Here is a 72,089-nt window from a genome sequence, read left to right as displayed (position 1 = left end):
AAGCCTGTGTCACAATTCCAACAATCTCCCCCTTTGGACTTGATGGCAGCCCCAAGTCACTCTTCCCCTTTGTCATCAAGGGAAAAGGGTTATGCTCCCCCTGAGTACATGCTGAAATCTCTGCTCTGCTGTGCTGTCCATGCTCCCCCTGACTGTAAGCAAGTTCTGCAAGAAGATGTTCTATAAGAAGAAACATGACTTTATACATCATAAATGACCTTCCTATCACCAAAGGCTCATACATACATACATCTCCCAACCAAGTGGGGATATACCAATATTGACTCATCCACCCAACCACATGGGGATATACCAAAAATTTATACATGATACAACAAGAATATTACATCATCCATCCCAGGCATAGTGGGGAACCAAAATAGGTCGTTACATGACCTTGATAATAAAAGAAATACATGACATAGAGACCAAATATCTAAGACAAGACTATGATAGTCATCAACAACATCTATCAATCACCATTCAGACCATCAACCATGATCACCCTCTACACCTGTTCCACTTGAATCAAAAGCAACTGTGAAGTTGTACCAAGGTCTTCTAATATAATGCCAACAATGAATTATTAGAAGTATATGCTCCCCCTGAACCTGTGCCAAATGGTCTCTGTCAGACCCATATCAAACTCTTTTCATCCTGAGTCTAGCCCACTGTTGTCTTCAAATCAACATATACGCAATTGTATCCACGGAAACCAGCGTATGTATGCGGATGCTCCACATGAAACTCGCGTACAACCACTTTTCTCTGAAACAGACAAGTTTCAACAACAAGATGATGCATCAACTACTCTTAGCTTCTATCTCAGGTATTCAAATGTCTCCCTACGCAGTGGTTTGGTGAGTATATCAGCAACTTGTTCCTTGGAGGGAACATACTCCAATTTGACCTTTTGTTCAAGCACTTGTTCTCGGAGAAAATGATATTTGATAGGTATGTGCTTGGTATTTGAATGCATGACATGATTCTTTGTGATTGCACTTGTATTATCACATAAAATGGAGATAGGTGGAGTACAAGTGATTTGAAAATCTTGCAAAGTTTGCATCATCCAAAGGAGCTGTGTGCAGCAAGATGTAGTAGCCACATATTCCACTTTAGCTGTAGATAAAACAATTAAACTTTGTTTCTTGTTGAACCAAGATACCAATATGGAACCCGTAAAGAATGCACCACCACTAGTGATTTTTCTGTCATCCACGCTTCCTGCCCAATCTGCATCTGTATATGCATGAAGTATGAGATCTATATCTCTAGGATACCATAAGCCATAACTTTGTGTTCCTTTAAGACATTTGAAAATCCTTTTAACTGCCTGAAGGTGTGCTTCTTCTGGATTTTCCTGGAATCTTCCAACTATTCCCACTACATGCATGATGTCTGGTTAGGTACATGTCAGATAGATCAGACTACCAATCATGGATCTATAGGTTGGTTGATGTATTGCTGCTGAATAATCATTTTCACTGAGGCTGCATCCTGTTACCATAGGGGTACATACTGTTTTCGAATCTTCCATGCCATATGTCTTCAAGATCTGCTTGAGGTACTTGGTTTGTGATAAAAAGATACCATCTTTATTTTGTTGGACTTGTAAACCAAGAAAACATGTTAGTTCACCAAGCAAGGACATTTCAAATTCTTTTTGCATCACCAAAGCAAAGTTTTGACTCATGGCTTCTTCATTGCTACCAAAGATGATATCATCAACATACACAACAAGTATTAGCAATTTATCATTATCAATTTTTATATATAGATTGCTATCTACTGATCCTTTTGAAAAACTTTGTTGATGGAGGTATTTGTCCAGATGATAATACCAAGCCCTTGGAGCCTGTTTAATACCATAGAGTGCCTTCTTAAGTCTGCATACAAGTTTTGGATCATTTCCAAGGATGAATCCATTTGGTTGCTCAATATACACTTCTTCTTCTAAGTCTCCATTTAAAAAGGAAAATTTCACATCCATTTGAAATACTTTGAACTTCTAAAAGCTAGAAAGAGCAAGGAACATTCTTATGGCTTCAAGTCTTGCAACCGGTGAAAAAGTTTCTTCAAAGTCTATACCTTCTTATTGAGCATACCCTTTACAAACAAGTCTGGCCTTGTTTCTAATAACATCTCAATTTTCATTCAGCTTGTTTTTTAATATCCATTTTGTCCCTATGACATTCTTATCATTCGGTCTAGGAACCAACTCCCAAGTATTACTCTTTTCAATATGCTCAATTTCTTCATTCATGGCCTTGACCCATCATTCATCTCTGCATGCTTCACTTACATTTCGTGGTTCAGTGGAGGAAAGAAATGCTAGATAGCTTGAAGCTTATGAGATAGTTGTTCTTGTTTGTACACCTGCCACTTTCTGCCCCAAAATTTGAGTTTCTGGACGATTCTTATGAATGTACCTGGATGGAGTCTTTTCTTCTACCCTTGTCTGTTCTTCTTGTGCCTCATAGGTTTATTCTTCATCATAAGTCTGATTTGATGTTGAAGGATAGTCCTCATCATCTTCGAAATCTTCGAATTTTACCTGCCTAGGAATATTTTCTTCTTCATCAACCACTACATCAATACTTTCAACAATTTTTCCAAGTCTTTTATTGTAATACTTATATCCTTTGTTGTGGGAAGATTAACCAAGGAGAATGCCTTCATCTTCTCTTTGTTGAAACTTGCCAAGGTTTTCAACAGTTCTTTTGATGTAACATTTGCTTCCAAAAGTTTTGAAGTATTTTACTGTAGGAGTCTTTGTTGTGGGGAAAAATTCCTATGCATGACAATCCTATCCACCTAAGGTGTGACAGTGCCTTAGCAACAAACAAAGACAACTATTCTAGTATTCTTCCTTTATGAAATGAGAATGAAGAGAAGTAGATGGACTTACCGGTGTCTTCCGTTTTTCCCTCGATCCGGTTTCTCTTCTCTTTGGGAGTTCCCAGCTACTTGTCTTCTTGCTCGCCCAGCTTCAACAGGTTCCTGCAAGATCACAAGAGAAGAACACTACACAAAGACATAGATTCATATTCATAACTAGTTCAGGATTAGAAATAAACCAAATACACTAATGCAATCATACATCAAAGACACATCAGCATATAGGAGAAACCAAGATAGCTTTATTGATGAATAACAAGGTTCAGGAAGAGATACAACCAATAGAGGTCCAATCCAGCATCTCCTTCCCAGCAAATGAAATTCCTATCTTCACCTTCCTTCAAAGCATTAAGCACCCAATGATTCCAGTCTCAAACCAACAACAATTCTTTGCAATAACAAAATTCCAGCCTCTAGATCCCATGGAGAAGAGATCTATATATAGATGTTTGGAGTGAAGATAAGTAAGCTTGTGATCTGACTAGTGTCCTCTCTCTCTGTCAGTTCTTACTTCCACTTGGAGGCTAAGAGCCTCTTACTCATCACTTAGTCGAACTCATCAAGGAAAGTGTCATGGAGGAAGATTCTGGAAGCTTCCACAGTCTTGACACCTTTCACAAGAGACCCTGACATTTGTCATTTCCCACTCAGCGCACCCTGGTAGTGCTTCTACCTGCGTTGCAATGCAACTAGCCAGTGTAAGCTCTGCATTTCAACGCAGGCAGCTAGTGGAGCTTCTGAATTGATCCTGAATTGACTTGTTTTTGAGCAGTTTCTGGTGGAGAACTTCTGTGAATTGCTGTGGTTTGTTGGCCTTGTTCCCCTAGGGGTAGGAACAACATGTTTAGGGACTTTGGATCCCTTGGATTATGGACATTTCATGCTTATTGTTGTAAGGCACAAAAATGTCTATAACAGTTGCCCCCTAAAGTATGAGGCCGTTTATCGGGTGAAATGCTTTATTAGGAGGATCCGAAGTTCATTCAATGCTGGGAGGAGACCTGTAATACAATACAATACAATACATTATTTTCATACTTTTTTCATGATCTAGCTGAAGCGGGCATTCCCATGCTCAGCTTTATAAATTCATTTTCATGTACATATAACAGAAAATCGTCTGATGATAGACTGATGATTCTGAAAGAGCCATCATCCTTTTGGTAGGATGATTATCTGTGCTGCCAAGCTGTACATTTTCATATCTTTATTTTCTGAATATATATCATAGCCCGGATGGATGAAACTAGATCCGGGGTCTTCAATCTCGTTTGATCTTCACTCTAAGTACAAGTCGATCCATGTGAGAATTGCTCTGAAGTCGAACATGGAAAGACATCGCTTGATTACCAGTCAATGATGTAAACTGTTAACAAGTGCGAGAGGAATCACCGATAGTGATGATGACCCTCAAGGTACTGCAGTACAATTCACGTGGTGTGAATAGAGGACTTGGCGTCGAACACCATGCAAAATCTTTCAGTCGAAGGTCATTGATGTATACCTATCGCCGGAAGTGAGAAACTTGCCATTGAGGCATGCAAGCTTCAAAGTACTGAGGGGGGTGTTCCTAGATCAACTTCTTGGATAATGAGCTGATGTCGACAAGAAGCGATCCGTCAAAGGAGGGCCTTAATGAATCCCACATCAATGACACGGAACGGAGCTAATGATTTTGATGGAGGTGAAAACGATCCGGTGATATATAATTCAGGGTGGCGGTCATGAAAGAGTATAATGTATGGTAGTGGATGGGACACAGGTGACTTCTCTGAACGGCTTCTCTTGAACATATGGCGACACTGATGCGATGGATCGGTAGCATTACCCCAAATATGGATGGTATGGCGAGACCATGGTGATGTGACCGGTGAATGAAACAACCCAACCCGATTGTGGTACGGAGGAAAAGTGTCATGTTCAAGAGCGACTTGCTACCATCAAAGTTTTCTCGAGTTTCTCCCGATTTTTCCCCAGTCATTGCTGACCAGTACCTCTTTATTTTTATCAAGCTTGAGGAGGATAACATATGCTTGTTCTATAACCTGCCCTTCGGGCAAGCCCATCGCTATGTTTTAACGAGCCTAGCGATAGGGAAACTCGTTCTCGTCTAAAGACAAGTTTGTCGCTACTTAATGCATTTAACGAGTCTAACGACAAGGATAACTCGGTCCTTTTCATTTTTAGAGAGTTTGAAAAGGTACATAAAGTTAACTCCAAAGGTCCTTTTTCGTCATCTAATCCCTTAAGTCCGAAAAAGTATAAAACAATACAGAAGGGATGAATTTTCGATCTTTTTTAACGAGCTGAATAAAACAAGCGCTCGATCTTTTTGTGCAATAATCCCTCAGGTCCAAAAAGATTAAAATCTAGAGGAGGGATAGCTCTTCCGGTCACTTGAATGAGCTGGAAGGCCAAAACTCGGCAACCTTTTCATATTTTACGAGTCAGATGAAAAGAGCTTAAAGAAGACTCGTCTTTTGAGGAACGAGTGATAAAAGGGGTAGCAGCTGATTCCAGGGAAGGATTGGAATTTCCAAGTCACGGGAGTGTCACAAGGATGGCTAGTGAAATCACTCTTCGCAGCTGTTCCTTAAAATGGGTAAACAATCATATGGAGGTGAATGATCGGCTAATGGAAAAAGTGGAGGTGGCGGGCAAACACGACCAAGGCTTCAATGGCTGATGATATTACGTTCACCGCGGTTATCTACCGGAATAGTTCATTTTTTAACGAGCTTAAACACAGGTGGAAACATTTGCTCGATCTTATGTTTATTTTTTAACGAGCATGAACTATGCACTAAAACTGCTTGGATCTTGCATTTATTTTTTAATGAGCATGAACTGTATGCTAAAACTGCTCAATTATCCAGTCATAAGGTAAGAATGTCTCATTAAGATTCTATTTTTTATGGAGCTTCATCTTACAAAGCTTTGCTCCAGATCCTTTCGTTATGCATGTTCGGAAACGACTAATCCTACGAGTTTAAAGGGTTAGACCTACGGGTTTAAAGGGAGGACCTAAAAATTTTAAAAATAAATAGCCGCCCTTGCTTGCACTCCAAAAGGTTTGCATGCCCCCAGGTATAAAACAAAGTTTCAAGGTTACCTCTACTTCTCCTCCGCCAAAACAATTGTTTTACCGAGAGAGGCCTACCTCTTTCAGGCTACCCAAAGATAGTTTCGTTTGCCTTCCAAACAAAACACTTCTTCGGCGGTGTCTACCGAGATAGACAAAGGTGAATGACTTTGGCGCCAAACACATAACTTTGACAAGAGAGTCCTATTCTAGAATAACCCCTCTTCCTAGACGGACGGGGTACAGACTAGTCATATTCTCCCGCGGAAACCTACTTTATACCCAAAGTTTTCCTGCCGAAGTAGACCAGGACGCATGCCCCTTGGGTTCCTGTCATATCCTCCCAGATTACTCGCGCTCATCAGGAGGACGGACCGTGGGTTGAGACATTTCTTGAGTGAAGGGACCATTTAGGGATGGTATATGACTATTTGCGATGCGGGATCCGTGGAACGAAAGTTGGTCCATGAGCTTGACCATTCTTCCTTCATGCGGAAAACACATTACTCTAAAGAGTGATGAGATTATGGCTCTCATGCAATATATATAGTCTCGTCCAATGAGTAGGTTATAATCCAAGGGTCCTTGAACGACCATCACGTTCATTTGAACGGTCTTCCCTTTCAATGTTATGGGCACATTGGGGAGGATCCCTAAAGGTCGACTGGTTCCTTTTTCGAAGCCTGTCAGATTTCTCATTTCAGGAAAAAGCGCTGGCGAACCAAGCGCTTTCCAAGCAATAGAGGAAAGGATACTCACAGATGCCCCCTCATCAATGATAGTGCCAGCCATTACCATTCTGTATATTTGGACGATAATTCTGAATGGTATGGTTGCTGGCAACCCGGGTCTGCCTAGTTGGTTCCAGTCGAAGGACACAACTAGGTTGCTTGGTGGTGGGACCGAATATACGGCCGGGTATGACCTTGACGAAGTTCCTTCCTGTGATAAAGGAATGGGCACATTGCCCCCTTGTTCGTCGGAGTCTGTGTTGATGAAGAGAATTTGGACGGTGTCGTCTTCATTCTCTTCTATGATGGTATCATTCGAGGATAGAGCCTCTGAAGGCAAAACCGGGTCAACTGCTGCCTCAACCTTTTGACTTTCGTCAGGTATGGATTTAGACGATTCATCCTCAATGATAGGTGCTTCGGCTGACCACCTAGGCGGGCCAGCCGGATTTTCAACTGGTGAAGGACTTGGCAGGAGTTTTTGATATCCAGGAGGAAGTTGCGCTCGTAAAATCGGGCGATCTTCCAAAACTCTCTTAACCTCATCTAAGAAGGGACAACGGTGGATGGCATGGTTGCCTTCACACAGTTTGCAGGGAAATCTAGCTTTCCCTCTCTGTCCTGTGGCTTCACTTTCACCAGTTGATGGTGTGCTGTCAACATGGCTATCAGAGGTTGACGCAACCGAATTGTGCAAGCGGGGAGACCAGTCCCTTAGTATCCGAGGATGCAGGGACAATCTCTGTGAAAGTGGTCTCCCTTGCATATGACACATGGCGATTTAGGTCTAGTCAGTACAGTGTGTGGATTTTCATTAGACGCCATTCGCTTGCCCCCAGTCGCTTTTGGCTTCTTCTTCTTCTTCTCTTTCTTATTCTTCTCCTTCTTCTCCTTAGGAGCTTGGCTTTTGGCTTTGCCAGCTCCATCATGCGAAGAGGAAGGAGGAGAGGAAGAGTTATAGGAAGTAGAAGGCTGGTGGGCAGCTCTGGACTGGTCTAACTGCTGATTCGATTGTTCAGGAGTAGTGGTGTTTTGAACAACATTAGTTGAGAAGAGCCAGACAGGCAAGCCTATTGTCAGTCCTGGAAGCAACAATGTGGCCATATGGGGCGCTCCAACATCTCCCCAAGAGGAGAAGGGACTAAGATTTCCACCAATGGGAATTCCTTGGTTGGAGGGCTCCATTTTCTCAACTGAAAGATCAACGCGGGAATAAGGGTGATTGATTATTCCGTTAAAATAAATTTTAATGACGCTTTAGACACAACTTGCTTTTTTAGTTTTAAAGAGTCGAGAAGAAGCTAAAGATGACTCTAGTCGCCTTCGATGTTTTAATGAGCCCGAAGTGACAAATGCTCGGATGGACTTTTTCCGTTATAGAGTCTGAAAAAGTCCAAAAGATTGCTCTGGAGATCTAGGTAGAGGGTGTGCCAAACCAATCACAAAACTGTAGAATACGTTTTACGGTACGGTAGTCAATCTTCCCGAATGCTGTGTTCGGTGCATTGCGATCAGTAGGGCGGTCGACACAGCTTCCTAAGGATAAAGGTTTTAAGCCTATAGGGGTCTCCCAATATATACGCGATGGTACGTGGGAGCACAATCCGTACTGGCACTTTTGGTCCCTCAGGAGGAATCACCCACCATCAGCGAGGCCAACAGATACCAGGTTTTACGACGCCGGAGCACGTCTCTATCCTAGACCTCTATGTTGTGCGTTACGTTACAAAGCGTTATTAAGTTCATTCAGTTTATTTTATGTTGATCTTTCTTAGAAGTTTGGCTTTTGAGGTTCACCACAAGATGTATAGACAACTTCCTAAATGCAATCTAAAAGATGATAAGCAAATTTTATCTCTTTTTCAACAATGAAAATCCTAGCTACAAAGGGAAAAGAAAGACACCATCTTTTCTCAGAGAGCAATCAGCACACTCTAAAATGCACTTTTCCTAAATCAAACATGCAAACTATCAAGATGCAAATGCACAATGCAGGTGTTTGTTTTCCGCTTTCTTAATATTGATGCCTAAAAAGAAAGCTTTTTGTACAACTTTGAATTTGCTTTTAAATGACCAATACAAACAAGTTTACTTTTCCGAAATCAGAAAGGGTAGAAGAGATTACAACACTTAACGATTTCCGAAATGAACTACTTGTTTTGACACTTAAAAGAGACAAACTCAAACCAAAAGCAAAAATGAATGTATAACCAACTGTAAACAGCCAACGAACTCTCTCCTAAGATCACAATCAATAGATCTGAATCAAGGGCTACAGGATGACTATTTCACTCTTGCAAAAGGAAACTGTAAATGACACCACAAACACATAAAAACACTCACAGTCTTTTGTACAAAAGGAGGCAGAATTTAAGCAGAGAAAAGGGGTTATCAGACTGGTACCTATGCTGGTTACAGGCTACAAAAATCAGAGATCAAAACAAGGCAAAACAGAGCAGAGAACCCCAGCTGCACAAGGAAAAACTGGATCAGCGCACCTGTATAACAGGAAAACTGAATTTCAACGCAGGTAGCCTTCACGGGAACTGCGTTGAAATGCAGAGTCTCTTCACAGAGCCTGGGCTGAAGAAACGAGAGTTTTCCTCTGGGTACTGGGTCACGGTTTGCTATTTAATCTACAGTTTCAGGCCAAATCAAAGCAACAAGCAAGGTGCAATCAAAGGGATGCTTTGAAGAAGGGCTAAGATCTATCACAAAGGATCATCAAATCATTTGTGAGTCAATCATTCAGATCATAAACAAATCCAGTGATTGGATCAAAGCAGCAGCTGTCTACTTTGCATCTGAGAATAGCAGATGCAGTTCGATTGTTTCTGTTGAGTCTATGAAATAACCAATGATAGAAACACAAATAAAATGACTAAACAAATCTCCCCAGTGGAGTCGCCAATTTGTTGTGGGGAAAAATTCCTGTGCAGGACGATCCTATCCACCTAAGGTGTGACAATGCCTTAGCAACAAACAAAGACAGCTATTCTAGTATTCTTCCTTTATGAAATGAGAATGAAGAGAAGTAGATGGACTTACTGGCGTCTTCCGTTTGTCCCTCGATCTGGTTTCTCTTCTCTTTGGGAGTTCCCAGCTACTTGTCTTCTTTCTCGCCCAGCTTCAACAGGTTCCTGCAAGATCACAAGAGAAGAACACTACACAAAGACATAGATTCATATTCATAACTAGTTCAGGATTAGAAATAAACCAAATACACTAATGCAATCATACATCAAAGACACATCAGCATATAGGAGAAACCAAGATAGCTTTATTGATGAATAACAAGGTTCAGGAGGAGATACAACCAATAGAGGTCCAATCCAGCATCTCCTTCCCAGCAAATGAAATTCCTATCTTCACCTTCCTTCAAAGCATTAAGCACCCAATGATTCCAGTCTCAAACCAACAACAATTCTTTGCAATAACAAAATTCCAGCCTCTAGTTCCCATGGAGAAGAGATCTATATATAGATGTTTGGAGTGAAGATGAGTCAGCTTGTGATCTGACTAGTGTCCTCTCTCTCTGTCAGTTCTTACTTCCACTTGGAGGCTAAGAGCCTCTTACTCATCACTTAGTCGAAATCATCAAGGCAAGTGTCATGGAGGAAGATTCTGGAAGCTTCCACAGTCTTGACACCTTTCACAAGAGACCCTAACATTTGTCATTTCCCGCTCAGTGCACCCTGGTAGTGCTTCTACCTGCGTTGCAATGCAACTAGCCAGTGTAAGCTCTGCATTTCAACGTAGGCAGCTAGTGGAGCTTCTGAATTGATCCTGAATTGACTTGTTTTTGAGCAGTTTCTGGTGGAGAACTTCTGTGAATTGCTGTGGTTTTTTGGCCTTGTTCCCCTAGGGGTAGGAACAACATGTTTACAGACTTCGGATCCCTTGGATTATGGACATTTCATGCTTATTGTTGTAAGGCACAAAAATATCTATAACAGTCTTACCATACCAAAGTTCATGAGGAGTCTGAGTGTTGTTTCCCCGGATGTTTGTCTTGTTGAGAATAGTAACGGCAGCAAATGTAGCTTCACCCCAAAAGGTTGCAGGAGTTCCAAACTCATCAAGCATAGCATGAGCCATTTGTTGAACCATTGTGTTCATCCTTTCTACTACTCCATTTTGCTGAGGAGTCCTTGCAGTAGAGAATTCCCTTCTTATTCCATGTTCTTCACAAAAATCGAAGAATTCATTCGAGATAAATTCCCCTCCTCGCTCAGACCTGAGGCATTTGATTCTGCAATCTGACTCGTTTTCAACCAAGGCTTTGAATGCTTTGCACTTTTCGAAAGCTTTATCTTTATGCTTCAGGAGTCCTATCCAATACATCCTGGAAAAGTCGTCTATGAATAATATGAAGTATTCTTCTCCTCGAGGTGACCTTTTCCTGGATGGACCACATACATCAATATGGACAAGTTCAAGTGGCTTACTAGCTGATCCTTCCTTCTCAGGAAAATCAGTTTTGGTTTTCTTACCAAACTGACATGATTTTCATATTGTACTGTCTGGAATTCTGATGTTAGGGAGATCATGAACCGCTTGATATTTGCATGCTTTCCTCATCTAAGAGAAGCTTAGATGTCCCAATCTTCTGTGCCATAGCCAATGTTCATCATTCTTGCTTAGATAGCATTGTTGTTGTCCTCCCTTGAGTATGTATAAATTATTAGGAGTTCTTATGCCTTTGATCATTGTTTCTCCTGTATCAAGCTCACAGACAATACATCCATTTGATCAAAATATTACCTCATTTCCTTGATCAGACATTTGACTGACACTCAATAGATTATGCTTTAAGCCATCAACATACATGACATTTCCAGCTTTGACCTTTTCTTTCAAAAGAGCAGAACCTTTACCTTTTATGAGTGCAGGGGTGTCATTTCCAAATGAGACCTTCCTCTCCTTTTCTAAAGCACTATATGGTTGAAGTTTTTCTTTATCACTTGTCATATGTTTCGAGCATCCATTGTCGATGTACCACTGGTTTTCCTATCCTTCCACATATAAGGCTATACCACATCTTTCTGGTTGCAGTTCTTTCTTTCTCCATATTATGGGACTCAATGAAGCTTTCTCCTTCTGTGTTGTTTGTTGAAACCTACTCCTGCATTCAGAATCTTTATGACTGAAGTTGTTACAAATAGAACATTCTATTCCATTTTCAAGAGGAGAAAAGTTATTGTAGGTTCTTTTCATGATTCTAGTCACTTTCTCTTGATTTCGTGCTTCTCTGGTCATGATGGTCTTGTAGGCCACACATTGAGCTGCTTTGTGTCCAAAGTTATGACAAAAGAAACATTGGCCATTGAAGAAATTCCTTCAATTATCAAACCTACCATCTCGGTGATTGTAGTTTCAATAGGCATTTATTCTTGAGGCAAATTGAGAATGATTTACCTGCGGTTAGTTGTAGCTTCTGTTCATCGATGAAGTAGATTGCCCCTGATTTACTTAGTGATCTTTGTTCATGCTTGAAGTAGATTGACCCTGATTTACCTGGTGATCTGATTTTTGCTGTTGATTGTCAACCTATTCACTTCTCCTTGCTGCATCAAGATAACTTTTGGAGGTGGATGGATTCTGTGCTTGAGATGCTTCTTCAGAATATCTGAGACCTGTCTTGATTAGAGGAGAACACTGCACTTTGATAATCTCATCTGAAGTTTCAGATCCTTTAGAAAATCTAAGATTAAGAGCTTTAGTTTTCTCAATATCTTTTCTAAGTCCCACAATTTCACATTCTAACTTTTCATTGTGTTTTTCCCTTTTAGCAAGTTGGAATGTCATAGTATCTATGATCATACTCTTTTCTTCTAAACAGATTTTAAGTTTAGAAATTTCGTCATAGAGATCATCTTCATCTATAGCATCCAAGAAATCATCATCTTCAAAAGCCATCAAAAGTCTATAATCATTACATTATTCGTCTTCATCACTAATTGAAAATCCATCACTGTCTTCATGAGTATAATAGCTCTTCTTACTTACATTATGTTTTTTGTTCCATCTAATTGGTTCCTTACCTTTGTCAAGCTTGGCTTTATGAGGACACTTGGCTGCATAGTGACTGACTCTTCCACAAGCAAAGCATTTGAAAGGTAGATTACCTCTGAATCTTCCAGAACCACGTTGAAGGTTCTTGACAAAGTTTGGTTCTTCCTCTCCTTCCGACATATGTCCTGACTCATTGTAATCTTCTTTTCCTGAAGCTTTGAATGTAGCTTCTCTCCTATTGGATGGTCCCCCTTTTCTCATTTGAAAAGCAGTTAGGATTCTGTGCAGCTGTGACATGGTAATGCTCTGTAGATCCTTCTTTTATTCTATGGCAGAAACTTTTTATTCAAACTTAGAAGACAAGGATCTTAACATTTTGTCAACCAAAGTAACTTCTTTTATTTCTTCACCCAAGTTTTTCATACGATTAACAATCTCATCTATACGTAAGAAATAATTATCCACACTTTCATCATTGTCCATTCTGAGATTTTCATATTGAATTTTGAGAGTTTGTAGTTTTGCACGTTTTACTTGATCGTCTCCTTCATAGCTCAGAATGATCTTGTCCCATATTTCTTTTGCATTTTTGAGTTGCATAACCTTGACGAATTCTGATTGAGATAAACTCCCTAATAGAGTATTGACAGCCTTTGCATTTGTTTCATATTGTTTCTTACCATCTGTATCTGTAGGAGTTGCTGATGGAAATGTGTATCCTATTTCCACGATATCCCAAACTTCTGTACCAATAGATTGAAGATAGGCTGTGATTCTTACCTTCCAATAGACAAAGTTGCTCCCATCAAAGATTGGTGGCCTGATAGATGCCTCTTTTTCGTAGTTGCTCATGATGATAGATCTTCTTTCAAGCGATCAAGCTTCTTCTGAAGGACCTGCTCTGATACCAATTGTTGGAAATAATACTGAGAGGGGGGGGTCATGAATCAGTATTATCAAATCAATTAATTTTCATTTCACAATCAGATTTGTATACGCTACTTTAGTTATGGGAAACCGCGTATATAGACAACTGTGTCTAAAGCGACCAGCGTATATTAGTAAACTTATGATTCATTAAATGTTGATCTTTAATCAGTGCATCAGAACTTTATTAACCTTAAGAAAGTAAACAGGTGCAGTAAAACAGAATAGATCATCACACACATAAACAGAAGATATAAGGTGGAAACCCAATGTGGGTGAAAACCACCTACTGAAATTCGTCTCTATCTTCTTTTAATAAGAAACTTCTTTTTACAATATATATGTTTGGTGCAGTCTTATACCAGTACAAAGGCTTCTACCTGCAGAAGGCTACAACCTTTTTTCGTTCTCTAGCTTCTCCTGGAAGGGAGCTACAACCCCCTTAGCTCTTGTACTAGCTAATGTACTAGTACGTAGGTACTGACCTACAGAAGGCTACAACCTTCTCTTTTCTTCCAGGGATCACATTTCATAAATTTTCAGACTGGATCCATCAATGACATCAATCAAACATCAAATATATCTACATCAACCAATCTCCTTTTCACCAACCAAAAACTGATTCAAACAATCACTTCTCTGAATGTTGTAACCAGAACATAGTAACAATAACCAGAAACCAATCTTAAACCTAGAACACTGCAGCAATAAACAGAAGTAGCTAAAACATATTTTATGATATGTATGTTACTTCAATATGTAGAACCTGTGTGCATACGCTATTATATTAAGGTAAACCCGTGTATACATTGTTTTGAATTATCGAACCAGCATGTATACGCGCCTTTGCTATGCTGAACCTGCTTACAAATCTATAAAAGATAATTTAACCTTTTCAACTCTTCAGACATTAGTTATACCCAGATCATCAGATTTACAGATCAAGTCATGTGCAAAATATAAAAGATCAAAATCACACAAAGATACTTATCTTCAAACCTTAAGATCTTGACCCATCAATAGAACTTATCCTTCTTCTAGCTCTCAGGTTCCACCTTGATTCAGATCCAACTATGCACCATAACCCAATGACCAGTATTCTAGATCTTACTCTTCATAAGATATTCAATGCTTGAGTGCCTTTGCCTAATGATCTCCTTCCCCTTTTATAGTCTTAGGCCTTACTCAATACCATGGTCCAAAACCACTTAGAACCAATACCTGGGTCCAAATACCTGGGTTCAACACTTTGGACGAGATACCATGGTCCAAAACCATAGGTCCAAATACCAAGGACCAAAAACCAAGTTTTCCAAACTGTACGCGATTTTCTGTGCATGAAAGTGTGTCTATATGCATACACACCTTCTAGTCAGTGAATCTGCGTGTATACGCGGCTTGGTCAATGGGAACCTACGTATACCTCCTTTTCCTTTATTCTAAGAGCCTGTGAACCTGAACTGTCATCTGAGTCATTTTCTGAGTAAGTTGCCATCAAGGACAATACTTGTGCCATAGTGCTAAGCTTGTGTCATAATGCCAATAGTTTCTACAAATCCGAATGTGCCAGGACATTGACAGAGGCAAGTTTTGGGTTTTTGGGGGCATTGCATTGTCCCACCAGTTGTTCCAAGTTGAATGCATGTCATCCTCGGTCCATGAATAAGCTATCTTGAGAATCTGAAGGACTTGTGCCTAGACATGCTGAGAAGTTGGACAAGTAAGGAATAGGTGATTGGTAGTTTCCTCCTCGTTTTTGTAGAGAACACACCATGTAGGTCCCGGGAATGCCCGTTTCCTTAGGTTTATTCCAGTTGGAATTTTGTCCGCAATGATATTCCACATTAGTAATCGGGAGCGTGGAGGACCCTGTAACTTCCAGATATTCCGCCACCAGCTTTTCAGTACATCAAGTTTGTGTCTATCATGAATTTTTATGTATCCCTCCTTTGGGGAGTAGGTTCCATTTTGTGCTAGTCCCCAGAGCAGCTCATCAGGCATGTACCTTAATCTAACATGAGATTCTGATAAGGCTCTCAAATAGGTCCCCCACTCCAAGTGCCACTGAGCAGGGATATCTAATGTCATCCCTGATAACCAAGCTTGCTGATATACATATGTGTTTTGGGGGTCCCCTATATGTGTTATGTAGAAGATATCCTTTTGGTTCAGGTTGACAATCAAGTCCGGTGGGAGTAAGTGAGAGTTTCCAAAACCAATCCAAGGGTCTATCCCAATACGAGCAGACCCACCATTGCCAATCCTCCATGTGAGTCCCCTTCTAATAGTGGGGAGGGTATTTAACACTGCCCTCCAGATGACAGAAATACCCTTCTTGTTCCAAACTGATTGTCTTAGCCAATCCTGCACTGGTATCAGCCAAATGTATTTGTAAATGATCACTTATGACCAAAGGCTCCTTTACTTCAAGAGAAGCCATCCCAGTTTGGCTGCAAGAGCCTGGGCGAAGGCAGATAGGTTTTTTAATCCCCACCCACCCCATTTTTTGGGGATAGCAATGCTGCTCCATTTGACCCAAGCATATAGTTTTCCCTCTTTATTCCTTTTCCATAATAAATAACAACATATTCTCTGCATCCTTTGTATTATTCCTTGTGCGATCCAGGCCAGGGACATCCAATAAATCGGTGTGGCTTCGAGGACAGATTTAATAAGCACCAATCTGCCAACCCTAGATAGTAGTCTGTGGCTCCATATATTTAATCTTCTTTCTATCTTTGTGATCAACCAAGTCCAGTCTGCTATTTTGTATCCATCTGATTTTATCCTAAATCCCAGATACTTCAATCCATCCTTCAGGGACTGAAATTGAAAAGGGAAGTTTTGAAGAGCAAGACTGGTTTCTTGTTGAGTACATCTTGATAGGGAGATGGTGGATTTAACCTGATTAATCTCCATCCCTGTGGCAGAGCTGAATAACCTCAGTATCCCTGTGAAGGTATTTATGTCCTGTATGCCCCCATCTAGAAATATGAGGATGTCATCAACAAAAAGGAGGTGAGTCAGTGTGCATTGGTCTGTTATTTTGAGTCCCTTGAGACACCCTTCACTCTTTTCCAAGGCAATCTTTCTGCTGAGTCCTTCCATGACCAATAGGAATAGTAGGGGGGATAGGGGGCATCCTTGTTTGAGTCCTCTCTCAGCTCGAAAGGAGTGAGAGGTAGATCCATTAATTAAAATTGCAAAGGAAACCGAAGTAATACAACACATGATCCATCAGATGAATTCTAGGGGGAAGCCTAGATGAGTGAGTAACATCTGGAGATATAGCCAGTTGACCCGATCAAATTTCTTTGAGAGATCAATTATTAGCATCATTCCTTTGAGATTATTTAGCTTGATAGAGTGGAGAGCCTCTTGTGTCATGCCAATGGCCTCATGAATTTGACGGTTTTGTAAAAAGACAAACTGTTCCGGGGAGATATGATCTTATAGGATGGGTTTGATACGATTAGCTATGATCTTAGCTATGATTTTATAGAGGCAGTTGCAGAGGGATATAGGTCTAAAATCATTAAAGGACAAAGGAGAGTCTAGTTTTGGGATGAGGGCTATGAAGGTGGAGTTTATAGGCTCATGCATTCTGCCCAGGATATGGCTTTCTTCAACTACAGCTAGAAGGTCAAGTCCAATGATGTCAAAGAAGGTGAGGTAGAACTCCATTGGCCATCCATCTGGCCCTAGACTTTTATCTCTTTTGAACCATTTCAAAGTGCTCTCCAGTTCCCCCATAGAGACAGGTTTATTGAGCTCATCCAGCCTTTCAGGTTCCACGAATCAGGGAAAGTACCCTGCAATGCAGATAATATCAGCTAGTGTAGCCCCTGGAGGGGATTTGAACAACTGATTGAAATGAGCAGTGCCCAACTGAGACAAATGAGAGTGGTTATTTTCCATCAATCCCTGATCCAAGGGTATCTGCCAAATCGTGTTGCTGGCTTTTCTTCCATTGGAAAATTTGTGGAAGAATTTGGTGTTGCCATCCCTAGCCTATAACCAGATGGCCCGACTTTTGAGTCTCCAGTTTTCCTCCCGGGCAAGTAGGATCTTAGATATCTGGGATTCCAGTTCTACTAGTTGCAATTTTGACTCCATGGAGTTAAAGCCCCTGCCTTGTTCATTCGTTAGTAGGGCTATCTAGGTTTCTAAGGTAAATATGGCAAGATCCTCCCTAGCTTTTTTCCTTTTGGCCCAATCAATGGAAAGCTGCTTGAGGTTGTACAAGTTATTGCAGAAACCTACAGCTTTCCTCTGCTCACTTGAAAGGGGATGGGATTTCCAGAAGTCAGAGACCATCTTGAGGTAGTCTGGTTCCTTTAACCATGATGAATTAAACTTGAATGGAGCTCTTGGTTTGGTTATGGATCCTGCCAATTCCAAGTATATAGGTGAGTGATCTGATATGCCACCAGAGCCCACCCATTGTCTGTAGTTTATGAGAGTAACCAGAAGGTCTTCATGGATAAGGTAGCGGTCAAGTCTTCTCCCCAGGGCTGACTCACCAGTCCTTCTATTATGCCAAGTAGGCATCTTTTTGTTCATAGGAATGCCAATGAGGTTGTGCTAATCCAGCAGAGTGCTCAGCTGATCTGAGAGTGTATCAAGTTGTGAGTGATGACCCCAGGATTCTTCATATCCAATGGAAACATTAAGGTCACCCCCAATATGGTTGAGGGAGTGATCATCAGGTTGTCCAGAAACCGCTGCCAGAAGTCCAGTCGATTTTGATTGGGGGCGTATATGTTTATTATACGAATATGTTTCCCCAAAGCAGCTGAGAAGAGGTCCATACCAAGAAAACCATGACCTCCCCATGAGGAAATCACCCTGATGGTTCGAGGGTTGATCCCAAGGGCAAGTCCCCCAGACCTCCCTATAATGTCAAGAGCTTGAAAGTGCCATCCAGGCATGATACCCAGAAGGGCTTTAATGATCAATTTGGAAGACCCCAAGGTCTCTTGTAGGAAGATAATATCACAGGGTTCGCTACTCAAGAGTCTCTTGAGGGCCAATTTTTTGGGGGGGCTAGCCAAGCGCCTGCAATTCAAGGATAGCCATTTCATCGAGGAACCTTGGCAAGGGTGTCTTGATCTGAAAATCACTCGTGAGTGATCCCAGTTAATGAATTAATGAATGAAGGTATTATAGACTCATGTGCTGGTGTGTGTCTATGTTATCTTAGGCAACAGATCGATAAGATTGCAAAATACACAGACACTAGAAAACAATAAGAGAAACACAGTAAGAAAATACAAGAACACAACAAATTAATAAGGAGTTCACCCAATCCTCCTGGGCTACGTCTTTGGTCTAGCTTTCAATGGTGGCCTTCTTTTATTGTGTCTTTAAGCAGAGTTTTTACAATGAGGAGCTCAATTTGAGTCTCTTGAAACAGATAATGCTTAGTAGGGTGGTACTTGGATTCCCCAAGCCACTAGAGTGCACAGACTCTTCCTTACCAAGTCTCGACCTCACTGGTCTTAATGGGTTGAGTCCAATTTGGTACTCAGTTCCTAACAGATATCCTCTCAGGGATTGCTTGAACCTCTCAAGCCTTCTGTCTGCTCGATGCTGCCTTAGCTCTACAGGTCAGCTCGGCTCTCTGCATCTGCTTCTATCTCTTCTGTCTCTGTCCTCTTCTTCTTACCGTGCTCGCTTTTGTTCTCTATTCATTCATGGCTTAAAGCCAATATGTCCTTGATTGTTCGCTTCCTCTTCTGCCTCTTCAGATCGCCTGCTACTGTTCGCTTGGAATTCCCTACCTCTGCGTCATCACCACTCTGTAATGTCTCACATGGAAGTGGCCACTTGCCTTTCACAAATTGCGCCAGCTCTTCCTCAAACAGTTCGGTATTTCGGTTACTCTATGTAATGATTCATCCACCAACTCAATGGTCCAATCGGACTTCAACCTTTATGTGTCGAAGCTTATTTCTCCCGTCAAATTCGGTTTTCCATTGGGTGCAATCTCCACTGTTAGATCTAGAGCCCCCAGATCCTACAGTATTGTGGTTGACTTGCTTAGATGTTAACCTGCGATGAGAGGCAGTTTTCTCTCTCATTTGCCAGACACGTGTTGTTCACTGTATGGCATCACTGGGTCTCCTGACAATTCCGCTTACCACCCAAAACGCCTCCGATATTCCGTCGGTTTTGGAGTGTGGGACCTACCTTTCGCTTTAGCGCTTTTCCCATAGTTTTCTGGCTTCCCTTATGACTCAGCGCTCGTGGCCTTTCCATTTCGAGGGGTTTTGCCCAACGATGCTTTATTAGTGCTTAGAAACGACCTTCGTTTTCTGATTTGGACTTCCTAATTGCTAGTTTGCGTCTTGCGCGGTCTCCATGGGCCTCAGTCAATGTGCTTTGATCGAGGTCCTCGTCGTTCCTTGCTGGCTACAAACTGGCACTGTCTAGAGCTCTTCCTGATAGCTCATTGTTCACAAGCTTTTGAAGTCTGTCATGATTTGATATAGTCACAGAACTTTGAAATTTTCATGGATCCAATTCAGACCATGACCTTCCAATTGAAAAATCTTTTGGACCACCAAAAGTTGGTTTTCAAGCATCGACTAAGTGAGGGTACAATTGTCTCACTTATCCAATCTCTATCCATTTTGCACTACTTGGCTTTGAACCCTTGAGCCCAATGCTGAGGTACTCAACATCTCCCCTGTGCGTCGTCCTCACCTTCCTGTCCAGAGCTGTGTCTTCCTGGAATTCATTAAGATATTCAGGTAATAGGTCATCAATAGAAGGCAATTGAATCTGCTCTTTGGGATCCTCAATTAGTGAAGGTTCAAATAATCTCAAGCAATTTGCATTTGCAACTGAGTAGATGTGCATGTAAGCTGGTAGATCAAGGCGAAAAGAATTATCACCAATTTCTCAAGTATCTTGAAAGGTCCATACCTGATAGGCTTTAGCTTTTTACCTTCACCTTGCATCTTGTCCTTGCTGATATATAGCCAGAATTGGTCACCAACTTGGAAACTATGCTCCATCCGATGCTTGTCATGCCTTGCCTTGTATTTGGCTTGGCTCCTTTCCAGTTGTTCCTATACTGCATGGTGGATCTCTTGGATTTTTTCAATGTACCTAGTTTCCCTGTCCACATCACTGTGTCCCTCAACTATGGTGTCTTTACCAAAGAAAAAATCCAAAGGGGGCCTTGTTGTGAAACCAAAACAGGTCTCAAAAGGAGATCTCTGTTTAGAAGAATGTTTTGATCTGTTGTAAGCATGATGTACATTACCCAAATGTTCATCCCAAAGCTTAGGATGCTTGTTGCAATATCCTCTGAGCAACTGGATCACTGTCATGTTGGCTACTTCGGTCTGGCCATTTGTTTGTGGATGAAAAGTTGTGCTTTTCTTTAGTTTGGTGTCCATTAGTTCCCACAGAATTGACCAAAACTTCCCCACAAATTGGGTGTCTTGATCAGATACAATGGAAGTGGGTAATCCAAAATAAACCCGTACATGTTGAAAGAACAGTTTTGCAGTTTGTTCAGCTGTAATCTATTTATTACAAGGTATCAAAATACACATTTTGCTGAACCTATCCACAACAACATACAAATAATCATGACCTTTCATAGATTTAGGCAGTCCTCCAACAAAATCCATGGAAACACTTTCCCAAGGGTGAGAAGGAACTGATAATGGAGTGTACAAGCCTAGTTTTCTATTGCTGGGCTTGCTTTTAGCACACATAGTACACCCTCTTACATATCTAGAAGCTGTCTCATTCATTTTTGGCCAATAACAAAAGCTTTGCAACTGTGCAACTTTTTTACTTACGCCAAAGTAACCTGATAATAGAGAAGTGTGTGCTTCTCAAATTATCTTTACTCTTTCAGTTTGTGGAATGCATAGCTTCCCACAATGATATAGGAGTCAGTCCTTTACACGATAATCCAATTCTTCTATTCATTTGCCTTGACTTAAAGTTGCATATACATCTTTAAAGTCTATATCTTGAGCATATTGTTCAATGTAGCTCTCGTGTAACACAGAATTATGCTTAAGTATAGTAGATGCATTTATAATGTGTCTAGATAACATATCTGCAACTTTATTGAGTATGCCCTTTTTATATCTGATGACTAAATGAAATTTTTGTAGAAAACCCATCCACCTATAGTGTCTTGATTGATGCAACTTAGTTTGGGAGTGTAGATATTGAAATGGTTGATGATCAATATGTATTACTGTCTCTTTGCCCATTAAGTAAGGTTTCCACTTTTTCACACTCTGTACTAATGCATACAATTCTTTATCATATGTAGGATAGTTAACTACTATAGAATTAAATGTCTCAGAATGATAACATATGGGTTTACCGTGCTGTTTCAACACTGCACCCATGCCATAGTCACTGGCATCCATTTGGATCTCAAATGGTCTTTGAAGATCAGGTAGTGCTAGTACAGGTGTTGTACTAATATTTTCTTTCAAGGTGTCGAAGGCTTTTTGCTGTTTGCCTCCCCACTAAAACACCTTGTTCAATCCTATTAAAGCATGTAAGGGAACTGCAATTAACGAGAAGTTAGAAATAAAATTTCTCCAATATTGTGCTGCTCCTAAGAAGCTCCTAACTTCGGTAGCAGATTTGGGTTTACGCTAGTTTACAATAACTGCCACCTTAGAGGGATCTATCTTCAATTCACCACCCCCTACTATGTGTCCCAAATAATTCAGAGATGTTTTACCAAATTCACATTTTGTGAGTTTAACATAATTTTTTTCTCTTTTCAAAACATCTAGTGTCTGCATAACATGCTTTAAATGTTTTTCCCATGTTTTGCTAAATATCAGAATGTCATCCAGATACACAATAACAAAATCATCAAGAAAAGGTCTGAGTACATCATTCATTAGTCTCATGAAAGTAGTAGGAGCATTAGTTAAGCCAAAAGGAATAACCAGCCACTCATACAATCCTTGCTTTGTCTTGAAAGCAGTCTTCCATGCATCTTGTTCTGCAACTCTAACCTGGTAATATCCACTATGCAAGTCTAACTTGGAAAAATAATCAGCTCCTTTCAATTGATCTAAAAGATCATCTATGCGAGGAAGAGGAAACAATTTTTGATTGTTATTTTATTCAGTGCTCCGTAATCAATGCACATTATCCACGAGCCATATTTCCTTCTCACCAAAATGATTGGTGACCCACATGGTGATGTGCTAGGTCTGATGAACCCTTTCTCAAGCAACTCCTGCACTTGCTTCTTGATTTCAGCATTCTCTAAAGCAGACAACCTTTTATACCTGTGGCTACAATAGTTGTTTCATCTCCTGTGTCTGACCCCAAATCTTTTTGAATAGCTGCAACGATATTCTTCTTCTTGCCCTCGAACTAGTTAGGTCTCAGCTCCGGATGCAGGATCCAACAATGCTCATCATGCCCATCCTTCTTACAGTAAGTGCACGAAGACTTTCTCTTCTATGCAATGTTAGCCTTCCTTGCTTTCCATTTCTGTTTTCTCTTCTCCCCATTCTTGCTTGCAGTGGGTTGGGACGATCCCCCAACTTCTGGACTTCCATTCTTTCCTCTAGCTTCTAGATGAGTAGCATGAACAAATACCTCATCTATACTGGTGGGATTAAACATGAGGATAGTGTGCCTCATGTAGTTGTGTAGACCACCGATGTATCTCAACAAAGTCTCAGGTGAGTCTAATGAGATTCCTAGAATCAATTATCTCTTTCTAAATTCTTCGGTGTAACATTATACACTTTTCCCTTTCAACTATCGAAGAGTTTTCCAGCTCATCATGGCTTGCAGCATGTAGGCCAATGGATAGAACTACTTTTTGATTGCAAAAACAAATTCACTCCAGACAAAAATGGTCTTATCATGTCTCTTCATGTCAACTTGGGTCTTGCCTTCCCACCAAACCATGGTAGTGCCTCCAAGGCGTAGGCTTGCCAACTGAATCTTGCTCTTTTCTGAATCAATACTCTACACTCTACAATAAACATCAACTTTTCTAATCCAATTGTCTAGATTTTCTGCATTCAACTCTCCATCATATATAGGTAAATCAAATTTGACATCTAGTTTAATTAAAGATGCCTTCCTTTTATGTTCATGGCTATTAGGAGGTGTGAGAAAGCTATCTTCTTTCCCTTTGCCTTTTGAGTGGTCATGGAGGAGAGATTCATCTTCTCCTTTGTATTGTTTGGAGCCTGATGAATCTTCATGTTTATGTTTTCTAAAGTCCTTATACATTTCCTCTACCATGGACCTTATGGCTACAAAACTATCTATGAATTGAGGGTCTAGCCCCACAGAACCTTCCTCTGACATTGTCTTTCGAGGATAGACTCTCCCAATTTCAGGATTAGTTTCAACCAACTCTCCTTCTCGTAATTTGAGCTTTGATCTAGTTAGCATTCAACAACTAAATTCAACACAAGCTTGTCTAACCTTAACAGCCTAGTGCTCTGATAACGCTTGATCTGAAAATCACTCGTTAGTGATCCCAGTTAATGAATTAATGAATGAAGGTTTTACAGACTCATGTGCTGGTGTGTGTCTATGTTATCTTAGGCAACGGAACGATAAGATTGAAAAATACATAGACACTAGAAAATAGCAAGAGAAACACAGTAAGCAAATACAAGAACACGACAAATTAATAAGGATTTCACCCAATCCTCCTAGGCTGCATCTCCGGTCCAGCTTTCAGTGGTGGCATTCTTTTATTGTGTCTTTAAGTAGAGTTTTTAGAATGAGGAGTTCAATTTGAGTCTCCTGAAAATAGATAATGCTTAGTAGAGTGGTACTTGGATTCCCCAAGCCATTAGAGTGCACAGACTCTTCCTTACCAAGTCTCGACCTCACTAGTCTTAATGGGTTGAATCCAATTTAGTACTCAGTTCTTGACAATATCCTCTCAGGGATTGCTTGAACCTCTCAAGCCTTCTGTCTGCTCAATGCTGCCTTACCTCTGTAGGTCAGCTTGGCTCTTTGCGTCTACTTCTATCTCTTCTGTCTCTGTCCTCTTCTTCTTACCGTGCTCGCTTTTGTTCTATGTTTGTTCATGGCTTAAAGCCAATACGTCCTTGACTATTTGCTTCATCTTCCGCCTCTTCAGATCGCCTGCTGTTGTTCACTTGGAATTCCCTACCTTTGCATCATTGCCACTGTGTAACATCTCACAGGGAAGTGGCCACTTGTCCTTTCATGAACTGCACCAGCTCTTCCTCAAATGGTTCAGTATTTCGATTACTCTGTGTAATGATTCATCCGCCAACTCAACGGTCCAATCAGACTTCAACCTTTATGTGCTGAAGCTTATTTCTCAGATCAAATCCGGTTTTCCATTGGGCGCAATCTCCACCATTAGATTTGGAGCCCCTAGATCCTACGATGTTCGCTCTTATTGTGTGGTTGACTTGCTCGGATGTTAGCTCGTGATGAGAGGTGCTTTTCTCTCTCATCCGCCAGACACGTGTCGTTCGCTATATAGTATCGCTAGGTCTCCTGACAATTCCAATTACCACCCAAAATGCCTCTGATATTCCATCGGTTTTGGAGCACGGGACCCGCCTTTCACTTTAGCGCTTTTCCCACAGTTTTTTGGCTTCCCTTGTGACTGAGTGCTCAGGGCCTTTCCATTTCGAGGGGTTTTGCCTAGCGATGCGTGATTGACGCTAATCACGCATCAGAAACGGCCTCCATTTTCTGATCCGGACTTCCTAACTGCTAATTTTCATCTGGCGCAGTCTCCACAGGCCTCGGTCAGCGCGCGTTGACCGAGGTCCTTGTTATTCCTTGCTAACTACAAACTGCCACTGTCTAGAGGTCTTCTTGATAGCTCATTGTTCACAAGTTTTTGAAGTCTATCATGATTTGATACAGTCATAGAACTTTGAAATTTTCATGGATCCAATTCGGATCATGTCTGCTGCTCTAAGCACCCAATCAATGGTATTTTGTCGACCCTGGGCAACATCATCCCCTGCAATTTTAATGGCTTTAGGTAATTTGCATGGTCGCCCTCTAGTGGGCTTATGGTCGGAAGGGTAGGGTGTGATACCCAATCCCAACACATCGACAGTGGTTTGCCTTTGGGGGCGGAGATTGTAGGCATGGGAGCCCGAGAGAGTGGGTGTAGAAGTCAGTGGAGGCCCATCCAAACCAGATATAATCGATGGGGAAGTGGTGAAAGTTGGTATCAGAGGCTCAATCGAACATGTAATGGGGGTAGTAATTAAATAAGGGGAAAGTGCAGATGAATCCATAGATATAGATAATTGATTAAAATGCAGAGGAGAGGAACAAGGGGAAGTGTTAGTACTCGATGAAGGAGCTTCTACTGTCGCAGATCAGGATCTGGTCTTAGGAGGAGATGGAGGTGACATCTGGGAGGCATTGGAGGTCTAAACAGTGTTCCCCACATCTTCCTTTGTGCAATCTAGATATAAGGGTAGAACATCCACCATCGGTTCTTAAGATTGTCTATGCATTGAGCCCTTAGCCGCTGGATTTATAGACGAGAGCAAAGGACAATCTTTGTAAAGATGTTCGACCTTGTGGTAGCGTCTGCACCGGAATGGCACACCTTCATAGTCAACGTTTTTCCTGTGCACAAAGTGACGACAGTGCAGTGTGATCTTCTCCTCCAGCCCTGCCCGAGTGTCCAGGTGTACCAAAATTCGAGCCATGGTCATGATCCCCGTCGATTCAAAAGATTGATCATGATCCAGATAAGTGCCCAGAGCATTCCCAATTCACTTGAAGATAGTATGGGTCCAGTATTATAGTGGAAGGCATGACAATTGAACCCAGATTGGTCCTGCCCCTAGCTGTTCTCTCTCTGGATCGAACAGTGGATCCCATCGCTTCAGCAGCACAAGCGCCAGTTCTATGTGCCAGAACCTGCATAGGATCTAATTCGTATATTCCTCCTAGTGAAATCGTAGGGCAAACCATCCCCTCGCCAGTATATGGATGATGGACAAGTCTTTTAGTAAGGAACCCCAGATTTCCTCTATCCAGAGCCGAAGCCACTCGACAGTGTAGTTTTGTCCACAGACACAACCGACCAGGACCTTCTTGGCGGTCTCATCAACTTTTCCCATCAATAGATTTTCACCCAGAGCAAGATTTATATCTTTGTCTCTAGCCCTTAGACACCGGCCTTTTTTTTATTATCTGTATGTCTGGTCGTTAGGTAGTCTTTGAGTAGTCCACGAATGCCTTGGTTCACTGTCTGTGAGGTGGATGGGGTGGATTTAGGGGTAGGGAACTGAAACATCCCAAGCAGATGGGGATGCTAGGGTTAGGGTTAGAGCCACTAGGGTTCGAAGGGCCACCGGGGATATGAGGGTTTGTAACGGGTATGGTTTCGGGAAGAGGGGTACCATGGATGGGCATAAAGCCAGGCGGGGCAGAGATGTGGGGGAGCTAGGGGAGAGGCGCGTCAAAGGAGGGTGAGGGTTGCAAACAAGAGCCTAACAGGTATAGGGTCGCAGGGGATAGTGGGGGGTAGTCCAGCCCAGGAACTTCATCGATGTGCACGATGGAGGGATGGGGCACATATGTTGTTGGTTGGCCCTGTGTGGATGTGGAGGATGAAAGAGGTCGCTGAGGAGTAGTGAAAGGTCCCGGGCTTGACACAGTGCGATGAAGAGGTCTGTTGACCTCGTGGGGATGAGAGTCCGCTGGTTTGTCCGCCCCGTCCATATCCTTGGAACCGACAATAAACAGAGTAACGACTGTCAGGGGCACGGGAGTCTCAGCCGCTGAGGTCTCAGGTAAACCGCGAAGGAAGGAGGTAACGATGGTTCCGTTCTGGTGAGCCTTGAGGGCTTGGTTCAGGCTGCCAGTTGTTAGGCGCCAGGTTCAGAACCGCCATGGTATTCTACCCATGGTTCAGTTAGGATTCTGCCATCGCCCGGAGCTCCATCTTGTGCATTTAATTTTTTCTATATAGAGAAGTTTGTTATTTACAAGAGAAGAATACATCATAAGAAGTTGGCTAATCATATTATAAAACGATTTATTTTTTCCCAAACATGTTTTATTTAAGGTTCTAGTCAAAATTCTATGATGGTATTTGTAAAGGTATTATTCGATTTTAAATAATTCTACGATCTTGAAAAATAGCTTAAATAAATCGTTATTTTGACTCTTTAGATTCATACTCTATATTCAAACAAAAAAGGAACCAGTAAGTGAAATGCCGCGTCAAAAACGTGTTTGTAAAAACTCCAGGTCAAACCAATGCGGAAAATGACATTTTAACATCATATGTCACAACATTCATTCTGATTGAACGTCATTGCCATTGTCTCCAATCTTGCAGGTTTAATATCCTTGAAATAGGAAATCGAAGATCTCATAATTTATTTAGGGAGTTGTCTTTAGTGTGAGTTTTTGGATTTTCTGGTGCCAGAATCCAACGGAAAAATTTGATGTCAAATCTTTACTTGTGTTATTTAAATTGGTTTTTTGACTATATATATGGATTCAAACCCCTGAAAAACCCGAGGGAACTTCAATTGTATAGGATTATCCATCAAGTTTGTGATTTCAATAAATTCCTCGTAGATTTTAGAGAAATTAGACCAGAAAACCCCACTAGAAAAACTTCTAAAAAATCTCACTAAAAACAACTCACTTTCTTGGGACGACCCTTAACACTACAAGTCATAAGCACTCTCATGATACTTTCTTACTATTAATATACATTAATTTTCGAGTTACCTGACACTAATATCTTCAACCATTTTATTTCTGCAATCGTAAAATATATTTACTTATTTTTACCTATAAATCTTTTTTAAATGTTATTGTATAATATGTGTTTATTCATTTAATAAACATAAATTTGTGTCTTATCCACAAATCACTAATGGATAATCAAAAAGTTTAAATGTTATTTTATAATATATATTTATTTATTCAATAAACATAAATTTGTGCCTTATCCACAAATCACTAATATATAATCAAATATGAGGTTAATGATGATCAATACGCTTTCATAAAACAAAAAATGAGACAGTTTTTCTCTTTTTCTATGAAAAATAAAAATAGTATAAAAATGAATTTTCAATTTTTATAATAGTTTTAGCTATGGTATAAAGCGATTATCAAAATAGCATGGACAAAAATGTTTTAAAAAATAGGTTGGTTTATTTTCTTTTTTGGGAATTAAAAAAAAAACGAAGAGAAGATCTAAAATCATAAAGTATTATTGATATAATTTTTCAAGTTCAAATGACTACATTATTTTATTTGTGGGATATATGAGTGGTCTTGTATTTGATTTTGTATATGGTTGTAAATTAATCTCATCTAACCTAGTTGTTTTCACCCTCTAATTAAGTTATATTGGAAACCAACAAAATGTCCCAAGATGTAAGAACACTTAATTCCGTTCTAATCATTTCTTAGCCGATTCTTTTTTGGTTATTCACAAAGATAATCATTTCTTAACCAATACTTTGTTGGTTAGTCACAAACATCCGGGAAAAAAATAACTCTTTCATTTGAAAAATGTAACCATTCCCAATTTGCTTCTAAATTTATCTTAAAAAAAAAACTTTAAACATGAAAAAATCATAACTAATAAGTTTAAACATGAAAAAATCATAACTAATAAGTTGATGACAAAACAATGACTTGGATAATTGGTTGATTAAAAGACTCTATATTATTATACAACTAATAACAAATGCATGTGAGAACCTATTAAACCCTCTTAATACACCTATCCAAAAAAAACCTATCACATTAATGTTGGTTAGAAAATTAATAATAATTAATATCATATTAATTTATGTTATTTCAAACTAGATAAACATATTAGTTGAAAATAGTTAATATTATTTTGTATTAATGGAGAAATGGTTACACAAGTTGTAACGTATCTCCTTAGTTAGGATTAGTTCCTAGAGTTCAGGAGTTTGGTTGCAACTTCTTGAGTTCTAGTAATGTACTTAATGCTATAATTGCTCATTTGATGAAGTAGAGTGTACAGAGAGAGATCTCTTTGTTTGAGTGCAGTCTCCAGGTGCAGTACTCACCTGTGAGCTGCAACTCCTTCTTTTTCAATTCAAGTCTGATTTTTATCTTGGTATCGGAGCACAGAGTAGGGATAGCCTTATTTTTTTTTAGGATGCATCATTGATTACAGAACTGTAGTGGTGGTGGAGTATTAGAAGCATTTGTAGAATTAGGTGGACTGCAGTAACACTTGAAGCATAGATCTCAGATGATTGATCATCTATGAGCGCAAGAAAGGGTTGGCGCGGTTTAGTCGCGAACAGTCGCGCCATTTTTTAGCGAAAGGAAGAGCTGGCGCGGTTTATTAAGGAATAGATGTGCCACTTGGCATGGAAAAGAAAGGATTAATTGCGCCAATTCCATAAGATGTGTCGATTTTTTTCTGGCGCGGATCCTTAGCCGTCGAGAAGCGCCAACCTCTCTCTCTTTGAAAAATCTGCAATTTTTTGCAGATCGGAGTTGCCCGGTGGTGGCACTTTGAAATTCCGGATATATTCGGTGGCAGCAGATCGGAGTAGCCTGGTGGTGGCGCATTAGATTTCATGATTTACTCGATGGTAGCAGATCGGAATTGCCCAGTGGTGGCGCATTTGAGTTCCTGATCTACTCGGTGGCAGCATATCGGATTTGCCCGGTGGTGGCGCATTGGAGTTCTACATCTGTTCGGTGGTAGCAGATCGGATTTACCCGGTGGTGGCGCATTGGAGTTCCAGATCTGTGTGGTGGCAGCAGATCGGACTTGCCCGATGGTGGCTCATTGAAGATACAATTTTTTTTTTCTCGTCAAACCAGAGGTTCAGATCTGGTATGTGGTGATTCTTTTTTTTAGTGTGTCCTAAAAGTGTACAGTTGGATAGATTTATTCATCAGAGGATTAGAAATTTTATCAATCCAATATGAATAACAGTATAGAATCGTATCTCCACGAGTCTGGCAAACTCGATGGATCGAAGTTCACCAACTGGAAATTCAAGATGCAGACTTTACTTGAAAGTGAAAATGTGTGGTCGATCGTTATAGGAAATGAGCTGAGATCAGGATCAGCCACACAAGAACAAGATTGGGATAAAAGGGAGACAAAAGCAAAGGTCATATTGAAGATGTCTGTTAAGGAAAATGTTATCCCACATATTATAGACTATAAATTAGCCACTGACATTTGGACGATGATCAAAAACCTATACCAGACGCAGAATACAAACCATGTCTTATCACTCAAAGGCAATTTGTTCGCATTGAAGATGGATGAGTCCACTACTGGATTCATTGTTAGTGTCAAATACCTGAAGGACAGATTGGGAGATATTGGAGAGAAAGTTTCTGATTCAGATCTGGTCACGATCACGTTGAATGGAATGACTGATGATTACCAGATGTTTATCACAGGGCTGTCAGCAAGGGAGAAAGTCCCTTCATTTGAAGCGCTGATAGGGATTCTGATGCAAGAAGAAGAGCGACGACAAAATTTGAAATCACAGAGCAATGACCTTGCCCTGATGGCAAAAAGGAGACAGTATAGAGGGAAGAAGCATCAGCAACCGCAGCAGCAGCAGCAGAAAGGAGCTAATACATTTCAGAAGAGACCGTTCAAAGGTATATCTGCTAATAATTTTCCCATCAAAAAATGTTTTTACTGTGGAAAACCTGGACATGAGATTAAAGATTGTTATAAGAGGCAGGGAGATGAAGGAAAAAACAAACAGAGAAAACATAAGGGTTACTTTGTTAAGGAAGAAGAGGATCATAGCCACGAACTTTGACGATTTATAGCCGATCGTGCCCTTTCAGCTTCAAAGGGAGATGAGGACGACATATGGTATGTTGACTCGGGTGCATCCTCACCTATGACTGGTAAGAAGGATGGGTTTGAATTTCTTGAAGAAACTTCATGTGGGTCGAAAATCTATTTAGGAGATGATAGTGGACATGAGATCAAAGGATATGGTGACATTCCTGTAAAATTACCTAGCGGAGACATTAGACACCTTAAAAATGTATTGTATGTTCCAGGAATTAAGAAAAATTTGGTCTCTGTCTCAATGATTACTGATCAGGACATGCAAGTTCAATTATTTAAGACTAACTATGTCATTAAGGATAGCCAGATGGAAACAGTTGCAACAGGAGTGTGCGTGGGGAACTTGTACAGACTAGATGTGAAGAGTATGCCACAGCAAGCAATGGTTGCAGCTGGATCGACAGCCGAAAATCTCTGGCATCAGAGATTCGGCCATCTTAATCTGCAAGACCTCATCCTACTTCAGAGAAAAGGTATGGTCGATGGACTCCCTGTTTTCCATAATTTTAAGCTGGATTGTGATGGATGTGCATTAGGGAAAATGCATATAGAAGAGTTCCCTTTGCATGTTAATAGAAAGGAAAGGGAAATTTTAGAACTGGTGCATACAGACATCTGTGGACCTATGCAAACCAGGTCATTAGGAGGAGCATATTACTTTCTCTTATTTACAGATGATTGCACTAGATTTTCATGGATATATTTTCTGAGTAAAAAGAGTCAAGCTTTTTCAGTATTTTAAAGAGTTTAAATCCATGGTAGAAAACGAGATAGGAAAAAGGATAAAAATTCTCCGCTCAGATATAGGGGGATAATACAGGTTGGGAGAGTTCATGGATTTCTGCAAGCATCATGGGATTGTGCAACAGTTTACAGTGCCCCACACTCCACAGCAGAATGGAGTGGCGGAACGGAAGAACAGAACTCTTGTGGAGTGCGCAAGGAGCATGCTTCAAGGTAAGGGTCTATCAAATGGTCTTTGGGCATAAGTTATTAACACCACTGTGTATTTAAAGAATAAGATTCTGTTGAAGCCCCGAAAATTGGGTCGACAACAAGGGGGATACCCGCCCGGTCCGGACCTTGGCTGGCAGCTCCTTATCCGTTTGGTATAGCGGGTCCGACTGGGGATAATGGGACCAGTTTCCCAATCTAAGGGTGTGTGTGTGCAGAATTGGATGTTGCTGATCTAAGAATACTTAAAGCTAATCTAATTCAAACTTTTAAACTAACTCTATGCTATTGTAATCTAATGAAAACATCACATCTAATCTATGCTAACCCGGGGTGTATTTCCTCTATTATGCGATCTAAAGAGATTTCAAATAATAACTGGTAATAAAGATCATTCAGCTATTATAAGAACATAAATCAATTAAGATGAACCATTTTACATAAAAAGTTAGGCAAAACAATTGTGAACAGTATATCGCATAATAAGTTATTCATACATCAAACATAAATAAATGGCTCCACCATACAAAAGTGCCAAATGGTAACTCAAGCATTCATGCAATAACATATAAACAACTAAAACTGTATATTACTTTAAGAATATAAGCAGAAATGGTCAAGAGATAAAAGTACCATTTATGACTGGTCCTACTCATAAGCTTCAAGTAACAATGATCTATCTCTCTTTGTTCTAATATCTACCAAGAGTACAGAAGTGCAACATCAGTAGCAGATATCAAATGCAAACATCAATAAACCTTGATCCATTCATTCACCAAAACCTCCTCTGAGGGTGCAAAAGTGCATGTTCTGAGGACAAGTTTTTGACAAATTCCTGGACCCTTCTCCAAATGCATGAGAAGGGTTTAAATACTGCTAACTAAATAACTTAATTACATAAATTTAGGATACGGTTTAAATGACCGTCCCTTTTCTAAGCAAACTTATTTCTAAAAAATTGAATCTAATTCCTAACTATTTCTGCATTTGCTCCTTAATGTTGTGAGCATTCAACATTCGCCTGAGAAGAGTTGGCCGGCTACCTTCTGCTTTTGTTTGAGATGAGCAAACAGAAATGGAAAGCGCTGGAACCATTTTTTTAGTAAATTAGAAGATATTTTGGGGAATCTTCCTCTGGTTGGGTGAATTTTACTGCGCGTATATTTGGTAATAACCCAAATTCCCCTTAAATTGCTTCTGCCTTTGCTATCTTGGTTTCCGGACTTGCGAATGACTAAGCAAGTTAGGGACTTTGCTTTCTGAACATTTTTCTTAGCGCTAGGTGCTAATCGCGCAATGAAAACTGCCTCCGTTCTTTGATCTGGGCTTTTCTAGTGCGTCTTTCGCCTTTAGCGCTTTTTCCTTCACCGAGTATAAGCTTCAGAATTTTGCAAACACGCTGCTTTTGTGAGCTTTTAACCCTGAGTGTTGAATCACCTATTGATATTAGCATCTGTTCAGTAATGCTCTGGAATCTGCTGTTCTGTTGCATGTGGTATCCATTTATGAGGGCATTTCTTCTCTGTTTCCGAGTTTTGACACTTTCCCCTTTTTCCTTAGATGTTTCCCGCACATTGCTTCATGTTGTTTCCTGCTTTTCATTCCTGCAGTTCACGCAAAGGAAAAGAGTAATGATAATGAATATTGACACGAAAGCTCTAAACTCTATGAATGTATAAAATAATGCCACTCATCATGAACTGACTCTTCGAAAAACACAAAACTGTCCTTCATTAACACTTTGGCGTACATACATTAAATTTCTTTTAAGGTGCGCGCCTAATTTTGGTTTACGGATAGCTTTTCTTGAATGCTGAGCCGAGGAAAATTTGCGATGGGCGATTTCTGCGACTTGCATCACAGCATCGCGGATCGCATTATCAAGATTTGTCATCGCAAAGTTTTTCTGATCAGATTATCGCAGATCGCAGTGTCACGTTTATCGCAGATCGCAGATCGCGGCGAGTCATTAAATCATTGTGTGCTGCTTTATGCGATATTGTGATATGCGACGTCGCATATCGGCCGTCGGAGATTTCTTAAGATCTTCATTTATGGGCGCTTCTTAATGTATGCGATGCGATGAATTTCGCATCGTTGTTTCGCAGTTTTTTATTGGGCTCATAAAGAAATGTTTTATTCTCTCCGTGCGATGCGATATATTTTAAGGAGTATAATACAAAAAAAATTGGATTTTTTGCTAAGGGTCCCCACTTGTTTAGTCTTATTGCTAATACTAAAGAAGGAGGGGGGTTGTTGGTGGCCACAACAATGGCGATTCACTTGGAAGAACCAGTTATCTCTGCTTTTCTATTGAATTTTTTCAAACTTCCAAAACAGAAAAATTTTCATAAATCTAAATTTTGTTATGGACAGATAGAGTACATTATGCCTTATCCTATCAATGATGTTTTGTTTCAACCTCTTTCTATTCTAATTGTTTGCTTCCTCAGGCTTGTCCTTGTATTTACATCAGCCATTACTCAGTCTTGCAAGGATAAAATAAAGTCTTCTCTGTATACCAGTTTTAAGTATGCTCGTTTGTCGTAGGTAGAGCCTCTGCTGCCAGCAGGCGTCCATAGCCTCGACAGGGTTACCTGTTACCCAGCAATGATCCTTTATCCTGCTTAAGGTGATCTACAATTTTCAAAGAAAAACCCATTTTGACACTTTTTCCCTTTTTTATTCTTAAAGAACAATGTCTTGGTTTGGTAGCCAAATTATGACACAGTCATTCACTTGATTTACACTTTTGCTGAACAAGTTGGTTGGTGATGAGACCCCTTGTCTTTTGATTGCAACAATCTTGAGTCGTTGCCCTGTTTTGGTGGACAGTATTGACAAAGTCAGCAAGTTATAGTATCTGTGATCATAATAAGCCGGCTCGTGATGAGACCTCTTATTCTTTAAGATATAGTGTTTCTTGGATTGTTCCTCTGAATGCTGCGATTTTCTTTTGCAGGGAGGAAGTCATTTTTTTTCCTTAAGAAAGCTCTGGACGACAATAATAGAGTTTGAAAACAGCAGTTTTACAGAGAATTCTTATTTTGCTATTGATACCTTTCATTGTGCTGATATAAAACAATTTCTTCGCTAAAGGTTGCTTTCATCAAAATTCTTTTGAAGTTGAAACTAGCATCATATCTAGGCTAAAGTTTTTAACTGTATCTGTCAATAATAAAAATCAGATTTTCAAAAATTTTGCTACTTATACAAGCGAAAGCTCAAAATCTGAAAGAGAATTGGTATCTTTTCCGTGAATACCTATAGTAACCATTTACAACTAGTTTTATTATGAAAAAGAAAAGAAAAGAAATAAAACTATTTTACAAAATAGAAGAATGATCTTCTATGGAAAGTATATTTTGAGAATTTGTCCATTAACAGGCAAGGAATCCCTTCTACCTGCTAAATCCTGTAGAACAAACGTTGATGGACCTATGACTTCAACAATCTGAAAAGGACCAAGCCACATCTTTTAAAATTTTGTATGTTTGCCCTTTTCTTCATGAGCTTTATCCCATTTTAAAACTAAATCTCCCGAAATAAAATTCTGGTCATTAAGTTTGAGTCAAAAGAGGATTTTATTAGTGCTTGATGATGAGCATGGGTTTTCTTAGCTTGTTCTTGTTGTTCTTCTAACTTAATTATTTCCATTTGTCTTAGTTGTATGGAGGAAGTAGGAACTTCATCAATGTATTGTACTAAAGACAAAGAAGGAATGACTAAATGAGTCGGAAGAACCACTTCTTTCCCATAAACTAAATTAAAGGGAGAAGTGCCGATTGAATCTTTCTTTGTTATTCTATCTGCCCATAAAGCATTTACCAAAGCCTTATGCCAATTCTTCTGGTTCTGGTCAACTGTTCTTTTAATAATCCTGATTAGGTTTTTATTTGTTGACTCAGCTAACCCATTACCTTGCGGATAATAATTGGCTGAATATTTCAGTTTGAACCCTCTTTTAAGTGCAAACTCAGTCATTGCATTTCCAGAAAAATATGATGCATTATCAAACATTAAAGCCGATGGCAATCCAAACCTAGTGATTATAAATTGATCTATGAATTCAATGATATTTTCAGAATTAGCTGTCTTGAGAGGAACTGCTTCTACCCATTTAGTAAAATAATCTGTCGCTGTGAGGATGTATCTATGCTGCTTGGAAGAGTGAGGAACGATCTCACCTATTATGTCCAAGCCCCATTGACTGAACGGTTGTTCGATGTTTACCGGCTGTAGTGGCATGGATGGCTTCTTTTGTCTTCCAGCAGTAGTTTGGCAGACTTGACATTTCCTCACGTAACTGTGTGAGTCTTTGAACAGAGTAGGCCAGTAATATCCTGCACGTAAGATTTTATGTGCAGTAGCATCTCCAGCGTAGTGTCCGCCTGCTGGTCCATCGTGTAGTTCCTGCAAGACTTTTTCGGCTTCAGTTTTTTCAAGACATCTAAGAAGAACATAATCATAATTTTTTCTAAAAATAATATCATTTATGAGCTGATATTATTTAGCTTTCAATGTTAGAGCTCTTTTCTTAGTGTGATCCAGGTGTGATGGAGCATACCCGTTCTTAAGATAATAAATGATATCAGCGTACAATGATTCTGCATCGTTTGGGCTTACCTCATACATTTGTACCTCTTCAGATGAATTTTCAGAAATTTGCGATGCTCCAGCCAACATTTTGCAGAAGCCTTGACCTCTTACAATGTTTGCTGGTTTGATCTCAAGGTCATACTCATGTAAAGCAGTGACCCAATTGGATCTTTTCTCACCCACGTCCTTCTGTACTAGAAGATTTTTTACCGCTGGAAACGGTACTATGACCTTAGTATGGGTTTTAAGTAAGAAAGGTCTGAAATATTTGACCGCTTTGAAAACAGCATAGGCCTATTTCTCCACGTCTGAATAATTGAGTTCAGCACCTTGTAAATTTGAGCTAAAAAACGCAATTGCAGCTTCCGCTCTCTCTTGATTTGCTTGAATTAGAATCGCAGCATATGATTTCTCTGAGGAAAATGTGTATAAAATAAACGATTCTAAAAAATTCGGGGTTGCTAAAGATGGAGCATTAATAATAGCTTGTTTGATCAGATTGAATGCTTCATGTTCATCTTGACCCCATTTAAAATTTGAATTCTTTTTAATCATGGTTTGCAAAGGAGACACAATTCGTGAAAAATCTGGAACAAACCTCTTTACAAAATTGATTTGACCAAGGAAAGATTGCATGGCTTTTTTATTATGAGGTAGGGATATTTCAGAAATTTCTTTGATTCTGTCAGGATCAATGTGAATACCAGATTTTGACACTATGAATCCTAGAAGTTTCCCTTCACTTAATGCGAAAAAAGATTTCTTTGGGTTAAGTGATATTCCATACCTTAAACATCGTTGAAAGATTTGTTTTAAGTCTTTGAGGTGGTCGCTTCGCTTCTTGGAGTACACTTTTATATCATCCAAAGAAATTACTATAGATTTATTGACTAATCCCTTGAATGCAATGTCCATGGCTCTCTGAAATGTAGCGCCAGCATTAATCAAACCAAATGGCATCTTCTGATATTCATATGTGCCCCATTTAGTTCTGAATGTGGTTTTCAATTGATCGTCGGGATGTACCAGCACTTGATTATATCCTAAAAATCCATCCAAGAAAGACATCAGTTCTGAGCCTGCTATTGCCTGTAGTATTTGTTCCATAGGTGGAAGAGGAAAATTGTCCTTTTGACAGGCTTTGTTAAGATTCCGAAAATCGATACAGATTCTAATATCTCTGTTTTTCTTTCTAACGGGTACCATATTGGAGACCCATTTGGAATGTCTGACGGGGAAAATTATTCTGGCTTTTAATAACTTATTTAGCTCAGTTTTTATCTGATTTTCTAAATTGGGGTGGATCTTTCTCAGTTTTTGTTGGACAGGCTTTTCGTTATCGATCATAGGAATAGTGTGGTGAATGATAGAAGTGTCGTATGTCTTTAATTCATCATAATTCCAGGCAAAAACATTTTTATATTGTCTCAAAAGACGAATATACGCTAGTCTTTCTTCAGGGACTAGGCCAAGGCCTAGGTTAACGTTTTGTGGTTTATCATCGGCTCCTAGGTTTACTATTTCGTAGTTCAGAGTTGGACTGTAGAGCTTTGAATTGGTAGACCTTTTAAACCGATTTTTCAAATCGTATAAGTCTTCTAACTTAACCACCGATTTAGGTATAGCATTATCAGTGCCATTTTGTTGTATTTGTCGATTGTGATGGTCTTCGTCAATTATTTGATTGGAGTAGGATCCTTCAGAAGTGAGAAAATTTACAATATCAGGATCATCATTGAATACTCTCCAATTTGTAATGTTGTCAGGGATGGACGGTCTAAAGATTAATTCTATTGAGAATCTATCTGGACTAAAATATTCGGAGGGAATAAGCTTAGAGGCTACGTTAGCCAAAAGGTCTGCACTTGCGTTTTGGAGTCTCGGGATTGATGAAATATTGAATGCTATAAAATGCTTAGTCAGACCTTGTACTAAAGATTGATAGTGTTTTAAATGACCTGATAGGCAATGTATAGTGTTACGTACCTTTTTGACAACGATCTCAGAGTCTCCGAAAACTTGAAGATACTTGACGTTCAACCCGATTGCTTTGTACAGGCCTTGCACCAAGGCCTCGTATTCTGCTGTATTGTTTGTGCAATCGAATTCGAGTCTGCATGTGAGCATGGTTTTATCTCCTTCTGGACTAATCAGAACGCATCCTGCTCCTGCTCCTTCGTTAGATTTAGAGCCATCAAAATATAACTTCCAAAACAAAGATGTATTTATAGGTTTATCTAGAAAATTAACACATTTTGAACTATCAGTTTGGGAAAAAATTTCGACTTGGGACAAAACTGAATTTTCTAAGTAAGGTGATGTATGAGCATTGAAATTGCCGAGAAAAGAATCTACCGAGTAATTGCATATGATGCTGCTATTATACGCTACTGCTTCATTTTCTCCCTCTAATTCTGTTACTATGTACTTCTGGTGTAACTCTCGTTCAACCTTAATTTGATTCGGTTTACCATTGTAGGGTAACCACATGTGCGACCAGTCAGTTGAAAAGTATCCATGGAGTTTCTCAGACCAATCCCTGCTAAGAATTAAGCCATAGAATTCTGGGATATCAGCCACTAGAATGTCAATAATCTGACATACCTTTGGGTTGGATGACAATCTTATGGTTACTTGGTTAAGTTCACCAATCACTTCGACTTGAGATCGATCAAGCTGAACTATGCGCACTGCGGTTTTTTGTGGTTGAACATTTAACTTGGCACATATTGATCTGGGTAAAATATTCGTTGAAGCACCAGAATCTACCAAACAATTGTGCACATTTTTATTGAAAATTTCATAAGTGAGAAGAAAAGGGGGAGTGTGAGACCTTGATCTTCCTCCAATCAAGGCAATGTCATTTGGATCAATCTTATTGATCGCGTTGGTTGGAGGTCTTCCCATGTTGTGGGAAGCTACAGCTGTAGGCAAAGATGCAATAGGCACGGCATGTAATTCTTTCATCATTATCTTCTGCTGATGTTTCAATTTGCTCAATTCGAAAAGGGTAATATTAGCCCTAGTCTTTTTCATGTCATCAATAATATTGTATTCCATTTCATCTGACACTATCAGTGTTTTTGATGGAGTTGTTTGATCTGATTGGACTGGGCTAGATTGAGTCGCTTTAGTGGTCGTTTTCTTTGTTGCGACTTTATCTTTTGTTGTAGGGCTTGCGCCCTTCTGCTTAGGGGTAGTTTGGGGAGGATCAAGCTGATTTTTGCTTCGTGTACTAACTGGAAATGCTTCTTGATCTTCTTCTTGTGGGAGGATGAAATCCCACATTCCTTGTAATTCCACAACTTCTTCGTCATCAGTCTGCCCTTCAGTGGCACTTTCTTCTTCTTCCTCTTCCTCGGATTCGACATTTGAAATAGCATTGGGTGGTTTTACATCCATTGAAGGACCTCTTTTAAAAGCTCTGTAGGGCTTTTTTGAAGAAGTTTCTGCTACTTGTTTTTTTATGTCAACCATCTCATTAGACATGGTCTTTAAAACTTTCTGTAATCCTTCTAAATCGAAAGGATCTTTTGCTTGTTTCTTCTTGGGGTCTTCCTTGAAGGTGACTTTTTTAGACTTGCGTTCTTCTATCGCGGATCTCTTTTCCAGGGCTATTACGCGTTTCTCTACTGCTATCGCCTCTGTCATGTTTTCAACTAAGGTTATCTTATTTTCTCTATCCACGAAGATTGCTATGTTTGATGGCAAGGCAATAATATACCATTCACATCGTACTTCTTCGCTAGGTTGGGAAGCAATGGGAATTTTGTTGAGAATTTTATTGAACCGTAAGTTGAAATCTTTGATAGATTCTCTAGCTTCAGCTTTAAGGTTAGATAGGTCATTGATTAACGTTGCTGTTGATCTGTCATCACCAAACTTGTTAAGGAATTGATTCTGGAAAATATCCCAACTTGTGATAGACCCGGAGGGTAATGAAAAGTACCATGACCCGGCTGTCCCTTGCAGTGTATAGGGAAAAAGCCGAACGACAGCGTCTTCATTAGTAACTCCGTTGAGATTGATAGAAAGGATGAAATTGTTTATATGTTCTTCTGCTAGCATGCCCGCTTTTAGATTGAATTTGGGTAGCCATTTCTCAGGATGGGCTGGTATTTGACTTAAGGGTGCCGGCATTAAAACTGCCCCAGGGTTGTTCCATGGAGACTAGGCCATCGTTGAGCTGCTAGTAGAGGAAAGTGCAGAAGATGATCCTTGTAACTGGGAAGATGAAGATACTATGATCGTAAATGATTGAAGAAGAGGGGTTGTGGGAGTTTCGGTAGACGGATGGATGATGGTTTGGAATGAAGGTGTGGGTGGCTGACTTCGCGGTGAGGTAGTTGAAATGGATGATGTAGATGAAAGAGTCTCACTGTCAGACTCTTGCGATGATTTCCTCGCTCTTTTCCTGGTGGGAAGAGGCAATTCAGTTGGCTGGATGCCAAACTTTTCACTCTTGAAGCTGGTCAGGGGATGAGCAGGATTATACTGCGAAGTCATGCTGCTTTGAGATTTATCAGACCTCTGAGTAGAAATGGAAAATCCCTGAAGTTTGTGAATCAGAGTTTGAACTTCAGGAGGTTCAATGGTAGATTGGTCTGAAATATTAGGGTGTGTAGCAGTGGTTGATACTAGAGCGACTTCTGACTCTGGATTTAAACGTACTAGGGAAGTCGGGGGAGTTGATGAGGGCGATTTACTCTCAGAATGGTATTTAGATTTTGATTTAGGTGCCATTCATATTTCAGGCCCTCCTTCTAGTGCCAGATATGTTGAAGCCCCGAAAATTGGGTCGACAACAAGGGGGATACCCGCCCGGTCCGGACCTTGGTTGGCAGCTCCTTATCCGTTTGGTATAGCGGGTCCGACTGGGGATAATGGGACCAGTTTCCCAATCTAAGGGTGTGTGTGTGCAGAATTGGATGTTGCTAATCTAAGCATACTTAAAGCTAATATAATTCAAACTTTTAAACTAACTCTATGCTATTGTAATCTAATGAAAACAGCACATCTAATCTATGCTAATCCGGAGTGTATTTCCTCTATTATGCGATCTAAAGATATTTCAAATAATAACTGGTAATAAAGATCATTCAGAGCTCTATTATAAGAACAGAAATCAATTAACATGAACCATTTTACATAAAAAGTTAGGAAAAACAGTTGTGAACAATATATTGCATAATAAGTTATTCATACATCAAACATAAATAAATGGCTCCACCGTACAAAAGTGCCAAATGGTAACTCGAACATTCATGCAACAACATATAAACAACTAAAACTGTATATTACTTTAAGAATATAAGCAGAAATGGTCAAGAGATAAAAGTACCATTTATGACTGGTCCTACTCATAAGCTTCAAGTAACAATGATCTATCTCTCTTTGTTCTAATATCTACCAAGAGTACAGAAGTGCAACATCAGTAGTAGATATCAAATGCAAACATCAATAAACCTTGATCTATTCATTCACCAAAACCTCCTCTGAGGGTGCAAAAGTGCATGTTCTGAGGACAAGTTTTTGACAAATTCCTGGACCCTTCTCCAAATGCATGAGAAGGGTTTAAATACTGCTAACTAAATAACTTAATTACATAAATTTAGGATACGGTTTAAATGACCGTCCCTTTTCTAAGCAAACTTATTTCTAAAAAATTGAATCTAATTCCTAACTATTTCTGCATTTTCTCCTTAATGTTGTGAGCATTCAACATTCGCCTGAGAAGAGTCGGTCGACTGCCTTCTACTTTTGTTTGAGATGAGAAAACAGAAATGGAAAGCGCTGGCTCCATCTTTTTTAGTAAATTAGAAGATATTTTGGGGAATCTTCCTCTGGTTGGGTGAATTTTACTGTGCGTATATTTGGTAATAACCCAAATTTCCCTTAAATTGCTTCTGCCTTTGCTATCTTGGTTTCCAGACTTGCGAATGACTAAGAAAGTTAGGGACTTTGCTTTCTGCCTCCGTTCTTTGATCTGGGCTTTTCTGGTGCGTCTTTCGCCTTTAGCGCTTTTTCCTTCACCGGGTATAAGCTTCAGAATTTTGCAAACATGCTGCTTTTGTGAGATTTTAACCCTGAGTGTTGAATCACCTATTGATATTAGCATATGTTCAGTAATGCTCTGGAATCTGTTGTTCTATTGCGTGTGGTATCCGTTTATGAGGGCATTTCTTCTCTGTTTCCGAGTTTTGACGCTTTCCCCTTTTTCCTTAGATGTTTCCTGCACATTGCTTCATGTTGTTTCCTGCTTTTCATTCCTACAGTTCACGCAAAGGAAAAGAGTAATGATAATGAATATTGACACGAAAGCTCTAAACTCTATGAATGTATAAAATAATGCCACTCATCATGAACTGACTCTTCGAATGATCCAGATTTAAACAAGAACGCAAAAAATTACAGAGATAACCATATACACAAAGATGCAACGGAAATATTACTTCATTTCATTAATGGAAAATACTGACATATGCTTACAAACAGAAATGGCAATAAACTAGCTAGGGCGATGGTAGCTTATCTCTGAGAAGAGATGTGATGGCTACATGCCTCTGAACTGTTCTGAATTGTATTACAATGAGGCTCGAAGGCCTATTTATTGTTGAGAAACAATGGAAAACCCTTCACATACCGAAACCTAACCCTAGAAGATGAAACGCCAAATTGTGGGTCCCGTTTGGGTAAATTGGTACATCAATTTCCCGGGGTCGTAACTTTGGCATACGATCTCCGTTTGACGCGTACGATAGCTCGTTAGAAAGATCTATCCGAGTACTACCACTTTGGGAGGAAACATAGGGCTCGGTCACCCCAGAATTCCAAAAAAACGTCGTTTAGGGCCTCAAAACGGCTCCGGAAGTTCAGGACCCGAAAAACTGCTAAAAATAGTAAACTATGCTACAATTAAGGAAACAGAAAATGCTGAGAAAGACAATGGTGGGGGTCCAGGTGGACCTGGCAGGTGGCCACCAATATCCACCTGGATCATCGAAAAACACAAAATTGTCCTTCATTAACACTTTGGCGTACATACATTAAATTTCTTTTAAGGCGCGTGCCCAATTTTGGTTTACGGACAACTTTTCTTGAATGCTGAGCCGAGGAAAATTTGCGATGGGCGATTTCTGCGACTTGCATCGCAGCATCGCGGATCGCATTATCAAGATGTGTCATCGCAGAGTTTTTCTGATCAGATTATCGCAGATCGCAGCGTCGCGTTTATCGCAGATCGCAGCGTCGTGTTTATCGCAGATCGCAGCGAGTCATTAAATCATTGTGTGCTGCTTTATGCGATATTGCGATATGCGACGTCGCATATTGGCCGTCGGAGATTTCTTAAGATCTTCATTTATGGGCGCTTCTTAATGTATGCGATGCGATGAATTTTGCATTGTTGTTTCACAGTTTTTATTGGGCTCATAAAGAAATATTTTATTCTTTCCGTGCGATGCAATATATTTTAAGGAGTATAATACAAAAAAAAGAAAAGAAAAGAAAAAATTGGATTTTTTGCTAAGGGTCCCCACTTGTTTAGTTTTATTGCTAATACTAAAGAAGGAGGGGGGTTGTTGGTGGCCACAACAGAGTCCTACTAGATGTCTAGGCTTTAAAACCCCTTTTGAAGCATTGTTTGGATTCAAACCAATAATAAGTCACTTAAGAATATTTGGGTCAAAAGCTTATGCTCATATACCTAAGGCAGATAGGAAGAAGTTAGATCCTAAAGCCCTGAAATGTAGATTTGCTGGATATGGCACTGAGTTCAAGGCATATAAGTTATTTAATCCTGTGACTCACAAGGTTTTTGCAAGCAGAGATGTCATATTTCATGAACAGGCTGAAGAATGAAAGAATGACTCTAACAGTGATTGGCACATTCCATTACTATTGGAAGAAAACAGTGAGGAAGATGAAGAGCAGGAGGAGAAACAAGAAGAAGAAGTAACAGACAATGTAATCAATGAATATGCAAACCCAGAAAAGGCTGAAATAGACAGAATTGAGGTAAGACCCCCACTAAGGAGATCAGGTAGGAAGACTCGATTATCTTCTAAATTGAAAGACTGTGCATTAATGTCAAAGATTTTAAACATTGTAGAACCTGCAAATTATGAGGAAGCAAGTAAATCTAATGCATAGTGGGCTGTAATGTATGAGGAAATAGAATCAATAAACAGAAACCATACTTGGGATTTGGTTGAATTGCCTGAAGGTAAAACCCCCATAGGATGAAAACCGCTGTATAAACCAAAAATAAATGCAGAGGGGAGTATAGAGAAACTTAAAGCTAGACTGGTAGCAAAGGGTTACTCACAGAAAGAGGGAATAGATTTCGATGACACCTTTGCTCCTGTAGCCAAATTAAACACCATTAGAATGCTAATTTCCTTAGCAACAAAACACAAATGACATCTACACCAGCTAGATGTTAAGTCTGCATTTTTGAATGGAGACTTGAAGGAAGAAATTTATTTAGTACAGCCTGAAGGTTTTGTCAAAAAGGGGTAGGAACATCTTGTGTGTAAATTGAAAAAGGCACTTTATGGTTTAAAACAGGCACCCAGGTTGTGGTATGAGAAAATTGACTCATTTTTTGTTCAACATGGCTTTCATAAGAGCTTGAATGATCCAAATCTGTATACCAAGTTTAATAAGAGGCAAATTATTTTGATTTCTTTGTATGTAGATGATATGATCATAACAGGGAATGCTAATAATCTGATCAAAGAAATCAAACAACAGATGTTATAAGTGTTTGAGATGAAAGATCTCAGAAACCTTCATTATTGCTTGGGATTGGAGGTATGGAAAGACTCTGGACAAACTTTTCTTACTCAAGGAAAGTATGCCAGAAGCTTACTGGAAAGGTTCAGAATGGAGCAGTGCAGATCAGCAGCAACACCATTACAACATAACTTAAAGTTGAGCAGTGACGACGGTACTAAAGAGGTGGATGCTACCATGTACATATAGCTAGTGGGAAGTTTGATATATCTGACTACAACTAGACCAGATTTGGCATATTCTGTTAGTGTGTTGAGCCAGTTCATGTCAAAACCACTCGAAAGTCACTGGGTCGCAGCAAAAAATGTGTTGAGGTATCTTAGTGGTACTAGTAGTTATGGAATTTTGTACACTGACACTTCTGATGTTATTCTAGCAGGTTTTTCAGATTCCGATTGGGCAGGTAACTTAGATGATCGAAGATCTACCACAGGTTACACATTCAGCATTGGATCTGGGGTCATAGCATGGAGCAGCAAAAAGCAGCACACTGTAGCTCTATCTTCATGTGAAGCTGAGTACTAAGCATTGTGTGTAGCCACATGTGAAGCTATCTGGTTGAGAAGACTTCTCAACGATGCAGGAGAAGAGCAGAAAGAATCAACTATTATCAAAACTGACAACCAGAGTACCATCAAGCTTGCATACAATCTAGTATTTCATAAAAATACCAAGCATATCGACACTTAGGTTCATTTTGTTCGAGAGAAAGAATAGTCAAAAGAGATATGTGTTGAATATTGTAAAACTTGTGATAACATGGCTGATATTTTTACTAAGCCTCTTGGGCATGTAAAGTTTGAATTGTTTAGAGGGATGCTAGGAGTTCAGGATAATCCTTTCTCCATTAAGGGGTGGAGTTGAAAATAATTAATATTATTTTGTATTAATGGAGAAATGGTTACACAAGTTGTAACGTATCTCCTTAGTTAGGATTTGTTCCTAGAATTTAGGAGTTTGGTTGCAATTTCCTAAGTTCTAGTAATCTACTTAATGATGTAATTGCTCATTTTATTAAAAATTAATATTTGATGTTTATTTTATTATAGTATTACTATTAAAAAGAAAAAAACATACCTTTTTCATTTTAACAATCCATTTCAAATTCACTTTTAAATTTATCTTAAAAATGTTTTTAAAAAAAAAAACATAACCAATAAGTTAATAACAAAACAAATCTTCAAAATATAAAAAAGTTCTTATTACTCTATTTTATTATTTTAAATCCAATGACTTGGATAATTGGTTGAGTAAAAGACTCTATATTATTATAGAACTAATAACAAATGCATGTGTGAACCTATTAAACCCTCTTAATACACCTATCCAAAAAAAACCTATCACATTAATGTCTGTGAGAAGATTAAATAATAATTAATATCATATTAATTTATCTTATTTCAAATAAGATAAACATATTTTATCCATACACCATGTTTGGATTAATGTATGCTTGGCTTTTCACACATGACCATTATTATTATGATTTTTTTAATCAATATTTTATTAAATATTATTATTTGATATTTATTTTTTACTATTACTACTGATCAAGAGCACTTTGTTGGATGTATCTCTAAAGCTCTCCTAATTGCCAAAAAATAATATAATTTTTAGTGTAGGGGCACACATTTTCCCATTGATTTTAGCTTTAGCAATGAAGACAAACACACAAATAAAACTATGATATTTTAAAATTCTAAGCCTTTTTCTCAAATTTCTTTCGTGTAACTACTAACTCCCCCAATTTCCACCCTACACCTCTCTGAATCGTCAGATCCAATTTTAGGCGATTGAAATTTTTTCCATCTTTAGATCCCACTTCTTTAATTGTCAACTGAATCTTGATTGATTTGTACAACCTTTCAACTTGTTGATCTTTATTAGAACCATCCACATATTGTAGATATCATCGTAGTTGTTGGAGTTACGATTTTTTTTCCTGCTCTCAAATATTTTGAAGTCCATAGAAATTTGAAGCATCTAGAAGAGATCGTTGTCCATGGCTCTGGGTTGTGAGGTGCAAAACCGTCGTTGTTGAAAGAACTACCCAAATAATTTTGTAACCTGGGGTCCTTTGATCAGATCTGTAGCTCAACAAGGTTTTCTGCCTTCTATTTCTCACACATCAGTATTCTTCCAACACATTCCAGGTAACTTCTCAACAAAGGTGATGCACGTGCCTTGAAATCTGGCTTTGATCTTGATGTTGATGCCATGAAATTTGACTTATTTGAGATTTCATGATCTTTCTGCCTTTACTTGCTTCAGGGATCTCTTTCATTTATGAAAGATGTTTGAAACCTCATTGTTTATGTTCGTGTCTTGCGTATAGTATTTAAACTCATTTCAACTGGTTTGTATCTATGATTTTTTTACATGTAGGATTATTATTTAAGTCTTTTCGTACATGCAAATTTCTTTTATTTTATTTTTAAAAATTTATTTTATTTTACGAATTTCTTTCGGTATCTGTGATTTTGTTAGAAAAAGCAGAAAGATCATTAAATCTCAAATAAGTCAAATGTAAATCGAATCTCAACAATGGTCCTCTTTTCCTCTCTACAGTGCGGTCATGTTGCGCAAATACCTTGAGTCTTGCTATACTGGCATAAGTAATTAGAGAGGGTTGAAACTCTCCTTATTAAACAGAAGGTTTGGTAGTGATGTTTCAAAAAAGGATTTCATTTGGTAGCACCTAAGAGGTCGATTCATTATATCCCCCTACGAATTTGGTTGCAGTTGTTGTATCTCCCCACCTACCAGGGCATGGTTGCACTTCATCCATTTTTTTCACTTCATTCTTTCATTTATGTGTATCTTTGTCTCGGTGGCACCTACTACTGAACCCTACTTTAATGCATAAAAGCAAAATTGGTCCAAAGTTGGAATCCATACCACTTGAAAACCTCAATAACATCCCGAGAGGGAGGAGCCCTGTAGAATGAGATCAAGTGAAAATAAGACCTTCAATATTTGAGTTCTCACTCTTCCATGAATCGAAGCTTTCTCTACTATCGACATAATATGGAATGGTTCTCACTATCATATACGAGGTGGAATATAGAAGTAAACTAGATCGACTTCTTGCTCTTGCTGGTGATATTTTGGTTTTTCGATCTCGGAGCGATAGGATGAAAGTGTTTCAACAAGTCCATTTGAAAGCATTTCATGAGAGGATGCCTCATTGCAGCAAAGGATAAATTCTTCTGTTCAAAATGGATACTTTACACCCACCAAGCATGGAAGTGTACACCTGACCTCCCAGAGTGAGGTCAAGACCCCCGCGGTAGAGAATAAGTCCTACCTGAAGATGCTGTTCATTTGGATCTATTAAAATTGAACATATTGAACATGTTTCTCAAGGGAGTCCATCGATTCCAAGTTACATGACTACTACTGAGACAGAAAAAGAAAAGCTTTGTGGTCATTCTCCAAGGTCGAGTCCAGATGTTCAGGAGAAGGGAACTCCTGTAATAAGGAGACATTCTCTTCCAACAGCTAATGTTATTGTTGCCTTGGATTTTCATGTTGTTGTAAATATGGTAAGGATGATAAGTACATGAAATTATCTTTTCGTCTGTTCTGTTGTGATATTAAAATGGAATATAAATTTGACATTTTCTTAGCCAAATTTTTTTTCTATCTTTATTGTTGAAACTTGATGCCAATATGTGGCTTCAATTTCTAAATTTGTCTCATTTATATTGAGCATTTTTAGCTTTCATTTGATCTTCAAAATATTCTCTAAATTTGCAATTGACATAGACAGTAAAATAAATGTATGTTATAGTTTAGTAAAATAAATTTATGTTATAGTTTATACCATCTTGTGTTTAGTTCACAAAATCCATTTTATCAAATTTAATATATATACTCAGTAGCAAAAACTTTTCATATATGTTTGTCGAAATTCTATCATATGTAATATATGTCTCATCTCACAATAATGATATTTCTATTTAAATTGCATGGTTGTAATATATGTCTCATCTTACAATAATGATATTTCTATTTAAATTGCATGGTTTTCATCTTTGTGCAATGGATTGTAATTATGGTTCAACAAACTTTGCACTAGTGTGTACAATGTTGTGAAGAACGAAATTTTCCAATGATTACAAATATTTCGCCTAACGTACTTATGTTTGAGTGACAAATGAATTTATCTAAATCAACTAGTGATGAATGTCAATCGAGAGACTTTTTTTTATATATTACGAGTTTAGATTAAATGTGCTTGACTTGATATTCACTCTAAATGTCTTGTGAGCCCTAAAATGCACAACTCTTTCATGTTTTTACTAGTCATATACACAGTAGGTTATATAAATTTTGGGGCAATTATTTTAAAACTGAAGTGAGGTGTGGTTTTTTAATGTAAACAAGCATTTTCATTGTGGTGCTTATGGACCACACTTGCTTGATTTTCAAGATAAAATGGTTTTAAATGTTATTGAGTGATCTCTACATTATTTTCAATTGCATGACATGGGTTGGATTTTCTTAAGTAAAATATGTTGGATTAAAACAAGAAAATGGCATAAACCAACAAGAACAGTGGTAAATAGCAATGTGATCTTTTGAAAATTTTTAAGGATCATGAATGAAATAATACAAGACGAGTTAAAAGTCATAAGAGAAACACACAGACAATTTGTGTAGCATGGACATGGGCCTTTTGTTGATATTTTTATATCTTTTAACAATTTTCAACTGCTAACTAACAACCTAGCTTATTTGCTTTTTGAGAGGGTTAACTTATCATCGGTCCTCTCGACTAAGGATCCCCCACCTATTAATAAAATGGGACAAGGTAACCCCTTTACCGAGGTTACGAGGAAAGTAACCGAAGGGTCGTCTCCATGACAATATTGTATAGTAATAGGTTGTGTAGTAGGTCTAGCCGCTAAAGAAGCTTATTCTCTTTTTCAAAAAATGGAAGACCTTTTGAACTCGCACTACATAGAGGCTAAGCACAGAGAGTAGAGCTAGGCTACCGGATATAGCAGCTGCTTTTTCTCCCATATAGGGTTCCCCTTCCCCTTTCGGGAAACATGTTGTAAGTCTCCCCCTCCTGCTATCTGTAGAGGTCCTTATTTATTGTGTACTTACTTAGGGAGTAATGTGGGATGGGTGCTAATGATCACCTATCCTAGTAGGGGGAACTGTGTTCCGTCCAGGGTACGCTCGGCTCTATTGTTCCATTGTACAGGTTTCCTTTGATGCACTCTATTTTGCCATTCTTATTAAGGTGTTAAGGATCACACTTACCTCTATTGAAATGGAACTTTTTACAATCTAAAAATGAAACGTATAGATGCGAGTCAAGTTCAACGTAGATATGCAAGGCTGTATGGTATGGCAAGATCCACAATGTGACTGGCGATTATACACTACTGGTGGCTATTGGCTTACCGGCAATGACCTTTATGGTGGTAGTGGGGATGAATCCATTCGATGGAATGGGCGTCGATTAGTTCCCATTGGATTATTACCCTTCCTGAGGGAGGAGTCTCCTCTATCCTCCTCCTTCCTTTCGCCAAAAGAGTTAGAGCTGCATCCACGCTAAACCTTTAAGCCTAGGGGATATGGCTCACTTGCTATCGGCCTAACTCACTTCACCTGATAGTGTAGTGGTGGAATCTCATACTGTCATGGTTTCGGTGCCATACCAGACCTAGCTAACATGACCTAAAAGCAAAGCAATTGACAGCATATCCCTGCCTCTCAGCAGAAGCGAGTCGGCTTACAGGGACGACTTAGATAGAGTTGTGAAGGCCTGTTGAGCTAGCTGTCTCTGCTACGGCTCCACCAATGAAATGGTCTGGATTCAGGTTGTGAAATGGGTATTTTCTTCTCTTTACTATTGGCTTAAGTGGGCCTGGGTGTAGGGGCATTCATAACCTATAAGATATAAACTTTCATATTTGTGCTTGCTCTGAACCGGGTATTCCATCCATCCAGTCCAGGTAGAAGAAACATTCCCCTATGTAGCGGTATATGGAGAGCTAGAGATGCACATCCTCCTTCCTGTAGGACTGTCTTATTCATAGAGGCCGGTGAAAGGTTAGGGCATAGATGACAAATTATTACAACAATGGCAAGGACGTATCGATGCAAATATCTATGTTCTAACTTGGATCGACTACTGGCATTACACCTGGCATGGCCTACCATATAACAGTAGGTTTATAGAACAGTAGGTTTAAGGCGGGGCATAGTGTGTCCATGGAACTAAGTGATATAATAAGCTAGTTTCTAAAAGCTTATTTACATGGACTAATGAGATGAATGGACAACTATATATAGAGGCCTAACTATAGGGCTTTCACGGAGCTATGATGATTTGAATGGAATAAATAATAAATAGAACATGGACAAGTTGAACGTATGCATGCAATATCACATATTAATGGGACCATATGGTGAACGTGTATCACGACTCTCCCTGTGGAGTAAACCATGGGTGGGTGCTAAGTAGATCACCTACCCTCTTTAATATGATGATTACTGGCAACCCAAGGACAAGGTAAACGTCTCCATGCGAGCTCGTATATAATCTTAGGAATTACACGGACACATTACTTTGCTAGAGTTCAGGGGACTAGCTTCACTTACGGCTCTGCTCTATGGATCTCTCCCAGCAGGACTCTCATGCTGGATGGTAACCGCTCGATGATGGACTTATTACCATGGCCTCATTCATGCGGGATCCTGATAGTGTCAACCCCTATGTGGTTGTGAAACCTCATAAGGCACTATCGCTCTTCGTTTTGGAACCACGTTTATGTCCTATCCTACCCTCTCGGTAGTGGAACTTCATGGTGGCCGTATCAGATGTGGAACCCCAATGGGAAATAAAGCTCCATGTTAACAAGGACTCTTATGCTGCTGGATGTAACAACTTACCACGGACTTAAGTTACTGAAGGATCTTCCCAGGACTCATGCTGGACATGTTACCGAGCCACAAAAACATTTGGTGTTTGCTGGATCACAATAGAGGTCTGAATTTCAATAGGCCTGGCCGTATACCCGCCATTATAATACGTGGAACATGAAGGCGTGGTCGTGTTATTCTACCGTGGTGTTTGGTCGAGCCTCTCAATCTTCGAAATCCTAACCCTAGGGAGTAATCTTACCGAACAAGGCGGTAAATCAAAACTTGCCCCAGAACGAGGTGGCGTTGTTTCCGCAGCATATGCACCCTGGAGGTTGCAGAAAGATATAGATAACGTGGAATTCAATGACAAATCAGTCAGTTAATGGTATGACAGAATAATTGAAGTCACTCAAGAGCAAGTCCGGGTCCCCCGACATATCATAAACCATTATAAGCAGCGGCTCCAGTTCGAGGTGACAAGAGATAGCTGCTATATCCGACCTATCATGGAAGGCGGAAACCGGATAGAGGTTAGCCCTCTGCCCTTCATACTAAATGAGAAGGCAGTGAAGGTCCGGAGGTCTTGCGCTTCCGAGTGCAAGGACCCGACAGGGGGCTCGACTGATAAGGACCTTTAGGTGCTCGACCATTAGGGAGAGGAGAGGAAGAGCGTAAAAAGCGGGATTGGTATGAAAACCATGGCCGCAGCACAAGGACCCGTGTTCTTGTCCCCAAAGAAGACGCTGCAACCGACATATGAGGGTGAGTTTTATGAGGTACTCATACCGCTAGGCGCCACCCCAGGAAGAGAGCTTGGCCTAATTCGCCCGAATAAGAGGAAAGAGGTAGAACATCGACCACAGCCCAGCCCAATCTCAGGGAAAGGCCAAACCTCCGGTGGCGTCAGTCCATCAAAGTCGACTTTCCCAATGCCACAAATAGTTACGACGGTCAAAGACTCATGGACCGGTCAGGGGGTAAAAGAAGGGGTTACACAGTTGGTTTAGCTATTTACCAAGACGCCACTAACGAAGAAGCCTCGCACCCATCAGCCGACTCGACACACCACCCCATTGTCAAGGTGCAGGAGATGGCTTCTGTGGTCCAGGATCTACATGCTGGTACAACCCTTGTTGGAGGAAGCGGTCCACTACCGATACAGAAGGTAAGCCCCTTGGATACAGTTCCGGTTGTTCCTTCGTTAACCAATGTGAACAGTAGAAAACAGGATGTCCCTTAAAAGGACATAGTTTAGATTCCATATGACGAGGAGGTGTAATCAAGCGCTGAAGCCTTCCACTATCAATTACATATCCACCTCTGTAGGTTCTATGTCTTATAACGGCTCTTATTCGTCCTTTGATATTGATATTGGTCCACCTCCTTTTGGTGTGCCATTAACCTTACCGTGGGTAGATCCTCACTCCATCTATGCGGTCTCCCCATCAGTGGGCCCTTATCAAAAAAAGAATCCATCGCATACGTATGGAGTAGATAGTATCTGTAATGCCCCCTGTTCCCTCGACAGTGTCTGACTATACTCCCGTCTCTAGTGCTCACATCTTCCATTAATTTTCAAATATCATAATAGTTAACTAACCCAATCAAATTTAATGAGGCTAAATTTAATGTGAAGAGTATATTTTTCACATTTTAAAATATATAATTCTATTAACTAAAGTCGAAAGAGTTACAACTGTTACAACTGATCGAAAACTGTTAAAATATTAATTAGCGTTATATCTTGATTCACACAATCAAACGTAGGAAGACTAGTAGCAAAAACAAACTTAAGAAGACTAAATTTATTTAAAAGTACATCATGCTAGTTTTTAAAATATAGAATTTTTAGATATAAATATAAATATAAAGTTGAAGTAAAGGATTATTATAGTTATTTTTTTAATTTCATATATAACACTAATTTTGATAAAAAAATATTATAATTAAAATAATATATTTTTAATTCAACAATGAACATCTCTATCATTTTATTTTTACTAATTATTTGAATATGATATTGTTAGGTAAGTAGAGATATAAAAATTAATTAAATTAATGTATAAATTAGTTATGAGATTTTAAAGAAAAATGTTATTATGTTGATAGATATGTATATTTTGGAATGGATTTAAAAAAAATAATAATTATTAATAATTATTAGTAGTGATTTAATTTTCATAGAATATTATATAATATTTTTAATAATATATATAAATTAGAGATAGATCTATATGTAAAGTAGTTATGTCTTTTTGTTTTTTTAATTAAATTTATTGATTAGGAAAAACTTGTGATATGAACACGTATTATATGAAATAAGTTTTGATTTTTTGGGTATGTAGGATTGATAAACCATGGTATTGGTCTATAGTCTTATAACAGAAAGTAAAGATAAATCTTTATGGTAAAAAATATTGTTATTTTTTTTATATATATGTTTAACTTATATAAGAAATCTTTTTAATAATAATAATAACAATAATAAAGAAATAAATATTTTATTTTTATGATATATTAATACTTATTTATATTTATCATTTATTTATTTTATATGATTGCACTAGTTTAAATTTATCATAAAACAATATGATTGCACTAGTTTAAATTTATCATAAAACTTAAAAATAAACCTATTATGAATTTTGAATTAAAAAAATAATGTCAAAAATCAAACTTATAATTTATATTCTAACCCGCCGAAGAAAAAATCAATAATGTAAATGATTTATGATGTTAATATTTTGGTTAAACCATTTAAATTAATAATTACAAAGTTTAATGAATAAATATAAATGACTTACACTCTGAATGTTTTACTAAATAATTAAAGTTTCCAAGTGCACCAAAAAATGAAATCAGATACAGTGGAAGTTTTTGTCATGTTGCAATTTTCTTGAAAGTTGTCAGTAATAACGACGATGATGAGTGTGGAAGACCCCGCTAAATCACTTTTATTTTACCTTGTGGTGGTAATTTTGAACCTGTACAATTTTCTAAGTTATACTTCGCAATCGTGAAGAGAGGACATTTGGTGCGGAGAAATATGAGGGTTTTTATTTCCTAGGGTAATTTAATGAGTGCTTTTAGTTGATTCTTCTTCAGATGCTTACAAATGGAAAATTTCATGATTTTCAATTATTACACTTGTTGTATTTCTCAAACTCCTTAAAATATTGAATTTCAAATACAATTGAAATGATTCTAATTTTCAATTCCTAAATTTGTATGATTATATTTTTCTAAATAAAATTTTAATTTATAAATTATTTAAATACAATTTAAATAATTAAAAGTTCTAATTTTAATATAATTTTATAAATTAATAAATGAATGCTTTTATTGATTTTTTGAAATTAAAAAAAGAAAAATTAATTATTATATATATATATATATATATATATATATATATATATATATATATATATATATATATATATATTGAATTCTAAATTTTTGTTTTGAAATTATCTAGATATAATTTAAACAACTAAATTTTTCAATTTATTTATTTATTTTTTTCCAGCAGGATAAAAACCGTCTGTTTTAATATTATGGATAAAATTTTACATTTTTATGATGGATAAATTGTCCTCATAAACCTTGAGACATACACAGTTTGATAAACTGCCTTGGAAAAAGCTTCTCTGCTTACATCCATTAGTACTATTGTCTAAAAATTAGGACATAATGGTACTATTTGCTCTCATCCATTTTTGTAGTTTACACAAAGTCTAATAAGTGGATCAGATCTTTTACATTTCTGAAGATGGCATACTTAATGTACTCTTTTCTTATATGATTTCTATACAAAATTAGCTACAAAATTTATACAAAAAATAAAACAAAAAGAGACAAAAATTTAATATGGACTTATATGCTATGAGGATTTGCTTCAGTGATCTATCCCTACACTTTTAGATTTTCAACTTTTGTCTCCTCTACTCCCATTTTCATCATGATGTGCATGCCCTTTTTCGATAATTCATCCGTTGATTTGTTATGTGCCATGTTGACATGCTGAATGGAAGAATTCTGAAACGAAATCCAAATACATTTTATACGTCTCAACGAACTTTATAGTGAAGTTTGGTGAATGCTTTTCTTCCCATTAACATGTTCTATTATATATTTGGAATCCCCAAAAATTTGTATTGTAGGGATATCCAAGAACTTGATAAACCATAATAGACCCCATAAAGCTACAACGTCTGCTTTCATACTTGTTCCTTCTCCCCCATACCAGTGACTCTAGAATTCCTGCTCTTCTGTCAATTTTAAGAAAAAGCCACTCCCACACCTACCTCCTTGAGCTGCTCCGTCAAAAAATCCCACCCAATAGTTTGAGAACTGAACTCTCCCCTTCTGTGTCTTCTTCTTTTACTTTTCTTGGTATTCTCATTCTATTCTAAAACCACCCACTATTCTATGGATTCATAGATTAAGTTTTCCCCCCCTCTGTTGTGACCAAAAATCAATGATTCCACCAAAGTAAGCATTCTCCTGCTTTTACTCTTAGTGCTCCACCATTTTAAACACTCTTCAACTGTACTAAATTAGGTGAATGGAATCTGTCTCTTGTTTGTGAAATGTTTCCAAAAACTAACAAATCTATGACAATATAAAAATAAGTTCTCATTGTCCTCAAAATTATTCCTGCATAGATAGCATATCCCAAGGCCACTAGGGTTCTTCTTCCTTTCAATTTCATATTTAAATAATGAAACATTTCAGTACAATCATCGCCATAATTTCCTATGTCATGAATTCCTGCTGATTTCCCTTTTCACGGTCTTATGATGATTTCTTCACGCCATGAAAATCCTGCGATACACAACATTTTCCGACATTCTAGAAGACTTACGACTTTATTGTCGACGGCCGTGGACCACCACCACCACACATATATATATATATAAAGTAGGTCAATGCTTCATGTATAGTGAAGAATTTTCCGACTCTTTCTTCGTCTCTGTAAGAAAAGGGAAAGGGAATGGGTATCTAGAAGGAAGACATTAACGCCATCAACAACAATTACTGGACACCTTCCTTCTCTTAAAACTGGTTCAAAACAATGGTTGCATTCAGGTCAATAACTATAAATATTGCCATCGAAGAATAATGCAGCTCTTACCTTTCTTCAGTGATTTTTATTCTTAACACGGCTCTTCAACCTAATAGTTTCTAATAGCTGAAAATAAATAGCTTGGGCTATATATGCTCACGGTGAGATTTTAGCATGCTAATTAACACGTCAATTATCTGAAAATAAATTTATACAATATTTAATGCCATTAACAAATCAATTATTTGTTAAGATTCCCAAAATGCTTATTAACAAATAAATTATTTATTGTGATTTCCAAAATATCCTGTCCATATACAACCCAGACAACCCAACTTATTTAAAGCCCATTAACAAACCAATTATTTGTTACGATTTCCCAAATGTCGTGTCCATCCTCCACCTGGTACCACCTGTATCCGGCCCTTGCATGTCTCTGTGAAGGCAAAAGTCATGAGGAACAGGAGCATAAGTATGAAAACGATGGCGGCGACGAGATGGAAGTAGGTCCCGATATCTGTTAAACTAAACATTCAAACGTGTGTGAGAGTAGATGAATGGACAGGAGCAACATAGATGGATGACAAGGCAAAGCACTATCATATGAACAATTGATCAGAGCGATGACAATGCTTACACAGTTGACTACCCACATGGTATGAACATGTTGTGGGGTTATATATGTGGGCAAGAGCTAACCAGCCTGCCATAGGGCATTAAATGCTTGTATGGAAGGCCCCTTTACCTTGCATGCCCATTCCTTTCATACCCGCATCCATCGTTTCTTGGGCAGCGGGACGACCCATCGCATCATAATTTTTCCGATAACGAGTGACCCACCACCTCTGAGATGACACCCGCTGTGCTGGGCAGGATTTTCAAATAAGAGCTCGCGCCAAAGAGCCATTTGCTCCATTCGCGCTCCTGTCGAGTTTCCTCTGCAACCCCTCTCGAGCACACACTGCTCCGAAAGTGTTGTTGGCTCACCCATGCAGGTCCGCCCACAGTGCATATTCCCAGCTGGCTGTGCGTCCCCCGGCGTAAGGTAAATTAACCTTTGTGCCAATTTCTTATCACTGTTGTATGTGGCATCCCCAGATTTCCAATGCCTGTAAATCCTCGATTTATTCCATGTAGTTACAAAACATGGCAACCTCAAAATAAATTTTGGCATATAGGGTCTTATTTGACATGACCATGGGCATAATATTTAAGATAAATGATCTCCTTATAAGCAAATCTGAATTCTTATGTTGTTTCTCCGAAAACTACATTTGAAGGTATCGAAATTCTATGCTCCTAGCTGGCAATTTAAGATTCTCTCAGCGTTTTTAATTTGGTGATTAAGACTAAATCCCATCCGCAGTAGTTTACATGTACTCAAGAATAAAATTGTTGACAGCGTTTAAGGCTAGAGTTTAGAAAATTTGGGTTGCATTAATCATAGAACAGTCAGACATGCTTTTCCTTTCTTGTACAACTATGACAACGTTTAAGGATAGAGTTTAGAAAATTTGGGTTGCATTAATCATAGAACAGTCAGACATGTTTTTCCTTTCTTGTACAACTATTACAATCTGGGTGGGGTAATATCCATTGTTCTGAATGTGTAACTTTTTCCGATACAAGAATTGAACACATTAATTTCAGGACACCAAAACAGTTTAAGGTGAACTTTTCATCCCAGCATCTACTAGTTGCTCAATGACATCTGCTAACATGCTCTCTGCTAGCATTTTTACTTGAAAAATTAACGGGCCAATCTTTGTTCTCATAGAAAGTTTTCAATTTGTCATATGCTTCTTTTGCCCTTTTACTTGAGCTACAATCGAATTTTCAATATTCAATACAGTAGTTGCATGGGCTTTTCACTTCTTAACCTTTCAGTTTCTACAACATCTTGTGGTGGTAAAGGCTTGGGCTTAGTACTACTTGCAATGCTCCATGACCCATTTTCCTTGAGCAACATTGACAGCTTGTAGCTTCATAAGCTGAAAGCATCACCTCCAAAAAGCTGCAGCAGACTTGTATGAGTTGGACATACTTCCAACCATAGATGCTCACTCATCCAAAAAAAAGATAAAAGGAGAAATTGATGTTAATGTTGCTAATGTTGCTACCACCACTGTAATGGAAGCATGGTCAGAATATGCACTGATACGATGTAAAAATGAAGGCTCGAATGCCTTCAAATGGATGGATTGTGTTTTCCAATAGGAACGCTACTTTAAGCCTGTTGCAGAAAACAAGAGACGGAAGGTTGCTACTGCAGAGAGTCCAAAGGCTGGGAGTGCATTTGTGAGAGAGTAATGAGAAATCTGCTAAGTAAACGTGCATTGTGGAGGACTTATTATGCCCACTGCATATTCCATTTTGCAGGGACCTGCAGATCTACCTGCATTACATAATTGCATCTAGTTAACTTTTCACCAATGGTCTAAGTAGTTTTTTGCTATGAGGGTATTATCTGCAAAAAGGCAACATGTGGTCTATGGTGAACTTCAAAATGACAGAACAAAACCAACCCACATGAAAGATGACCATTAGAACTGTCTTACAGGCATGGATGACCATAAAAAATCAAGCATGATTACAAATATGAATCCCCAATGTTATAAATTTCAACAATAGCTCGAGACACAATGAATATCTTGATGCTAGAACAGCAGCGAGGTGAGTAGTTTGACTTCCATGTAGTCCCCGTTGAATCCTACTCCATTGATAGAAAAGCTATGTTAAGTAAATAATCAAGCTTACTTCCTTGTCTTCATAAAGTTGCCTCTTGTTGATAGAGATGTTGCCTGAGATGTTTGTCATGGAAATGAGGCAAATGACTTCCTGGATATTGCCTCTTGTTGATGGAGATCTGGATAAGCATAGGAGTGTTCTCTCTATTTGGAACCCTCCACCCAATGCAATCCCTCTTTCAAGATGTGAGCAGTAGCTCTGGAAAACACTAACAGTCAACTGCAATCAGAATCGCTGGATATAGCAATGTTTTTGAAAATGTAACAGGAAAAACCATTTTCCAGGGTTTCTTTAGTCAATCTTACTAAAAGATGATATTTTGAAATCCTTAGAATCCTTGATAGCATGACAAGGTTTGTCTTAAATGGTTCATTTCTTCTTGTCATGCTACATCCTCATTTTCATGAGCATGCATGCATTATTAACTCTTTATGCTAATAGAAAAATAAAAATGCTCTCTTTATGCCCAAAGTCTTATCACTGATATTTGATTTTGTGTTATTTTTCAAGGATGTGCATTCAAACTTGAGGTAGAATAAAAATAAATCAATTTCAATCAGGATATTTTATCATATTAAAGTATTCTAACATGAATCTATTTTGTTTTTGTCACTATGCAGTGCTTCTAAGCTCACGAAATGGTGGAAAAGTGGACACTGTGCATTGAAGTATCATGTCGCCCAAATATTGGTCAAGCATCTCTAAAATTTGTCCTTCACAATGGGGCAAAAAATCATGTGGTTTGTAGAATATGGGTAGTGCAGGGAAAGACAACCAATAACGAAGCAGACTACATTACACTTGTTGTAGGGTTAAAAGAGGCAAAACACAACGGGGTGAATTACATAACAGTATTGCCAAACTCAGATTTAATCTGTAATCACATGGAAGGCATCTACAATGTTCGCGCAGACAATTTGAAGCCCCTCTACAGAGGCAAAAATCTGGAGTGCTCGATTTAATTCTTTTATGATAAAGCACCTTGCGAAGATCCATAAAATGTCTACTGATCTAATGGTTGGAGCAATCTCAAGTGTAGATGTAGGTGCCAGAGATGATTTAGGATCACTGTTCATTCCATTGGAAAACATTGATCAGCATCAGTATAGGTCTCGACTATGTGCATACACTATGGTTGTCATTTTTCTTGGGATTCTAATACCGTGGTTCTTTCACTAGAGAACCCATTAATGTACTCTTTTTTTCCGTTTTGTAATATCATTTACCTTAAATGTCTACTCATGTTATAACTGAATTCATGTGTTCAATTATATACATTATATTTGAGGTGAACTAATTATTCTTAACCTACTAGTGGTTCAACCAAGATTATTGTAGCTCCATTTGAATTTCATTTTAATTTCAAGTTTCAGATGCCTCCTCTTTAATACTGTCTTGAATTCCACTTGGATGGATGCCATGGGAATAAGTGAAAGTAACAAAATAGGGTTATTTACATCTGTTTTGTTGGTTTTCACAGCATTTAAGAAGTACAAGTCATTTTTGATGCAAACCCTAGCTATATCCATATCTATATGATGACAAGCCGGAAATAGTTGATGCATGATCTAATGTGAGATGAAGAAGCTCATACCATGAAACCCTCCTAGGAACATTGATGCATAATAATGACAAACTCTAACCTAGTATGAAGTGAATTTTCTTAGGTACATGGTTTGCCCTAGAATGATGCAATGTACGCATATATCAATGAAGCCCTACATGCCCATGATGCCTTTGAAGATGCCCTAATCCTAATAAATAAAGAACACAAGTGAAGAAACGCTCATCTTTCAAAATTGCCTAAAAGATTAAAAATATGGAAGCCCTAAACATTGTCGAAAACATAATGATAAAATCCACAGATAAAACAATGATTACAGTTCACAAACTATAATTTTACTGATGGAATATTGATCTTAGTTAAGGATGAAAATGACACCATCTTGTAGAGGACACTTTCCCCTTTCGAATGAGCTATTACTCGCTTTCTAACTCCTCTTAGATTGAGAGAAATTGAATTTATAAATTAAAAAAAATAGTATTGGTAAAATGAATTATGTAGGCTCATGTTCCTTGGCCAAGTGACGTGTCATTTCATTAAAGGTAAAAAACTAGTATAAATATAAGCTGGAACTAGTCATTCCTCCCATCAACCTCAATGAAGAACATCACAAGAAGACAGATAAGAGGGATACAAGCATGACACAAGCCGAGGAGATAAAAGCGAATACTTTTTTGAGAAAATACTATTATGCTCCTTTCAAACTAGGACTTGTTAGAAGCTCGGATATAGAATTTCAATAATATATGTGAAGCTCATAACCTTGAGAGAAATCAGTTTTATAGGCCTGAATCTCAGGATCAAAATCAGCATGAGAAACCTGGATTGGCAAGAGAAATAGAAGCTCTGATAAGCCACTGTGATACCCTCGAATAGTCCTAATCAAGCTTGGACTGTGGAATTGTAGAAATGTGACATATCTCAGACAGTGGAAAGTATATAAGCTTAGATGTTAACCTCAATTCATGTGATCAGTTTCCTATTGAAGAGCTCAGATTTGTTGTGAAGACTAGAGACTCGTTGAAACTCAGACCTGCTATAGCCTTGGGAAATTCCTGTGGTCAATGTTTTGTGAAGGATCATAACATTCAGATTGGAAAAACTATGAATAACTCGGACCAGTGATATTACACATTGGAAAATGGACAATTAACTAATTGGCAGCTCGGACCAACTAAAGAGTTGATACTTCGAATATGAACCTTGTATAGAGCTTGAACATAACCTTCTTCTTATTGAAATTGAATACCTTGAAAATGAAGAGATTGACTGAATATGCAACCTGAGTCTCCTTGTTGCATCTTCCTTCATGAATTTATGCATCGAACCACTGTCCAATATTACAAGAACTGGCCCTTTGTTGATATTTTCCTGCACAAAGCTTAGTTTCATCACATCCTCATTTTGTGTTGTTACCAAACTTGACTCCACGATAATACTCAAAACCTACATCACTCCCACCAATGGGTTGTCCACTTGCTCAATGGAATCCATCCTCTGTGTGAACATGCAATTCTTTGCATATTTCTCTTTCACGCAGATCCAACATGGTGCAACTTCTTCTCTTTTTGCTACATCTATAGTATTGGCATACTCATAATTACCCCTTAGTCCACCCTTAGCTTCACTCTTGGAATCTAGGAGTTTATCTGCTTCCATGGTAGCTATTGTAAGAGTCTTAACTCCTTGTCTTGACAGTTCATTATGTGTCATTGATTTCAATAATCATAAAGTGGAATATTTGGTCCTTATCTGATATCTCTTTGATTTGCAACATGAGATAACTCCTTGATGTATTTGAAAATTGGGCAGACTAGGGATCAAACTCAGGACCTGGCCTTGGGCCGAGAATCCTTGCCTCTTCAATATAAAGGTGTAGATTGCTAGCTCTAACACCCTTTGTTTGAGCCAAAATTTTTGGCCTCCTAGCCATTGCCAACCAAAAAATGGACAGGCTAGGAATTGGACTAAACTCTGTCTCCAAACAATGTATTAGATGGTATACTATTTTGCAAGAAGAGAGAGAACTTTTTGAGTATGGTCATTTTAAATTAGAGGATTATGTACTTTTCTATCAAATATATGCTATAGTAAGGGCTCATACATGTTTTGGGACGCCTCTGATTCATCAAAGAGATCCTAAACAATGATAACTAGTTATTTTATGGATGTGCCCTCTTCTAATATAAATCCCATGAATCTTAGGACCATGATCAAACTAATTATTTAAGAAGATAATTGCCAGTGTCTCTAAAATCAATAACAAGAAAGATTAGGATGAGTTGAAGAAATTGAAAATAATTTTTCATTCTGCTCTTACAATTAATACGAGTGACATAATACCTTTCATGATAATATCTTTCAAGTTAAATCAAAGTCGATTTGTCGCCACTTCAATCATGGACATTTGTGCCACATTCCTGCATGTTTCCCATTGTTTCCAGGGCAGATTTGCATAAGATAGGGCACTGCAGTAAAAGTATGTGGCTGTGGGTTATGTTCAGAAGTTCGAGTGTTCTTTTGAGGAGATATATCAAGACATGGGGCACTCCTTTGAAGCCCAAACACAGTATCTACAACAAGAAATTGGGTGTGCTTGTGATGGGAGTTATAACCAGCAACAGGAATAACTTAACAATAGAGGAAAGGTGCTGATTTGATGCTACTTTTGGGCCTGTCCACATTCATTTATGACAGCAGAGGAAGGCACAGTACTTGAGATGGTTATTTCAATTATTTTTGGATCTGCAGTCCTACTGGTATAAATAGTTACAACCAGCGTTAGAGGTTCATGAGGGAGTTAACTTTACTGATTACATGAAGGGCACGCTCAATGAGGAGTTACATTAGGGTGACCTGCTGGAAAGTCATTATTTACTTGAGTTATGCCAGCCAGGAGGGCACACTCCTTGGCTGTTACTTTAGATCTGATAGCATTTAACTATGAGCAATATTTTAATTGAGTGACAAAGGCATTTCTCAACTAGTTGTAAAAGAGGAACTTAAATGCATACTTAATAAAGCTTATGACAATATAGTTTTGTGCCAGTGTCATAAAGGAGTTTCTGTGATGTGGGAAACAACTTCAGTTGCTGTAGCTTGGAAAACAACTATTGCAAGTTTTATCACTGCTTAATGATCACCAGAAAGTCCCCCAAGGCATGCTTAGTATTTGTATTGAGGGAATTAAAATATAAAACTCTTTTAATAAGAAAGTTCGATTCACTGTTTGAGAAAGGCATGGAGAATTTGTTTTTGTGTATTTACATGGGTCTGGAATGTGCATGGCAATAATCTTGGATATTTGATGAGGAGCTCTACTGATCTGTGGGTGTTGTAGTTCTACACATTGTAAGGGGTGTTTTTTTGTGGCCTCATGAGATTCTTGAATGTTAGTTTAATGGTCATATCATGTTTTTATTATAAAGTATTGATGTTTTGTATTAATTTAATAGTTGATTGGTTATAAATTAATTGTTAAATGATTGTAAAATAAAAATGTTTTAATTGAATATATATAAACAGTTACCCTACATAACAACAGAAGTACATTGTTCTTTGAAATTCTAGATAAGCTAGGCATTCCAGCTCCATGTCTAAAATTCCCAGCTTACAAAAGACTGCTAACAAAGATTTCCAACAGTTCACACAAGTATAAATCCTGTAAAAGCTTCCTAGTATTAGTAAAACCTTGAAATACATCAGAAAAATAAAAGATGTTACAGCTGTCAGCTTCTTCCATTCCTTGGGTAGAGTGCACTGGTTCCAAATCTCCTATTTCCATGGCTTCAAAGAGCTGCCACACATTGAAGATTAATATCTGCTCCTTTCTAGTTATGGTTCCTGTACCTAATCTAATTTTTAGTTGGCCATATTTAGATCTTACATCTAAAGATTAGACCAAAATTTTCAAAGTTTTTCTGGCATCCAGAACTATGCCATGGCCTGGTACAAATATTTTGATGAACAATTCATTACAGAATCATTTCCATTTAGCTTTGCCAGAGCATTCAGTTTTGCATTCCACACTGGTGTCACCATCTGGATTCTAAACCTTTAAGGAAACCATGAGGCATTTCATAATGCTTTGTACAATATCCTTTCTCACGTTTCACTTCCATCATCTTGAAATCTCCTCTAGTGTTCGTCAATGCCGCAGCTATTATCAAATAGAGCTGACTCTTACTTCTCCTACAACCAATTATTTGTTAATGATATTATCCCAGATGCCTTGTTGTCCCAATGCTATGCTATGCTTCATCCAAAATTGCTACAGCATAAGTCTATCCAGAGCCATCTCATTTCTAATGGGTATCACATTACTCCTTGGTCGTGATACATCATTACTAATTTGAAATCCCAGAGGAAGAATTAACTTTTTCCTCCATCCTCTCCTTATATTGATATTTTCATTTTATTTGTACAGTTACTCTGTGGCAGAGGATATGAAACAATGGTCATTGTGATCTGCTAACAATTTATTTGTATGGTTACCCTGCAGAAACACTGCAATGATCTGTTTTGGTGTCCTAAAATTAATATGTTCAATTCTTTTATCAGAAAAAGTTACACATTCAGAACAGTGGATATTACTCCACCCAGATTGTAATAGTTGTACAGGAAAGGAAAAGCATGTCTGACTGTTCTATGATTAATGCAACCAAAATTTTCTAAACTCTGGCCTTAAACGCTGTCAACAATTTTATTCTTGAGTACATGTAAACTACTGCGGATGGGATTTAGTCTTAATCACCAAATTAAAAAGGCTGAGAGAATCTTAAATTGCCAGCTAAGAGCACAGAATTTCGATACCTTCAAATGTAGTTTTCGGAGAAACAGCATAAGAATTCAGATTTTCTTATAAGGAGATCATTTATCTTAAATATTATGCCCATGGTCATGTAAAATAAGACCCTGTATGCCAAAATTTATTTTGAGATTGCCATGTTTTGTAACTACATGGAATAAATCGAGGATTTACAGGCATTGGCAATATGGGGATGCCACATACAACATTGATAAAAAATTGGCACAAAGGTTAATTTACCTTACGCTAGGGGACGCACAGCCAGCCGGGAATATGCACCATGGGTGGACCTGCGTGGGTGAGCCAGCAACGCTTGCGGGAGCGGTGTGTGCTCGAGAAGGGTTGCAGAGGAAACTCGACGGGAGCGCGAATGGAGCAAATGGCTCTTTGGCGCGAGCGCTTGTTTGAAAATCCTGCCCAGCACAGCGGGTGCCAGCTCGGAGGTGGTGGGTCACCCGTTCCCAGAAAAATTATGATGCAATGGGCCGTCCTGCTGCCGGAGAAACGATGGATGCGGGTATGAAAGGAATGGGCATGCATGGTAAAGGGGGCCTCCATACGGGCATTTAATGCCCTATGGCAGGCTGGTTAGCTCTTGCCATATATGTGGATGGACTACCAGGCAAAGGACCATTGTATTGATGTTTAATGGGACGGATATCATATTTAGTTTTGATAGTAAGGATTAATGCATCTAAATAGTTTTCCTACCCACTCAATGAACGGGTAACTTAATGACTTGATATTTAGAAGTGAGCATCTATTTTCATTAATCATTTTTTAAACATATTAATTTTAATATTAATATATTTGAAAAATAAATTATACATTAAATTTATATATTATATTACATTAATTACACATATAAATATATCATACATTATTTGGAAGATAAAAATTTTATTTTAATCACACAATTGTTTAGTTGAATAAATTTCTTAACCAAACATTAACTTAAAAATTATCTACATAATTCTTGAAAATCAACTTCATTACTTAAAAACCAAGACAATCATTTTTACTCACAAAAACTTTAAAATAAATAATAAAATAAACCATTCTCAAAATTAGAAATATGATTCTTATCGATGAGGAGCAATTCACAATTAAAATATAATATGAATAAGCTCTAAATACAAATATAAGATTTTAATTTTTAATGTCTTTCCAACACCCGTATTCCAATACATTGTGATATCTGGTAAATCACTCTTCAAAATTAGTAGATGTAACCTTTTAATTTTTTAATGCCTTCGGAACATCCTTTTACAATATATTGTGATATTTAGTAAAGCACTTCTGTAAAACAACGGTTTCGTCTATTTGGCTGGATAATCTTCAACTTTTATTTTGAGAAAAAATTAATTAATCAGTATAAATTTATTACACTAACTGAGTTTTTGGATATGGTTTTGACGATCACCGTCATGTATTAAGTAAAACATGAAATCAATATAGTAAATCCTATTACACTACTTGAGCTTTTGGACCAGCTGAAATAAATCCATCTCAATCATATGATGTAATCCTGCAGGTTAAATTCAAAAAATGGGGCAATTTGGATAACTGCGTTGTGACATATAAGTGAATATAGGTCTTTTTTATTCATATATTCGGAGACATAAGATTATCATTGATTATAACATATAAGTGAATATAGGTCTTTCTATTCATATATTGGAGACTTGAAGATTATTATTGATTATGTCCTGCCATATACAAGCCCACACTTTAAGGCTAGCTACAACAAATCACAACACTCTAAAGTTCACTACATCACTCCTCGATTCAACATATTAGTAGGGAGTTCAATCAAGCTGCTTACAGTCTCTCCAAGAAAGGCATTCTGGACACCTTGGATGGTTTACACATCGAGATCAAGATAGGAGACACTTGCATAAAGGCTAGGGTGCTACCACTACCAAGATAAATCTACTCACCCAGACATATCTCTTTTTTTCATTATCAGATGAACCTTCTCTATGTATTCCTGTCTATTAGTATCTATGTATTCCTGTCTATTAGTATCTAGTTGCACCATCTCTGAATTCCATACATTGTCTATTATCAACCTTGCATGATTTTATCTTTCTGATATCTTCAAATTTATATATAGCATGATCTTGCTATATAAACTAGTTATAGGGATGAATCTAGCCATATATTGGGTATTTAATGCCCTCAGAGCAGCACGCAACTTAGCCCGATAACACGGGAGCTGGCAAATATTATTTAATGCCGAATTTGCCCGCTCCCGTGTTATCGCGTTAAGTCGCGTGCTGCTCTGAGGGCATTAAATACCCAATATATGGCTGGTTAGCTCTTTCCATCAAGCTAGGCCTATTTCTTCACACTTCTTACATGGGACATTAATAATAAAAAAATGTTTTGTTGCAAAGAGACCCAGACTCCAGTAGTCTTTTCTCTCATGTGGCTAGTCAACGACGTTGTCAGTGGTCGTTGTCTTGACTTGACCCTCATAGCCACAGGGTTTTTAGCGGTAGTTGTCTTGATTTGACCCTCAAGCCACCGCGTTGTCAGCAGTCCCTTCTGTGAACTTTCAATGGTTGCCCGTGCGAAATTTCGCCGCGTCAGACTACGCGTAATTTTTAATCGTGTTGACTACGAAAATTTTGCACTTAACTTATTTAATATCAAAGAAAGTGGCGTTCCGGCACTCTGAGAACATACTCAGCTTTCGGATGTAAATTGAACTTATTCGGCTACACTTTCGTCTTCTATGAATTAGTGGCCATCTGTCTAAAGCCCTTGTTTCCAATCTGTCATTTGAACTTTTTAAAATCCCTGTGAGCATGGACAAAATTCGTGATGGCGAATGGGCCCGCTGGATCGCCTTTAGCTCGTTTTTATTAGTTGTTAATGCTCTTTCTCAACCAGGTGCTACTTGAGTTTAATAAATGACTTTTGAATACTCTTTAAGAATTGTGCTGGGTTTTTAAGCGCTACTCTTTCATTTATTTTTCTTATTGGTTCAAAGTATTTTGTTTATTTAATTGTTTTGTAATCTTATAGAGGGATTTTTGAGTATCACTTGCGGAGGGGAAATGAATACAACCCACAACAGCATAATATGTGTCACGCTTCTAAGCTGGCGGTAGTCTTCCAACCGCTCTTAGTGAGGTGTGATATCATCGAACATTTTCTTTTCACCAATACTTATGTTCGTGGACTATGCCTAATTCACTTTCTCCTACTTAGTTTGTGTTTCGCAACCAAGTATTATTATGTTTAGCCTTTATACCAATGAACACCCATACTCATTCATTATCAACAGCAATTATAACAAGAACACAATTGCACAGTATAAAGGGAGGGGTAACTCCCTGAACAATGAGTCTGCCCGAAATATATATATTAATCAATCTTCAATGTTTACAAGTTTTTACAAGTATACTTGGAAATCCAAGTTTCATACTTAGCCAATTTTACAATCAAGGCAAACCTTCGTTTACCTTCATGCACACCTTGCATGATGGGCGGGCGCTCACCTGAGCCAACAAGACACCCACACTAAAACTTGGCACAAACGGGCACTTGCATGATCGTCGTGCATGCTTCAACCGACCCACGGGCACACCTTGCCCAACACCTTCGCCCAACTCCAAGTGCGAGTTATCACCGTGCATTAACCAAGTCTTAAGCGCATGAGCTATGCACTCTTCTCCTTGTCCAAGCTACGCACTAGATCTGCGCACTTCTTGTGCGAAGTCGCTGTCGAATGCTTGCTTGCCAAATGCCTCCCAAACGCATTGTATATATACACTTTGTAGTGTGTGGGCGGGGCTGCCCAGCCGACCACCCATCCTCCATTTACACACCCCTAAATGCCTTGCAAAATAGGTTGGCTCGCCCTCCATCATGGGTCGGCCTCCTCGCATCTCTCCCAACGCTTTATCAAGTATAAAACTCTGATCGCAAATCATTTGTCACTTTGTTTTATCGCAAGTCTGTCGCTCCACCCACGCGCGGCCGTCGTGCGCCTCAGCTCGCCTGTCCGCCCACGTGCGCCCGTCGTGTGCGCCAGCTCGCTATTCACCTGCGCCTGCAACCGTCGTGTGCACCAGCTCTCCGTTCACCCGCATGCCTGTTGCACAACCGCCCGTGTGCTCTAGCTCGTTGCACACCCGCGCCCAGGCCCGGTCCACCTGGTGCCCAAACGCCTTGCACACCTGAGGACCTTACATCCTCCTCCACTTGAAATCATTGTTGTCCTCGACAACATATCATCTTGGTAGCCATCCACCAAAATCATCAATATCCATGGTGTCAACCCCTCCACATGCAGCAAACATCCCTGCAACATATGTAGAACTCCATCTCCACCATGTCTCGCCTCAACAACCAACTGTCACCAAGCTCATCATGTGTCCTCCCTCCATGTAGTCTTTCATCAAATGTTTTACCATGCCAACACATATGTGCCAACATGTCGACTCAACAACAACATCTCTCCATGCATTGGTACCCCTCATGACTCGAACTAGTCGGGTGATCAGTCCAACCATATGCCCAAATCACAAGAATTCACATCCTTATGCCACCACAAGTCTTTCCCTGACTTCTACTACATCTCGAACTCATCAAGAATCTGTTTCTCAATCCCATCTACAATATGTTCAAACCATGGTCTTGTTGCACAAGAGTGTACAACCTCTCCACTAGCTCATACATCTCCATGTCATAGCAACATCTACACAACATCCTTTGCTTCGACACTCCCCATAGAATGTCCATGAATGACACCTCTACAGATGCACTTGCTTCATGTTCCTGCATAACTGCCATGCTCCATGTCTCCAACCTGATGTCCATGACTCTAGTTGTCCATGATGTCCAACCCATGTAGACTCCATCCCAACATCTGGTCATTTGCACCCAAGTCTGCAATCTGTCATAAAGAAGCCTCTTTCCAAGGCCCCTTGTAAAGTTGGTGTGGTTCCTCCCTACTAAGGCCTCCACACCAACCCTTCTCCAAGGTTGTTTATAGAGAAAGGAGGGCCAGGAAGTTTCCTCCCTGACTCTCATCCACCGATGTGTCAGATTGATGTTGTGTCCTCAAGTATCTATGCACAGCTCCAATCTCCTCACATGTACACCCAAGCTCACCTAGCTTGTCCTTTGTCAACTGAAAGTCATATATGCCCATAGC

This window comes from Pinus tabuliformis, chromosome 3_1 (assembly GCF_031772625.1).
Source record: "Pinus tabuliformis cultivar Carrire ecotype Pingquan chromosome 3_1, CPIR1, whole genome shotgun sequence".
Classification (NCBI taxonomy): Eukaryota; Viridiplantae; Streptophyta; class Pinopsida; order Pinales; family Pinaceae; genus Pinus; species Pinus tabuliformis.
The sequence above is the reverse complement of the archived record's forward strand: the minus strand, read 5'-3'. Positions refer to the sequence as shown.